This window comes from Lactuca saligna, chromosome 3, assembly GCF_052625555.1.
Source record: "Lactuca saligna cultivar CGN05327 chromosome 3, ASM5262555v1, whole genome shotgun sequence".
NCBI classification, from domain to species: Eukaryota; Viridiplantae; Streptophyta; class Magnoliopsida; order Asterales; family Asteraceae; genus Lactuca; species Lactuca saligna.
The window spans coordinates 179,130,893-179,202,981 of record NC_136419.1 but is presented as its reverse complement, the minus strand read 5'-3'; the positions used below and the strand labels follow the sequence as shown (position 1 = coordinate 179,202,981).

The window sequence follows — 72,089 nt, the reverse complement described above, 5'->3', positions numbered from 1 at the left end:
AGCGAATCATCATCATCTCCTTCATTTTCAGTTGCATTCTCCATCGCTCCCTCATTGTAATCACTCTCAACATGCATAGATCACAAGTTATGCTCTCCAGCCACTATAACAACAGGTGTAACTACATCATCTTCGTGATCTGATATAAGAATAACATCTTCTTCGGAAATGACATCGTCTTCAGAAGTTACGCGATCGAAAGAAACATGAGACTCAGATGCCTTGCCTGAATCGGAAAACATGCCAAACTTCACTAAGGGGTTACTTTCCTTGAAAAGTAATTTTTCCCTTTCGGTTTTGCTTGATTATTCCTACAATGTGTGGCCCAAGAGACTTCATGTCTAGAGTTTCTCCATCCTTGACCATCGCAGGAAATTGCTCATTGATGAACACTTGAATGAACCTGGGATACATCAAAAATGTGTCTCTTGTCTTCTCTTTGATGTTCACCACAAACTCGTCCAGAATGAACTTTGAAATTTTGAAGTGAAATCCTACAACAAGAGCGGTGATAGCTCATGTGTTTCATAATGAAATCTCATATGCACCAGTTCGTCTTCCTGATATGCAGCTCACAAAGATGTGAGCTAAGAACCTCCAGTAAGGTGGTAGCAGCTTCTTCATTGTTGGAGGAAATTTGATTTCATAGCCCATCTTGTTGAGAAGTTCCTGAACTTGATCGATTTCAATCTCAGTAGCGATGGTAGATTGATCATCGATTTGCAGAACGTCCCTGATGAATTGATATGTTATGATTATTTTGTAACCCTTTACAGTAGCTTCAACATATACAAATCCATCTTCTCCTTTCTTTACATCAGCTGACTTCCAGAATTCTTTGATTATTCCTTGATAAATTGTTGGATACACTATAAGAGTAGTGGTCAGGCAACTTTCCCTTAATCTATGAATCATTTATTTGAACTCTCTATGAGCAACAGGAGGATCAGCCAAAAGAATTGCCAAGTTGTGACTGTCAGCGAATTTGAGTTCTACCATTTCAACCTGCACAAACCAAGCCAAGTAAGAAAATAATTTATTTAAACATTTAAAATTGATGTTTTACTCTTGAAATAGTCTAATTTGGCTCTTAAATGAAATAAATGAAGAAAAGTCAAATTTTGTTGACCAAAATCGAGTTTACGGTCAAAGGGAGTTCACGGCCGTAAACTCATGGCCGTAAATGGAGTTCACGACCGTAAACTCCTGGCCATAAACGGCTGGCCGTAATATCCGTAATGGTTTTTCTTCGATTAACCCTTCTATACAGGTCGATTCAAAGCGCAAATAGCCTATTGATGATCGAAAATAGTATACCTTCAGTTTCAAACAATCAATTTCATGAAAAATCACGATTTTTTTTAGAGAGAGAGAGAGAGAGAGAGAGAGAGAGAGAGAGAGAGAGTAATGATGTTTATGGCCGAGAAGAGAGAAAAAAAAAAGGAAGAAGGGAGTTTACAGCCGAAAACAAACCTTATATACTCGCTCCAAAAGCTATGGGCTTCAATCCACAATGTATAAAAATAAAGCTCAATACCCAAAAAATTTAAAAATAAAACATTTTGAGGATTAAAATTTAAAATAAAATAAAATAAAACAAATTTTAAAAATCAAACTAAAATATCATTATTATTATTATATTTTTTAACTAAATTTTAATATTTGAAAATTGAAAAATAATAAAATAAAAAAATAAAAATAAAAATAAAAACTAAAAATAAAATTGAAATTGAAATGAATTGGCATCAATTTCACCTTAACTAACGCAAGAAATATTTTTATGATATTGGGATCAAAGTTGTTAGACAGCCTTAATCCACTTATCGATACTTTTACCTTTATGTCTAAGTCTGATCGATCGCCGGTATTGTGGTCCACTTAAACACGAAAGATTATGACAAATTTAGAACATACTATAAGTGACAAGACATCAGATTCTATGAACTTAGATAATATTCCTAAAAGACCATTCAGCTAACGACGACCAAGGATATTGTTGTCCACCTAAATTGAGCAACAAGATCTACAGACAACCTATAGATGTTCAATATTAGTTGAACTAGAACATGTTTCCCGCTTCCTGATATACCCCAATTATCATGAACTTCCAAAGTACTCCTTACTTTAGGTGAGAAGACAATTATTAGGAGTGAAGATAGATTTAGAATGCATATGTTGTACACCCAGGTCAGATTTCTTCCAATCACGCAGAGGGTGAAACATATGACTGACTCGAGTTTTATAGGGATTGATAAGAAGAATGATGCATACGATGTGTATCAGGTCGGATTGTTAATCACGCAAAGGAGACAAGATATGGCTAACAGATAGGAAGAATTGCATAGATAGAAGATGTAGAGAGACAGAGTTGCATATGTTGCAGTCCAGGTTGGATCTTTTGATCACACAGAGGAGGCAACATATGACTGATAGTAAGAAAGAAAGCAAATAACTTTCTACAGACCTAATTTATCATAATTTCCTTGTCGCCCTATCAATATCAGAATTAAGAACAAAATCCGTACATCAAGGAAAAGTTAAACCATAGTTCTAGATATAGTTTCTTTTAATGTGACCGGTAGATTCTCATGTATATCTTCCTGCTCAACCTACCAAAGCATCGTATTGTCAGACTAAATGGAATTATCTAGGTCAAGATTTGTCAGGTCTTCTAGATTCCTTAAGTTCATCTGATCCTAGTCAAGTCCATTTTAAAAACTTTCGTGCCAACCAGCACATCGAACACAGAGCTTAGACAATTCAAATTTTGTAGCTTACACAGATTCAGATTTCCTCTTATCACATGATTATATCACTTCCCAACCCATCACCTACAAAAAAAAAAAAACAATCAGCAACATTTTTCTGATTTTCTAATGTTTTTGGATTTTGAATTTTTGAATTTTTGTTTGGTTTTTGTTAATTTCTCCCCCTAAATTTGTGCATGGGTGAGATAAATTAAAATGCGCAAATTTAAAATAACATAAAGCAAAAATTAGTCCTCAAAACGTATCATTTTCAAAAAGTTCACAAGCATATCGAATCGAGCTTTGTTAAATGGCTTTGTGAACAGATCCGCCACATTATTAGCAGTGGGAACCTATTCCAGGAGAATGAGCGAATGCTCATAACAATCTTTGATGAAATGACTTTTGATATCAATGTGCTTGGTTTTCGAATGTTGGACAGGATTTTTAGCAATCTGAATTGCAGCCTCATTATCACAAATAATAGGGATTTCTAGATAGTTCAAACCATAATCCAATAGTTGATGTTGGATTCAAATAACTTGAGAACAACAAGCAGAGGCAGCAACATATTCCACTTCTGCTTTTGAGGTTGAGACGATGTGTTGTTTCTTATGCTGCCACGACACCAGACGATCACCGAGAAATTTACATCCTCCCAAAGTTGATTTCTTGTCAAGCTCGCAGCCTCCATAATTACTGTCAGCAAAAGCATATAAATCAAATTCATAATTTTTTGGATACCAAAGACCCAGTTTTGGATTGCCTTTGAGATACCAAAAGATTCTTTTGATAGCAATAAGATGTGAAAGTTTAGGATTGGCCTGATATCGAGTGCATTGACAAACTACAAACATGATGTGATGTCTGGTCTGCTTGCAGTTAGATACATCAGCGATCCGATCATCGATCTGTAGTCGGTGTGATCTACGGATTCACCATCAATATCCGAATTCAGCAGGGGTCTTTAGGCCATCGGTGTCAGTGCAGGTTTAGCGTCTCGAAACCCGAACTTCTCCAGCATATACTCCACATACTTGGCTTGATGAAGAAAGATTTCGGTTGACTTCTGTTGGACCTGAAGCCCCAAAAACATGGTCATTTCACCCAACGAACTCATCTCAAACGTCTTTTTCATCACGCCTTCGAACTCTTTGCATAGTTACGGACTTGTAGACCCGAAGATAATGCCGTCAACATAGATATGAACTAGAATCTGATCATTACCCACATGCTTGATGAACAAGGTTTGATCGATAGTTCCATGAGAATATCCATGCTCGAGCAAGTGCTTTGTGACAGTTGCATACCACGCTCGAGGAGCTTGATGTAACCCATACAATGCCTTGTCCAACTTGTAGACATGATTGGGAAACTTTGAGTTAATAAACCCAGGGGGTTGATCAACGTAGATTTCTTCCTTCACCTTGCCATACAAGAAGTCTGTCTTGACATCCATCTGGTAAACCGTGAAGTTCATATAGGAAGCGTATGCAAGAAAGATACAGATAGCCTCCAAGCGAGCCACTAGAGCATAAATCTCAGTGTAGTCAAGACCCTCGATATGTCTAAACCCACGAACCACTAATCTCGCCTTATTGCGCACTATGACTCCAGAATCATCCTGCTTATTATGATATACCCAGCGTGTGTCAAGAGACTTTTCCCCCTTAGGCAGTTCAACCAACATCCAAACCCTGAGCTTTTCAAATTGATTTAACTCGTCGTGCATAGCATCTACCCAGCTGGGCTCATTCAAATCCATTTCAACTTTTCTTTGGCTCTATTTGAGATATGAAGCAAAAGTAGATACATGTATTTACATCTCCACTCTGACTCCGCGTTCTGACTACATTGCCCAACTGGCCAATGACATTTTTGATCGGATGATCGTGTTGAATACGGGAAGGTGTCTCCTGGATGATACCATTCATTGAAACGGGAAGATTGTGAATGTTGATAACTCCATCATTTGTTGATGATCCACTTCAGACAAACTTATCTCATTAGAAGGATTTTCCACAAACTCATTAGCAATTTCCTAAGGAAAGAGAAGTTCCATAAAAGTTTGAGTAACAACGGAAGCATCTCTGGACATAAATTCTCTTTCAATAGGAGTAAGAGGTGTGTGATTAGCATCTGGAGCATTTTTTTGAGTTGGAGATTTTGGACAAGTAATTGGAACATGTGACTCCACCGTAGGAATCGAAGAGGACACCGTCGGTGGTCTGTAAACAACTTCTTCATCTTCATCTTCTAGTCTTTGAGCCAGAAGAAGAACCAGATAAACTGTCTGAGCACACATTGAATGATTTGAACTAAGATGTGTAATCAAACAGGCAATCAGGACCCACTCTAGCATCAGTTTCATTCTCCTCTAACCAGCATACGTCGAAGGATTCTATGACTTGCTTTCTTCTATTGTTGTAGACCTTGTACGCAGTGCGAGCAGCATACCCCACAAAATAGCAGTCATCAGCTTTGGCATTGAACTTCGGGTTGGACTCCAAGTGAAGAAGGGTGCAAGGGCAGCCAAATACGCGGAAGTGACTGACCGATGGCTTGTGACCATATAGAATTTCATACGGAGTCTTCATCTGGGCTTTGTTGATCAAAACATGATTCTGAACATAACAAGCAGTGTTGATCGCCTCAACCCAAAAGAAAACAGGTAGTTTGAAGTCACAAAGCATCGTTCTCAGAGCGTCTTGTAGTGTTCGATTTCTCCACCATCAACATCATTTTGTTGAGGTGTTCGAATGGAACTATATTGATGCATAATTCCCTTTTCTACGCAAAAGTGATCAAGAACTGCATTCTTGAATTCCGTTCCATTATCAGTATGAAGCGCCTTCACCCGGTGATTTGTTTGGTTCTCAATCATCATAATGAACTTCTTAATCAGATTAGGTACCCCAGCTTTGTTAGATAAGAAGAATACCCATGTGAAACGTGAGAAGTCATTGATCACAACTAGACAGTATGAATTTTTGTTGATGCTTAGGACATTGACCGGGCCAAATAAATCCATGTGCAATAATTGGAGCACCTGGCTGATTGAATTGACCTGTTTTGGCAGGTGAGGTTTTTTGTGATGCTTTCCCTGGGCACATGACACACACTTTTCAAATGTTATGAAGTCTCTGACAGGGTGGCCACGCACCATTTCATTTTTAGCAACACGATTCAGATTCTTAGCGTTCGCATGACCGAGTTGTCGGTGCCACATCATAGCATTTTGTGCTGAGACTTTTGAAAAGAGGCAGGTGGCTTGTTCAGGAATGTTTCTATTCATGTCAATGATATATGCATTTCCATCCCGCTTTGATTTAACAAGAATCCACTCATCCGGGATGACAATTCCTGGCTTCAGAATTAGACATTCCTTATCAGCAAAGTGAGTTGAATAACCCTTGTCACAAATCTGAGACACACTCAACAGGCTATGCTTTAACTCGAGAGCATAATTGATGTTCTCGAAACTCAACACTCCATTTGACATAGTTCCTTTTTGAGTTATTTTTCTGCCTTCTCCGCCCGCAAAGGAAACGAATCCCCCATTAAAAGTTTGAATGTCGTTCAACTGGGAGATGTCTCTTGGCATATACCGGGAACAGGTAATGTCGACAGACCAAGGTCTGGCGACATTCCTCCACAACTGTTCCTGCAAAATGAGCGGGATCATTTAGATTTGGGGACCCAGGTCATTACTTTCTTGGGTGGACCCTTTACAATCACAGATTTATCTTTTAAACTTTTTTATTTTGAATCATCATTTAAACACTTTCAGAGGATGATGATGACTGGTTGGAAGTATATTTGGGCACCCACTGGGATTTAGGTTTTTTCAAAATCACGGGTGATTTTGAAACATTTTTCTTTTCTTTTTGCCTTGAGAATTTTGATTTTTGACCGGAATTGGATGAAGATCCAGATTTGCTCTTTGACGAAACTAATCTCGGGTTAGCCTTGTTCGATTTTGGCAAATTATTCGTGACTTTATTATTGATAACCTGTTTGTTGTTTGAAAAACTGCCCTTTTCTTGTTATTATTAGCCTTCCAACCATCATCTCGAGGGCGAGATCTTTAGGACTTTCTAGTTAAAGACCTTCCTCTCGACTCGTTCTCCCATCTTGATGACAAGAAATGCACAAATGCCTTATTAGGAAAATTCTTAGCGATGTGACCGGCAATACCACAATTGAAACAAATCTGCTTATTGTTATTGGAACTGGTACTGCCTTTCTTAGATTTATTTTCTTTAATGACACCGTTACTTTTCCCACAAGAACATGTACAAGAATCAGATTATGTGATAGGTGAGGGTGAACCAGGTTGTGTGATTGGTGAAATGGATGTGCTTGAAACCAGAATATCAGTAGTGTCAAACAAATCATCAAATATGTCGAAAAAGTTTGAGTTATCATTTTGTGATGCAGAAACATCACAAGATACATCATTTATTTGAACATCAGATCCAAAAGTATTATCATTTGAAATAGAAACAGCAGATTCATAAACACTTTTATTTTTCGAAACACATCCTTCAACTTCTTGCTTTGATTGACTTAAAGCTTGATCTGTATGGGAAGTAGAAACATTAGTATTTTCAACATTAATACTACCTCCCGACACAAATCCATATTTAAGAAATGGCTCTCTATCCATCTCTTCTTCAATCAATGGTTTAGACTGATAATTATGATTATAAGGAGGAGGCACTCTATCATATCCTAAACCCTTTTGTTGGTTATCTTTAAATTGCAAATTATGTTCTATCATGGACGCAACTACTTCGCTTGACACATCAAATTTTCTAAAATTAAAATCTGCTTTTTCAAATTTGTTTTTCAATGTGTCAAGCTCAGCAGTTAACTCAGCAAGTTGTTTAGTCACATATCTATAATTTTCACATTTATTGCTATAGTCTTCCTGAAGTTTCCTAAAGTCTTTTGATTTGGCTTCTAGTTGTGCTTTTAGAGGTTTCTGTCCTTTCCTAAGTTGATAAACTTCATATTTTAGGTCATCGTTTTCTCTACGTAACAATTCTATATGCTCAAGTAAATTTTTGACATTATTAATGCATGTTTGAGAACATGAAGACTGACTTACCTCTTTCTTCTCAGCTTCTGGAGTAGAAGCTACCACAAAGGAAACTGCAACCCCATCATCTCTTCTTCAGGATCAACTTCAGCTTTCTCTTCTGGAGCATCATCAATTTAAGCAAAGTGAGCATTCTCAGGTCCTGAAATATTCATTGCCTGAATCTGGTCCTCCCAGTCAAAGGACTGAGCAACCACTGCCAGATTAGCGGTCTCACTATTGATAGCAGCACTTCCACGACTATTCCCCACAGGAACCATTATCCTATCATTGCTTACTTTTCTGTCTGGCTTTGGACACTTACGAGCAAAATGAGTTGGCTTGTGACAGTTGTAGCAACACAACTTTCCCTTGTTAAACCCTACCTTATTGTCAGCATTCATCCCCCAATTGTTCTTTCCCGTCTTCTTTGCAAATTGCTTTGCCCTGAATACCATCGTTGCTATCTGCCAAGTAATATCCATTTCTTCCACATCTTCTAGATGAATTTGATCCAGATCAGCAAATAAGAGTTGAGGTGGAAGCTCTCCAGCTACAAAAGCATTATATCAATGTACAAGTCCAGTGGCAGGAGCTAAGTTTTCATCACTTTCATTGGGATTGGGAGCAGGGACCACAACTAGTGCTTTATGGGAGGAAACAATTTATGGAACAACAAAAGACTGACTTTGTGGGTGAGACATAGATAATGAAGCAACAAATGGTGCAGCTGATGGAGCAACAAAGGTTTGATTCTGAGGGTGTTGAATGGCAAAATCTTGACTTGGAGAGGAGGTAAAACATGAAAAGGCATTATTTGAAGAAATCCCAAGATTTGCAGTCGAGTAGGAATTCACATGATTGATCTCTCGTTTCTTATCATCAAGATCATAGGCTTTGATGATTGCCATAGTTTCAGCAAGATTGAGACAATTGAGATCTTTCGTCTTCTTGATGATAGCCACGTTCATATCCCATGCCTTCGGAAGTGAATTCATTAGTTTTTTTGTTTATCTCACACTTAGTCACATAAATCCCAGATGAGCTCATTTAAGTAGTAAGTGTGGTAAATTGTTGTAACTGAGCTTCTAGAGTTTCTCCAAGAACATAATTAAACATATTGAATTTCTTTCTTAACATGTCTTGGTGACTCTGTTTCGTGTCTTCATTACCATCATAGACCTCAATTAAAGCTTCACACAGTGCTTTGGAAGAATTGTATTCTCTGAAACCTTGATCAATATTGGGAGATAAATCCATAGTCAAAGTAGCTAGAGCCTTTTCATGTTCTTCAACCTTTTCAAAATCCTCATCAGTGTAATTAGCATACGCTTTGTCAATTATTTATCCATTCTCAAGAGTAGTAGTGATTCTGACTGGTCCTTTGAGAATGCTTCGCCAAACCTTAAAATCTTTCATCTTGACATATTTCTCGATCCGGTATTTCCATTCCAGGAACCCTTCTGCAGATAACAATCGTGGAATGCGAGTGGTTGTTCCCATGATTGAATCCAATTCATGATGAAGTGTTTGGCTTTGAGAGTCCATTTTTTTAATTGTTTTAATTTTATAATTGAAAATGACTTAAAAAAATAAACTGAAACACCAAAAAACTAGTTTACGGTCACAAGATTACGGCCGTAAACACTGTTTACAGTCTTGGAGTTTTCGGTCGGAGTTTACGGTTGAGATTCGGGAGTTTACGATGGGAGTTTACAGTTGAGTTTTTGGTTGAGGATTTTACGGTTATTAAAGATTGAGAGTTTACAGTTATCGAGATTGAGATTTTACGGTTATTGAAGATTTAGAGTTTACAATTATTGAATATTGAGAGTTTACGGCTGAAAACAGGAGTTTACGGTCGTGAATAGGAGTTTATGGCCGTGAAATCTTTACTGTAAATGCCCACATTTGTAGATTCAGCTCTTACTTCAGTTTGGCAGCTAATAGAAGGTAACAAGTTGTTACCTTGAGCATTCATTTGATAGATCCCTTCATCTTAAGCTTAAAGGCCTTTTCTACCACATTTATGGCTAGTGCTTGCATGGAGCACGAACTGAAGTTTGCATCTTCAGATCTGGACTCTCCAAGGTCCCTAATGCATTAAAGTCTTAAGCTTTTGAGGCTTGAAGCCCTCGTCCATTGCAAAACCCTTCCTTGTAGCTTAGTTTTGGCTTTTAGGAATTGTTTATACGTAAAGGTCGCAACTTTACGTGGAAAGCATGCTCTAGAGGATTGGATCTACCTTTGGGAGCGATGGTTGGATTAAGAAATCATTTAAATAAAGTTGTACCTTAGGGGACTCAACGATTTTTTCTTTGGACTCGGTGAGTCAGGTCGTGGTTCCCCAATATTCCTGTTTATGTGCAAGGTGGTTGAATCTAGAAGAGGACTCAGTCAGTTTGGGTTCATTGTGGACCTAAAGATCATCGTACTCGACGAGTTCAAGGAGGAACTCGACGAGTCCAAGGCAATATCCCTAATTTATGAAGGTGGACTCGGCGAATTCAAAGGAGAACTTGGCGAGTCTGGTGAAGAAGGGTCTCAACGTGTTAAAGGTGTACTCGACGAGTAAGATTGAAGTCCAGAAGTAATATGGGGAATGTAGGACTCGACGATTTGGTGGGTCAACTCAGCGAGTTAAAGTCAACACGGAGCCTTAATTTTGACTGTTGACTTTGACTGTTTACTTTGACTATGTTTGACCTGGTTTGACTTTTGAGGATATTGTGGTCTAAGTGTTATTTTGGGTATTGATAGTTCGTGGAGCCGAAGGAGCAGCAGTTCATGATTTGTCGGCAGGCAGTAAGAAGTTTTTTAGCCAATTTTTAGCAGTACAAGGTTAGTCTCCTCACTATGTGCATGGGTCTACGGCTACAATGTCAGCCCATTATGTTACATTTATGCATAGTAGGAAGACCCAGGGGTTAGCCCTAGGCACTTACTGTTATATGATCCTAGTTTTGACCTGATGTCGGGCGAGGCACGAGAAATGTTAGAATGGTAGAGGTCTTTGTGATTCTTGTATGTGTAGGTATGATAGGTTCCAGACCGGGGGTCCGTGTAACGCCTGCAGACTCAGGCTAGTCAATTTAGAGACAATGAGCATCAAAAATGAATTTTTATGGAAGATTGTTTAGAATGAATAATCTTAACCAAGTCATAGTATATGTCACAAGGGTTCCGTACATATAAAGAACGCTGAAATCTGAGTTATAACGAAGAAGTTATGACACGTAAAAAGTTTTATGACTAAACCGGCACGACAACGCGTAACGTAAAAAGTAAATTTTTCAAAAACTACTTTTTAGCCTTAGAAATATAAACAAAAACCATCGTATACGTTAAACCAAGAGCGTGCATAAAAATAACGCCAAAATCTGACTTCGTATGAGGAAGTTATGACTTTTCTAAGATTTTACATAGCAGTGCACAGCCCAGAATTCGAATTTTAGATAATGCGGTTTTTGGCCAATGCGAATTAAATGAGAATTGAAGATCTCATTAATAGGGACTCAATGATAAAATGACAGACGAAAACGGATTTCGTATGTAGAAGTTATGAATTTTACACAGCCATTTAACAGTATAATCTTCTCATACTGTTAAATTTAATATCGGTCAAGAATTAGCCAATTGAGACAGTAGGAAAGTTGTAGATCTTGTCTTTACCTACGAGTGGATATAAAGAAAGTCAAAAACGTAGTTCGTATGCAAAAGTTATGAAATTTTAAAGATTGGTTGTTTTACCTGCGTCTGGCACCACATGTCAGCACCAGACGAAGCCTTGGAGCCTACGCAAGTCACAACATGAATTGAAGTGTAAGGTCCCAAAAATACGGTCCAAAATTTTCATTTTTAAATCACTAATCAATCCATAATTATAAAATCAATCATCCATAAACATTAGTCACTATATCAAATCAGAGTATCATTTCTAAAACACTTGTTCATTTTATCAGAGTAAACATCCCAGGCTAAAATTCCTTTGGAGTGTGTGCCATGCAATCACCCCGAGCTCTTCCTTACTCTACTAGAAGTACCTGAACCCAAAATTGAAAATCGTAAGCATGAAGCTTAGTGAGTTCCCCAACCTACCACATACAATAAACGCATAACCATGAACACATAACCACATACTGGGCCCCTGCCCCGCATCAGGCCCTGCCCAGCATGAGGCCCCCACCTGGCATCGAGCCCTGTTCGGTACATAGATCTGTCTCTCTTATGCCCCTTCTGTCTCCAAGCCTCGCCTGCAATACACATACGTACAATCAAATAGCATACTAGTACATAAATAAACACTCTCTAATTGTACCCTGATCTAAGGCCTCGCCTAACTAGGGCCCTGCCCCTGGTCTACTACTGAAGTAGTGGAACCCTGTCCATACTCCTGCTAGTTGTATGATACGGGCCCCCAGCCACACTCACTCCATTCCTATATCGGGCTTCGCCCCTACTCTGCTAATATTGAGATATGGAACCCCATCCATACTCGGCTAGTGATGAGATATGGGACCTCGCCACACTCACCTCCCTACCAGGCACATACAAGTATCATAGCGACAACAAGTATAATCTAACATAAAACATAAGAATCTTCCTCGGGATTGCTCCGACATCGGACTCTTGGTCCGGAAACATACTATCATCTAACATACTTCGGGATTACCCCAACATCGAACCCCCGGTCCTGAACCTATTAGACCTACTTACGCAAGAATCACAAAGACCTCTAGCATTCTAACCTTCCTCGGACCTCGCCTGACATTAGGTCATAACCCATAATATATAATGATAAGTGCCTAGGGCTAACCCTAGGGTCTTCCTACTATACATAAACATAAACATAATGGGCCGGCATTATGGCCATAGACCCATGCACACAGTGAGGAGACTCACCTTGCACTGCTAAAACTCTGCTGATAATCCACGGACGACTAACTGACAATCCCCCGAACTACTGCTTCTTCGGATCCCCAAGCTATCAATAACAAGATGACACTTAGACCATAACACCCTCAAAAGTCAAACCAGTTGAAACTTGGCCAAAGCCAAAGTCAACAGTCAATGGTCAAAGTCAACACTCTAAGTTGACTCAACTCGCCGAGTCAAAGTCAACGGTCAATACGCACCTGACACATCAGGGGATGCATGCGCCTCCTCTGAAACTAAATCATACGCCTTGCTCCTTGCTGCAAGCGCCTCTTCCCGACCCTGACGGCCGTCGGTGATCCTCAAAGTCGCAAGGGTAGGTGTCATCACCTGTCCTGCTGGAAGCAAACTCGGACATTGGCCTTCTTGTGGCCCCTCTGACTGCAGTGGAAACATATCAGGTCTAATCCTTGGGTGGTGGTAGCAGTACAATCCCTGCTAAAATGGCCAGTCCGGCCGCACTTGAAGTAGCCAGAATCACCACCACTGCCGCTCCAACACGCACCCTCGTGCATCCTGCCACACCTGCCACATCGACTGCGGCCCTGATAGTCTCCCGATCTCGAATCTAACCCCTTGGGCCTCTTGCCCGAATCTGTGGCTACCTGAATCTCATCCGACTTCATCTTCCTCTCTAACTCCAAATCAATCTCTCTCTCCATGGCCTGAGCTATCATATCCTCCAGCGTATTGCATCTGGACCTGCTCACAAACTGCTTGATGTTACCCCTCAGCATCTCGTGATATTGGGCCTTCTTCATCTCCTCGTCCGCCACATACTGTGGAACAAGAAGGGCGCTCTCCCTAAACTTGGCAGTGATCTCCGCCACTGTCTCGGTCGTCTGTCACAAATCTTGAAACTCGGCCCTGAACCTGGTCGAGAAGTCACTCCATGTTCGCATCCAACGCGACATGATCCTCAATAGCATGATATCTCTCCTCCCACCAATCACGCATTTTTTCCTTCAAAAGACAGGAGGCAATTCGAACCTTGTCCCCCTCGGGACACCTACTAAAATGAAAAGCATTGGCGACATCAGCCAACCATATGCTGCTAGCAATGGGGTCTCTAGCCCCATGGTAGTCTGGAGCTCCGCAAGCTCTATACTCACGAAATGTCAATGTACGGGCTCCCATCATGGCCATCATCTCAGCGTAGAAGGCTCCCAGCCTCTCGTCCAATATCTCCAGTATGCCCTCCTTGACCATGCCAAAGATCACAGGAGTCTGGTCTAGAATACTGTGCGTAATCTCGACTGATACAAACTCCCTCGTCCGCTCCTCGAACTGGTCAGTCCATGAACCCGAGCTTGATGCCTCTCTGGCACCTGATCCATCTATTGGTGTCTCATGCAACGTCACCATGCTGAAAACATATCATAACAACAATCAAAATACACATCACTGCTGAGGGGTCACAGACGCACAAATTTCCTGGTTTTATCTCGGCCCCTCTTGAATCAAGTACTGATCCTCTACTTTCAGTAGTACGCGCCCATACTACCTTTCACATCTATCCATACTTTCCTCAAGAGTTTCCTCGACTCCACCAAGTCCATTTCACACTAAACCCATCCTAGGATTACCCTAGGGAAACCTCAGACCCAAACCAGTCCTCAGCTGATGAAGGTTTCCTTGTAATGCCAATTAACCATCACCTGAATATCATCACATGTAATGAGGCTCGGATAATCCTTCGAGTAAGGACTCATCCCCACAATGATTAGGACTCAAATAAGAGTTGCGCAATAGGGTCAAATCCAATACTCTAAGATTATCCAACCCTGATCACATGTAACTTAACGTATTCACCTAATATTTAACTCCCATCACTCGGAATCCTACAAAGCACAAAGCAAGAAGCATTCAAACAAAAGGAAAATCTAACCATAACATAATCAAGCAATAATATTCACATATCAAGAATTTGTACTATCATGCGATCTAAGCTCATATAATCAGGCATAACCTAATCATGCTACTCTACCACTGTCTAACCAATACTAGCATGCATCTCAATATGCATATATAACAGGCATATAAGGCATCCTTCCTAGATCCTTAGCCCTAAACTAGAATGCTGATCATATAATCATATCAAAATAACTTGAATGAGTAATTTGGGATAACTTACTTGAGCTCGACTGATTGCATGCACCACACCCTTTTCTCTTTTTCAAAATTCTTTTTGCTTTTCTTTCTCTAAAACTCTTTTCTTTTATCAAAATTCTTTTATAAATATGGTTTTTCTTTTGAAGAATTCCATACCAATTCCTTAGTTTGAGTCTAGACATACCCGAAAGTGTGCTTGAATCCCTCAAACCAAGGCTCTGATACCAACTTGTAATGTCCAAAAAATATGGTCCAAAAATTTCATTTTTAAATCATTAATCAAGTCATAATTATAAAATCAATCATCCATAAACATTAGTCATTATATCAAATCAGAGTATCATTTCTAAAACACTTGTTCATTTTATTAGAGTAAACATCCCAGTCTCAAACTCCTTTGGTGTGTGTGCCATGCGATCACCCCGTGCTCTTCCCTTCGCTACAAGAAGTACCTGAACCCAAAACTAAAAACCGTCAGCACTAAGCTTAGTGAGTTCCCCAACCTACCACATACCATAAACGCATAACCATGAACACATAACCACGTATTGGGCCCCCGCCCACTGAATTGGGCTATGCCCAGCATCAGGCCCCCGCCTGGCATTAGGTCCTACCTGGCATCGAGCCCCACTCGGTATACAGATCTGTGTCTATTAGGCCCCGACTGTCTCCGGGTGAAGTGGTGTTGATTATGATGGCATGTGCGAAATTAGAAAGATCTAGTGAAACATCATGTAAAATCAAGAACACAAGGAGTAAATAAATCTTTGTGAGCTCATATTAGATCTAGAAAGAATATACCATGTGGGTTTGTACAAATTTTCTCTTTCTAGTCTAACAGTCCAAATGGTTCCTTACATACAATGAGTGTCACTCACTTCCTTATAAAGGAAAAGCAACTCATTACACACACAAGTGGGTAAAGCCTCATCCAAGCGTGACTTTTCACCCTAACATTCTCCCCCTCAAAGTTAGGATTGGATGCCCGGTTTCAATATCAAACGAGCTAGCACGATCAAGACTAAACTCCACCTTGAATTATCACCGGTCTTCAAGATCCGCAAAGAATATCCGAGAAACCCGCTTCGAATACCCATCACCCTCCCCCTTTTTATAATCAAAAAATTAATTATAAAACCCATTAAGAGTGAGAAGCGCCTGATGAATAATCTTCACAATAGTCCCCCTTGATGTGTACCAAAAATGAATCACCAAAAATCTTTCACAGAAAAACAATCAAGAAAAATCCTCAAAAAAATTTCAGTTTATGAAATTTTTTGACTTTTCAGGTGAAAGTTGCAAGATTTTTCAAAAACCAGGTAAAAACTGTCATTTTATTAAATTTTTTGACTTTACAGGTGAATGATGGTTGAGTATTCGAAGGTTTACGAACATTGTTAAGTTTTCGATCATTCATACCTTTTTGTGAAGTCTTATACTTTCGAATGTTTTCAGATTTTCTAACATATTCAACCTTTTTATTAATTGGAATATTCTCTTTTAGATTCATTGGTTGATGAAAAGATGTGTCTCGTGGTTTTTCTATGAACAATGACTTTTGAAAATTCATTGATTTTTCCAATATATTTTGAATTAGATTTCGAAACACTGTTTTTCTTATTTAAAAATTTGGATTTGATTAAAGAAAATTCTTTCTTAGTCACAACTTGCCAAAAAATCACCTTTCGTGCTTTTCTCTTTGAAACTTTATGATTTTTCGAAAACTTATCAACAAGCTCTTTGAATTCATTTGAGTTAAGTTTCACAATCGGAGTTGAATTAACAACTTCATTTTCCTTTTCTGATTAAACAACCCGTTTTTGTTTTGGTTTCTGTTGTTGGAAAACATACAAATTGGAAAACATACAAATTTTTAGTGAGGCTGTTTTCAACAGTATTCTGATTTGCATAGAATCATTCGTTTGTGGAAAGTTTGTTGTCCTCTTCGACCATCGGTTGAATTCTGGATTTATATTCTCTGAATTTCCAGTGGTAACAAAGACTTGGTTTGGGAACACAACATTATCCGTGCATGTAAAATTTGGATATACAACTGTGTTAGTTTCCAGAAAATGTGCTCCTTTGTCTCTCATCACTTTGTCAAACTTTTCCGTATCTCCATACAAACCGAGCAGCAACGAATGATCAAGAATATTCCAAACTCCAAATAATCACCCAAAAGTTGCGCATAAAAACATACCCCAAAAATCTTTAATAAAACCAAACCCATTTCGAATACATCACTTCCGAACTTCCAATTGCATCATCTCATAAGCTTCAAAACTTCAAGATCACTTCGGTCATCAAATCCGCGTAATATGAAAAATTCAAGTTCGAATTTCCATATAAAACTTCTCCCCCTTTTTATAATCGAAATTTGATTATAAAACTCCAAAGGAAAAAGAATGTGCTCTATTCGGAATTTTTCATGTCAAAACTCCCCCGTAACATGTGGCATAAACTTTGTGCTTCAATCCGGAAAACCCAAAAAGTAATCAATTTTTAACTTCGTTCACGGATCGCATTTAACAAAATTTCTCAAAAATGGGTAGAAATTGTCAATTTCAAAATTCTGCAGTGATCCGGTGCGCCAAAAACAGCCAAATATGCGAAATTTTCCCCTATTTGCGAAATTAGGTAGAAAATGTAAATTCGCACAAACTACAGGGACCAGAAATGCACAATCTTCAATTTCCAGCAAAAAACAGTCCTTTTCGAATTTGGGTATGAATCGCCAAACATTCGAAGCCTCAGGGACTATTTTTGAAAATTCTGCCCTTTGTGCACAAATCATACAAGAACCGCCAAAATATACAAAGCTCCAAAAAAAATTCGAATTTGGGTGAAAAGTGTCAAACATTCGAAACTTGTGTTAATTTTCGAAGTGACAAAAATTCGAAGGTTCGGGGGCCGTTTTCGAAAATTTCCCATTTCTTCAAATCATACGAAGGTTGAACATTCGAAGCGTACGAAGCTTTTCTTATGAACAGTAAAAACTTCGTATGAATTTTCAATACACCCCCTTCGAATCTAAAACACCCTTCGACTTAAACATATGCACAAAAAAAACTTCGTTTCTTGTTCAAGAACCCAAAATCACTCTTCGTATCTCTATCATCATCATACCCTTCGATCATTCACAAACACAGAGACCATTCGTATGAAATCACATTCGTATAATCCCCAACACCCTTTGATCAATAACAAAACCAGCTAACTAACGAAATTACTCTTCCAAGCTTTCGTTAATACAACCCTTCTTCCCATAATTCCATTTTCATAAGAATCTCATTCCAGTGTTGACACAAATTCTTCGTTCTTAACTCAAATTTTGATGGAATCGTCCATTCATCACACAACTTCAATGAAGATTCAAAAATCCAATCATTGAGCCTTCATACATAACATCAAAAACATAACTTTGATTTATCAAGTGCAAATCGTTCAGATAACGAAACCCTTTTCCATAGCAGTCAAATTGATTTATTTATATGCTTATCTTCTTCCTCCTTCGAAATCGACTTTCAATCCCGACAATTAAAAGAGTCTCGACCACAATACATTCAAATAAACTATCAATTTCAAATCATACGAAATCAAAATAGTTTCTGATTTTGACTTCTAGCTTTGACTATTTGTTCTTTATCATTTATCGACAATCCACAAAAACTTAAAGATTTCTAGAGAGATAAAGTGATTTTTAATGGGTTTTCTAGAGAGAGAAAGTAAAAATCACTTGAACTCTAGTGAAGAAAATCAAACTTTGGATAAAATTAAAGATAAATTCTATTTCTAGAATCCAAAAGCTCTTTAAAACAGGAAGATTCAAGATCATAAAATGAATCACCAAATCAAGAGAGCCATTAAGGATCAATTCTTCATCCAATCAAGAACACCCACTCTGATACCAATTGAAGTGGTGTTGATTATGATGGCATGTGCGCAATTAGAAAGATCTAGTGAAACATCATGTAAAATCAAGAACACAAGGAGTAATAAATCTTTGTAAGCTCATATTAGATCTAGACATGTCACACCCCCAAACCAGAACGGCGGAATTGTTCGAGAGCGGATGACTTCATGTAGTATCACAACAGTTGAATACATAGTAAAGAAAGTAAAACAACCATCATATATATATATATATATATATATATATATATATATATATATATATATATATAATTTAAAAGTTACATTGTTAAATAGTACTTGTTTCAAAACAAATTACAATATGATGACAAAAATGAGTTTTAAACTTAACGCCTTAGCGCACTTCTCCAAAAGCTGATGTTTACCTGTATTAATGAATTCGTAAGAAATACAAGTAGTTTTGAAAGAGTGTCAACAATTAAGTTGGTGAATTCATAAGCATTTATGTATAAAATTTGTAAGTTTATTATAAAATCACTGAGTTTGTTTCTGAAAAATCCAATATTTTACATGAGTGTGTGGTAGTTTAAAAGTTCCCAAACTGAAATGCATTAGTGTCTTTCATGCCTATGGTAGTAGATTTAAGTATGTATAAAATCAATGAGGCACTTGATAACCCCGTAAATCAATGTGTTTTTAATACTCCATGTGAGTTTTATAACCCTGCTAACGACCCAGACTGCCTGTAACAACGCTCTTCGTGCGTTGGATTGTTATGACGTTTGTCACCCCAGACCTGTCGGTCTAATTGTAGCTAACAGTTTAGGTGTGGTATTTTCAATCCCATATAGATCTATACACAAGTATCACGCTCTCCCTACAAGAGATTACGGTATATAATACAGGACTTTAACTGCATACTTGAAAGTACGTGAAGTTGAATGTCTCACAAAAACTTAGTATCAAATAGATTTACACATGAAAAGTCCATTTGTTCTTGTATATGAAAGTATATCCTTGTTATATTAACCGTAGTTTGTAAAAGGTCATGATTATGTCGTAAACTATACCTATTATAGTTATTCAAAAGTATATTTCGTATGAATGATAAAAAACCCCCAGTGTAATATCAACTTGTATGTAAAGTATAACCTTTGTAATAACAGTATTGAAGTGTTATATCTAAATTATAAATAAAGGGTTTGATATTTATATAACCACATGCATGAATCCAAAAGGACAAAATGTTATCGTGATATGTTAAATGAGGACATTTTCGTATGTTAGTTATAAATCACATGTGATTGATTATATAACAAAAGTATAACCAGAGATTGATGTTTTTCACATGAGTATAACCGTGTGTTTACTTGTATTCCCCCCCCCCCCCCCCTTAAAATTGTACAAAAAGCATTTATAAATCATTTGAAAGTGTAGTATATAGGGGTATGAACTCACTTGATTGGTCGAGGAAAGTGAGATGAAAATCGAGCAGAACTTCGACTTGGAAAACTTGATTTTCTCAGGATTCTAGGGAATCTCGAGAATCTTGGGAACACAAAACCTTCCTTCGGGACTTGAATGTGAAGATCGGGGCTTCGAGAGGGCTTCGGGAGCTTAACCGCAGAGTTTCGGCATGAGAGAGAGAAGAATAAGGCACCTAAACCCAGCACCCCATGAGTTCTATTTATAGTCTTATATTTTAGGTGCCACGTCGTGGCAAAAGGGATGGCCACGTCGTGGGGATTGGCCCTATCCTCTTCCATTTGACAAGACGCCCTCAGTCATTTTGCCACGTTGCGGCTAACCTGACAGCCTCAGATTTCGGGTCTCGAACTTGTAAAATCCGCAACTTTCATGTACGAGCTCCATTTTCGACGTTCTTTATATGCACGCGTAGGTGAAAATATGCTCTACAACTCTCGTTTAGACTTCATCGGCTAATTTTGATGTTATTTTTAATTAATTATTTTTAACAGGCCGGGACTGGAAAAGTTCGTTAAAAATCCATAACTTCTTCATCTGATGTCCGTTTTCGACAGAGTTTGTACCGTTGCTCTACTATTGTTGAGATATTTAATTTTTATTTAGATTGTTTTGGCCAAAAATCTCTCGATCTCTATATCGAGTTTTTAGTTGTCTACTGTTATCCTGAAACTTAGAAAAATCATAACTTCCTTATACGAAGTCAGATTTGGGCGTTCTTTTTATATATGATCATGGTTTGGGATTATCTATGACTTTCGTTTAGATACTTAAGGCTAAAAAGTGTTTTATTGAAATTTTACTTTTTACATTTATCGGTGTTTTACCGGTTTTGACACGAATCTTCAATTGGCCATAACTTCTTTATTATAACTTGGATTTTAGTGTTCTTTATATTTCTGAAACCCTTGACACAATATTTGTTACTTCATGCAACCCAATAGAGACTTTTATAACATTTTATTTAATGCTAATTTCATTACATCAAGATAGATTATAATTCTTGACTTTATAGGTCATTACATTGATTTAAGAATATCGGTTTGTCACAAGAAAGAATATACAAAATGGGTTTGTACAAAGTTTCTCTCTCTATTTTAACACTCCAAATGGTTCCTTACATAAAATGAGTGCCACTCACTTCCTTATAAAGGAAAACCAACTCATTACACACACAAGTGGGTAAAGCCTCATCCAAGCATGACTTTTCACTCTAACACCGGGCCTCACCCGGAATACACATGCGTACAATCAAATACCATACTAGTACATAAAAAAACACTCAATAATTGTACCCTGATCTAAGGCCTCGCCTAACTACGGCCCCGCCCCTGGTCTGCTACCGAAGTTGTGGAACCTCGTCCATACTCCTACTAGTTGTGCGATACAGGCCCCCGCCCACACTCACTCCCTTCCTGTCTCGGGCCTCGCCCCTACTCTGCTAATATTAAGATATGGAACCCCATCCATACTCAACTTGTGATGAGATACGAGACCTCGCCCACACACACCTCCCTATCATGCACATACAAGTATCGCAGAGACAACAAGTATAATCTAACATATAACATAAGAATCTTCCTCAGGATTTCCCTAGCATCGGACTCTTGGTCCAGAAACAGACTATCATCTATCATACTTCGGGCTTACCCCGACATCGGACCCCCAGTCCTAAACCTATCATACCTACTTATGCAAGAATCACAAAGACCTCTAGCATTCTAACCTTCCTCGGGCCTTGCCCAGCATCAGGTCATAACCTGGAATATATAACGATAAGTGCCTAGGGCTAACCCCTGGGTCTTCCTACTATACATAAACAAAAACATAATGTACTGGCATTGTGGCCGTAGACCCATGCACATAGAGAGGAGACTCGCCTTGCATCACTGAAACTCTGCTGATAATCCACTGACGGCTAACTGAAAATCCCCCGGATTGCTGCTTCTTTGGCTCCCCAAGCTATCAATAACAAGATGACACTTAGACCACAACACCCTCAAAAGTCAAACCAAGTCAAAGTCAACGGTCAATGGTTAAAGTCAACACTCCAAGTTGACTCAACTCGCCAAGTAAAAGTCAATGGTCATTGGTCAAAGTGAACTCACTCGCGGTTCATCAAATCAGCTCGTCGAGTCAACTCTATAACATCCCGAAATAACAAGAGTTGAGTGCAAGGGCTAAAAGTGTAATTTGGGAAAGAGTGACTCGGCGAGTCCATGGATGGACTCGGCGAGTAGATTCACGACTTGGTCGCATGTTAAATAGCCGACTCGGCGAGTCAATGAGACGGACTTGGCGAGTAGGCGCTGAGTGGAGAAAACCCTAATTCTTGGGGTTAAGCCCTATAAAAAGAGCATTATGTTTCCTCCCCAGCCTCTTTATCACCCCTTTGAGTCCTTGAAACCCTAAAATCGTGGAGAAGCACCATTGTTGAGTGGATTGGAGCTTGGAGAAGTAATTGTTGAAGAAAGTTTGGAAGTTTGAAGGTGTGGAGCAAGGGGCTTTGCTTGGATTCGAGTTTCCTTGCAGATTAGGGCATTCTTTGAAGGTAAAATCTCGTTCTTGAGCTGCTATTGTCTAGATTCTTCACTTTTGGGGATGTTGAGATCACATCAATTGGTGTTTTGGAGTCTAGAGGTTAGATCTGAGGTTGCTACCTCAAATCTGGAATGGAGAAGGGTTGGAATGCCTAAAAGTCCCTGTGATTGAGTACGTAGTGAAGCTATCTTGTCCCAAACCTTAGCCCTAATGGGTATAATGCCTAGATCTTCATGGATTCACGTAAAGTTTGCCACTTTACGTGATGGACGGGTTGTAGGAGGCTAGATCTATGTTTTGGACCAATTACGTGGCCTGGGATGCTTCTGTATGGATTCAGACCGGTGGTACTCGGCGAGTCACATGGGTGCACTCGACGAGTTGCTTGAAGACGAGCTGAGACTCGACGAGTTGGAAGAACAACTCGGCGAGTTGGATGAAGATGGTCTGGAACTCGACGAGTTGGATGAACTACTCGGCGGGTAGGTTGAAGATAGCCTTAGACTCGGCGAGTCTGTTCTTGGACTCGGCGAGTCTTGTCGAAGAGTCCCAATATTTCCTGGTTGAGTCGAAGAATCGGTGAGCCAAGGGAGGACTCGGTGAGTTGTATGCGAGTGGAATCAGAATTGTTGGACTCGGCGATTCTCGGGGTGACTCGGCGAGTTAGGTCGCGGATTGAGTGAAGTTTTGACGTGGGAACTCGGCGAGTCATAGGGTTGACTTGGCGAGTAGGGTCAGTCAGGGGTTGACTTTGACCTAGTCTTTGACCAGTGGTTTCTAAGGGTATTTTGGTAATTGTTGATTATGGTTTTGAGTTCAGTGCATTGGTGGCTGTCCAGTGGTGGAGATCGTATCAGGGATCGGAGTAGCTTGGGTTATCTATTCAGTCGGCAGTTTCAAGGTGAGTTATCCTCACTATATCTATAGAGTTTAAGGCACCAAGGCCGACCCTTTTATCGGATGGAAATCCGGTAATTGTCTGTGGTATGATATTGCGGTTATGGGCCGGAAGGCGTTAAGTTATGGGCCGGAAGGCATTACATGTTGCGGGCCGAAAGGCAATGCGATGTGGACCGGAAGGTCATGGCCTCGAAAGGCGTATGTGCATAATTATTATGTTGGCTGAGTCGTAGGGTGATGTGATACTAGTGATCGGCTAGGCTGGTATCTTGGTTAGGGTAATGATATGTTATGTGATCTGTTGATCGATTTGCTAACTGTGAACTGTTATATGATTACATGTTATGTGCATGGTTTTCTGGTCTGGAGTGTAACCCGGTATGCATGGTTGTTCTACGTTCTGTCATGATATGTATGCTTTCTATGTTGCGGGCCGGAAGGCGATATGTTATGGGCCGGAAGGCAATACGCTATGGGCCGGAAGGCGATATGTTTTGGACCGGAAGGTTGTGGCCTGGAAGGGCGTATATGTGGTTGGTATTTTGGGGGTATCTCACTATGCTTTCAGGCTTACAGTTGTGGTTTTTATGTTTTCAGGTTCTCAGGAGTCTGTGGCAAGGCAAAGGCGTGATCGTACCGTTCCTCGCGTTGGTGTTTTATGAAATGGACCTGGGAAAAATACTCTGTTAAATAATGTATTGAAAACCTTTTTGTAACAACGTTATTAAAATGGATTGTTTTGAAAAGTTTTAATTGTTTCGATATTTTGGTCGTTACAAGTTGGTATCAGAGCCTTGGTTTGATCGAATTGGAGGAACACTCGTGTGACTCCAGTCTCAAATCGAGGAGGGTTTTAAAAAGAGGAAATAAAATGGTTTTCTTTTTAAATTTAAGTAAAAGAGGATGCGGAGGTACGATCAGCCGGAGCCAGTAAGTAACCCCAAATTACCATTCATGACATTTGTTTTATTGAGCTTTGATAGAACAACATGCTAGAGTTAGGCTAGGGATCTTCAGGAATTCATGTTAATGTTGCCTGATTGTGATGCCTGTAGCCTAGGGTTCCTTATGGGAGATTCTCAGTGTTCCCCTAGTGGTGAGGGTTGAGCGTTGTTATGCATGTTTCTCTAGGGTGTTGTGGTAGTACTTCATACAAATATGGGTAGGTGTGGAAGGTAGTATGGGCCCGTACTACTGAAAGCACAGGACCCATACGCGTATCAGGGAAACCATGACCTCTAGGGTTGGGTTGAGAGTTGGTTCCCGGGATAGTGGGAAGAGTCTGAGGTTTTCTAGTATATTTTCAGTATAGAGATTTCGAGGCATGCTAGAAGCGGACCCGGGTCAGGATCGGGTGCAGGAGGAGGAGTTACGGACGGGTCAGTACCGCCCGAGATTATTGGTCAGATGAGCTCGTGCGAGTTGGATGCGAGGATCCGCGAGATCCTGCATGATGAGGTTGCTGCATTGTTCCGGGTTGAGTTGCCGGAGTTGTTTGGGTCGATCAAGACCGCCATGGTTGAGTATTTTGATGAGTGCTATGCGGCTCTCGTGGAGACGGCTGCCGCGGCGGCTACAGTGGCTGTAGCAGCAGTAGGGGGAGGAGCTGATAGGGATTTTTAGTATCGGGACTTCGATAATACGGAGCCTCCCACCTTCGATGGAGTTCAGAACCCGATTGTTGCTATGAGATGGTTATCGGATGTGGAGGGGTGTTTCTTCATGTGTTCATGCCCTGCTGATCAGAGGGTGAGGTGTGCTCTGAACCTGTTGAGGCTTGGGGCAAAGGATTGGTGGAGGTTGACCACGGGGTCATATTCGGATGCCCAGAGGGCTGCGATTTCATGGGATCAGTTCAGAGAGATGTTCAGTACTCGTTATGTTCCGCAGGTAGAGAGGGAGAGGTTGGCTCGGGAGTTCCTCGAGCTGAAGCAGGATTCGGAGTCGGTGACGGAAATCACCAGGATGTTCACTGAGAGGGCGATGTTTTGCCCTGAGTTCGCTTCGGAGCAGGCACAGATGTCCTGATATCTGAGTATGATAAAGAGAGACATCAAACAGTTTGTGTCCGCACAGAGGTGCGGGATATTGTTGGAGTTGCAGGAGGCCAACAGGCGACGTGAGTTAGAGATTGAGTTGCAGTTGCGTGAGCTGAGGCAAGCTCCGGTTCAGTCGGAGCCGGCAACGAAACGGTCTAAGACCGTTGATTCCAGGATGGGGGGTCGGAGCAGCCACACTTGTGGGAAGTGTGGGAGGAGTCACACCGGAGTTTGCAGGTCCGGTGGTGCATGCCGCAAGTGCGGAAAGGAGGGGCACTATGCGAGGGATTGTCGGCGGTCAGCGCCGGGTCGAGATTTGAGGATTTGCTATCATTGTCGTCAGGTTGGACATATGAGGGTCAACTGTCCACAGTTTTCCGCGGGACCGGTGCAGGTTCCAGCACCGGCCACTTTGAGGATTTCAGGAGAAGGTCAGGGTGGAACGGAGCCCCCAAGGGCTCAGGGTCGTGCTTATTAGCTTGCGGCAGAGGAGGTCAGAGCAATGCCGGATGCAGCTGCGGGTATGTTTCTTTCTGGATGTCATGTTATCTTGCGATTATTATGGTGTATTGTTTATGTTGGTATCTTTGTGTGGTTTTGATGCGGTATTCGTCGTTTTGCGGGTTGAGGTTATGGTTATGGATTTGTGATTTGAGTTTTCGTCTTGGTATCCGTTGTTCCTTGAGGGTTTGGCATGGTTATGGATTTGTGATTCGGGTTTTCGTCTTGGTATCCGTTGTTCCTTGAGGGTTTGGCATGGTTATGGATTTGTGATTCAGGTTTTCGTCTTGGTATCCGTTGTTCCTTGAGGGTTTGGCATGGTTATGGATTTGTGTTTCGGGTTTTCATCTTGGTATCCATTGTTTCCTGAGGGTTTGGTATGGTTATAGTTTGGTGTTTTGTGCTTTCGTTGGTTATCATTCGTGAGGGTTATTAGTGGAGATGCAACATTGGGTTGAAGGTCGGGTAGCATCGGCTTTCCGAGGAGTGGTTAGATACAGTTTGAGTTTCTTTCGAGCGGGTTAATCAATGTTGATGTGAGATCTCGTTAAGGTTGTTTATGCTTGTGGGAAGCAGTCCGCGTGTAAGTGTTTCTTTGTACAGGGTTGTTCTGGAAGGTTGGTGATGGCGACCGGTGGTTGTTAATCAGTGCTATAAGTGGGGGAGAATTAGAGAACTGTCTGGGTGATTGAGGAGTATTTTAGAGTGCTTAGCTGTTGGGATTCAGCAGTGTTCTGTCAACCCAGAGTATAGGCTGATAGGAGCGAGTGTCGGGCATGCGGGGTGGGATACAGACCTAGGGCATTTGATTATGGAGGCCTGGGAGCAGGCCGGGATCGAGTATGTATGATGGAACTAGAGTTCGGAACCCCCTAGAGGGCTAGAACGGTATGCATGGGAGGATTTCCAGGGGCGATAGCTCGGAATGATGAATGCTAGCTGAGCGGTCTAGAATGGGCTGAAGGCCTGGTAAGACGGTCCAGTCATGCTGAAGACCCTGCAGGCATTATTGAATCAGTTTGAGGATATGGGTTGTGTAGGTTGCAGTGTGAGTACATTGGGAGGTCTGGCCCCAGGTAGTGATCTTGTTTAGTTGAGATAGTGCATGGGCTTGAGAGTCCCTGCGATGAGAGTCAAAATATGTGTGTTGGATGGATAGCGGATACGCTATGAAAGGGTGGTGTAGCGTTGGGCGAGCACCGTGGCACTTGTCGGAGTGACATTGTGGTCGAGTGGATTCCTTGGTAAAGGAGGAGAGAGTGAGGTGTAACTCCAAGAGGGAGTGCAAGTTCACGGAAGTAAAAATGGTAGAGCAGAGTTATGAATCGAGTACTTCGAGTATGGTTTGAGCAGCATGTTTACGGCAGTGGAATAGGAGCTTATCCGGTTTGGATGCCTGTTGAGGTTGCGAAGGGAATTCCGCAGGTGTAGGGCCAAGAGGCTCGGAAAGGATGCAGGGAGAAAGTCTTGAACTCTCAGTGTGATTTTGATCAGGGTATGGGGTATGTATTAGTGGCTTATCCTGGGGAATGTTTGAGGATATTATCAGTATATCAGGTTTTCCCAACCTGAGGGTGTTAGGACTAGTTCAGCATGTGTATGCGGTTGCAAGGGGAGAACTCGTGAGAGTTGCTCTGAGATTGAGAATGGGTCTCTCAGTCGTCCCAGAATGGATAAAGTGGGATTCGGATCGGGGATCCGACGGTTCATGGTTTTCTAACCCTTATGGGTCGAGTGGTTATTGAAATTTGGGGCAGTAATTCATCTTGGGTAATTCTCGGTTATTGAGTGTGATTATCAGAGGGTACAGTCGGTGCCCAGTTCGAGACGGTGGTCAGGACACCGTAAAGGAAGGGAAAGTGTGTTCGAGTTTCGACGGGTATGCCTTGTGGGACCTGGTCCGGTTAAAGCCAGGTGGCGAGTTGTGGGAATATCTTTGGAGTTGTATTGCTGTAGGCTTCGAGGACGAAGCCTAATTTAAGTGGGGCAGAATTGTAACATCCTGAAATAGCAAGAGTTGAGTGGAAGGGCTAAAAGTGTAATTTAGGAAAGAGTGACTCGGCGAGTCCATGGATGTACTCGGCGAGTAGAGTCGCGACTTGGTCGCGTGTTAAATAGCCGACTCGGCGAGTCAATGAGACGGACTCGGCGAGTAGGCGCTGAGTGGAGAAAACCCTAATTCTTGGGGTTAAGCCCTATATAAAGAGCATTATGTTTCCTCCACAGCCTCTTTATCACCCCTTTGAGTCCTTGAAACCCTAAAATCGTGGAGAAGCACCATTGTTGAGTGGATTGGAGCTTGGAGAAGTAATTGTTGAAGAAAGTTTGGAAGTTTGAAGGTGTGGAGCAAGGGGCTTTGCTTGGATTCGAGTTTCCTTGCAGATTAGGGCATTCTTTGAAGGTAAAATCTCGTTCTTGAGCTGCTATTGTCTAGATTCTTCACTTTTGGGGATGTTGAGATCACATCAATTGGTGTTTTGGAGTCTAGAGGTTAGATCTGAGGTTGCTACCTCAAATCTGGAATGGAGAAGGGTTGGAATGCCTGAAAGTCCCTGTGATTGAGTACGTAGTGAAGCTATCTTGTCCCAAACCTTAGCCCTAATGGGTATAATGCCTAGATCTTCATGGATTCACGTAAAGTTTGCCACTTTACGTGATGGACGGGTTGTAGGAGGCTAGATCTATGTTTTGGATCAATTGCATGGCCTAGGATGCTTTTGTATGGATTCAGACCGGTGGTACTCGGCGTGTCACATGGGTGGACTCGACGAGTTGCTTGAAGACGAGCTGAGACTCGACGAGTTGGAAGAACAACTCGGCGAGTAGGTTAAAGATAGCCTTAGACTCGGCGAGTCTGTTCTTGGACTCGACGAGTCTTGTCGAAGAGTCCCAATATTTCCTGGTTGAGTCGAAGAATCGGTGAGCCAAGGGAGGACTTGGTGAGTTGTATGCGAGTGGAATCAGAATTGTTGGACTCGGCGAGTCTCGGGGTGACTCAGCGAGTTAGGTCGCAGATTGAGTGAAGTTTTGACGTGGGAACTCGGCGAGTCATAGGGTTGACTTGGCGAGTAGGGTCAGTCAGGGGTTGACTTTGACCCAGTCTTTGACCAGTGGTTTCCAGGGGTATTTTGGTAATTGTTGATTATGGTTTTGAGTTCAGTGCATTGGTGGCTGTCTAGTGGTGGAGATCGTATCAGGGATCAGAGCAGCTTGGGTTATCTATTCAGTCGACAGTTTCAAGGTGAGTTATCCTCACTATATCTATAGGGTTTAAGGCACCAAGGCCGACCCTTTTATCAGATGGAAATCCGGATAATTGTCTGTTGTATGATATTGCGGTTATGGGCCGGAAGGCGTTACGTTATGTGTCGGAAGGCATTACATGTTGCGGGCCAGAAGGCAATGCGATGTGGACCGGAAGGTCATGGCCTGGAAAGGTGTATGTGCATAATTATTATGTTGGCTGAGTCGTAGGGTGATGTTATGCTAGTGATCGGCTAGGCTGGTATCTTGGTTAGGGTAATGATATGTTATGTGATCTGTTGATCGATTTGCTAAATGTGAACTGTTATATGATTACATGTTATGTGCGTGGTTGTCTGGTCTGGAGTGTAACCCGATATGCATGGTTGTTCTACGTTCTGTCATGATATGTATGCTTTCTATATTGCGGGCCGGAAGGCGATATGTTATGGGCCGGAAGGCAATGTGTTATGGCCGGAAGGCAATATGTTTTGGACCGGAAGGTTGTGGCCTGGAAGGGCGTATATGTGGTTGGTATTTTGGGGGTATCTCACTAAGCTTTCGGGCTTACAGTTGTGGTTTTTATGTTTTCAGGTTCTCAGGAGTCTGTGTCAAGGCAAAGGCGTGATCGTACCGTTCCTCGCGTTGGTGTTTTATGAAATGGACCTGGGAAAAATACTCTGTTAAATAATATATTGAAAACCTTTTGTAACAACGTTATTAAAATGGATTGTTTTGAAAAGTTTTAATTGTTTCGAAATTTTGGTCGTTACAAACTCGCAGACTCACCGAGTTCTAGCTTGAACAGAAATGGGACAATACATTTTGACTCGTCGAGTCCCTTCTTGGACTCGTCGAGTCCCTCAGTCTGATTGGGCCATCTTAACAGATTAAGCCCCTACACTTCAGATCCAAACCCCAAACTTTGTCTACATGCTGGAAATGATCTCATGAGGGTAAAGTTTCCAACTTTAGCCACTCCTAATCCTTCTTAATGGGTTTAGAGAAAACCCTAGCTCATAAGACATAGCTTTATGGTCCAAAAATTCTTATTACTCCCATCCAAAGAAGGAGGACTGAGATCAAGGTCTTAAATACCAAATGAATACGTAAAGTCTCAGACTTTTCTTCCTAGCATGGCTTTTAAGGCTCCAAAAGACCATAATAAACACTTTAAGCTTTCATGGAGATTTCTAAGGGCATAAAGCTTGCACCTTTATGCCTTAACCACTCTTAGGGACTCTAGATCTAAAAGGATCTATGCTTGGGATGTCCATGTCACATAGATCAAGCTCCATGGTCCAAAACTCTCATAAAATTGACATAATTAGATCTAAGAAACTAAAGGCCAAGATGAAGACTTGATCTTATGGATCTACTTCTTCCTTCTTGAACCTCTAACCTCCTTCTTGCTCTTCCAAGATTCAAGAGTACTCATGATCTCACAAAATGGTTTACAAACTCATGGGAGGCACTAGTGTTTCGAAGTGTATGATCTGGATAGTGGAGGCTAATAATGAGGCTGATGGAGTAAGAATGAGAAACTTAATTAGGGCACCAAGTCCGAATTTAGGGTTTTCCCAAACCCAGACCAACTCGCCGAGTCAGTCCTCTGACTCGTCGAGTAGGTCACTTAACCCGCGACCCATTTCACGCCTCTACTCGTCAAGTCTTCCCACCTACTCGACGAGTCATCTTCTGATTTTGAGGTCTTTCCTTTCCTTTCTAGTTTTTCAGAATTCGGGGTGTTACATGAAGTTCACGACGCGAACTCGCCCCAAACAGCCTATAAATAGAGGGTCGAGGGAAGCTCATTCCTTAAACCTTTCACCACCTCTTTCTCTCTCTAAACTCTCTCTCTCTCTCTCTCTCTCGCTCTAACCCCCTAAAGCCTAGGAAAGCCCCCTAGCATGAGTCGGAAGCCCCAGAGCGCCCGACGTTTCCGAGAGAAAGAGCCTTTCGGCTCAGAAGCTCTGCTCCAGTAGAGCGCAGTTTTTAGCAAAACTCGTTGTAAGTGAGATACACTTACTGTACTTTAAATATAGCTTATATTTAAATATAATAACATTATTATGAACCTATAAATAAGATTTTTCAGTGATTCAAAAGTCGTTATACTGATTGTTCTACTTACGGGAATGATGTCTTGGCTGTGATTTAGTGAGGTGTTTAAAGTGAGATTTCCAAACAATATACTTCGTATACCAAATGGACCCTACCTCCAATATGATCCTACCTGGTTGTTCCTTAATTGATAGATCATGAATTATCCTCTGAGTTAATGACAAATCTAGACTAATAATTAGTCACAATAAATATTTGACTAAAATTTAGCGATAATAATGCTTGGTTTCGTTGAAGGAAACTAGAATCGTTAGAAGCGAATTGCTGCCCGAGTTTGGAATCATCACTATGACAAGTGAATGTATAGTTACTTTAATCTTACACATAGATATGAAGTATTTAATATAAATTACGTGCTATGTGTACATATTATCTGTGTTCTTGATATTTATGATGGATGAACGATTTATACATGTTTTAAATGATTTAAATTGTATATATGTATTTTATATATACAAAAGTGTTGGGTAAAACATGGGTAGATGAAATTGTTGATGTGTGATAAAATGATGAGAGACCTCAACGTTTAAGATGATCTAGGCATCTAGCGGAGTATAGATGACGACCACAGACTATTCTAGACAGTCTAGTGGAACGTAGTAGGCTTGTAACTTGTAGGTGTTTTTAAACTACGTATTCACTAGGTACTTGTAACACCGTAAATTTTCAAACAAAATTTTTCATTTTTAAATCACATAATTCTCATAACACATTTTATAAAAATCTCATTTATTTAATTTACAAACGTAACTCCCTGTTTGTTTGATTAATAATCTAGGATCCTCGAAACATAACTCTTTCTCTGGTGTGTACAATCAAGTCGATGCCTTCTCGTGATCCTGAGAAAAACCTGAAACACATAACACATAACACGGTAACCACGAAGCTTAGTGAGTTCCCCAAAATACCACACACATATAATTAGCCACTCGAGGCTATAACTCTAAGAGACCTTCCAATCAATGTGTCTCGGTGGGACCTTCCGGTCCCACAACTCTCGTAGACCTTTCGATCCTACCCATGATGACCTTTCGGTCCTAACTCTATAGACCTTCTGGTCATACTCTGTTGACCTTCCGGTCCAAACTCTGTTGACCTTCTAGTCCAAACCCTGTTGACCTTCCGGTCCAAACCAAGCAAACTCAGGATATAGCCTATACATATCACATAAAAACATATATCACATAATCCTTATAAGCATATAAGACCTTCTGGTCACACATACCACTCAAGGTAAAGTATAGTGAGAAGACTCACCTTGGATGATGAACAGTCCCTATAAACGTTGCTGCAACACATCGGCCTTTAACTCTGTGCCAAACCCATAATTATCCCAATTAGGAACTAAGTCCCAACTATCACTCATTAGGTCTAAAGGTAGTCTGCCAACCAGCCCATCAATGACCTAAAACCCATTGGGCCCACCAAGGCCCAATAATAAATGGGCTCTCCTAAGGCCCAACTCCCTCACATCTAATGGGAAGCCCAACCCAAGGGACCAAAGCACATATATATATATATATATATATATATATATATATATATATATATATATATATACATACATATATATATATAATCCTTTGATCCAAGACTCTATTGCAACAAGTCCAAACTCCGGGCCCAACACTCAAGGCCCAAAATGAGACTTAGCCTAAAAGTCCACAGTGAGGTTACGCAGGGCTTACCTCTCTTGGTACGCTCAACGTACTCACGAATCCATATTGGCCATCAGGGACACGGGGGCAGTACGCGGGGCGTACCAGAATTAGGCTCAATGTCCTCCCCAGATTAACTCTTTCTACTCATTTGGTCTTAAAAACTTAAGACATTACCCCAAACCCTAGATCTGGACTCCCTAATGGCACTTACTCCATAAAGTCAGTGACTTTAAGCCTTTGCATGGATGGGAAGGTCACAAACACCCAAAACACTCAGTTCCTTATCTCAAAAACCTCCTATCTCATGCATGGCTTGACAACGACAAAGATTGGATTTTTATGACATAACACCACTAAATATACTCAAAGGGACATATATTAGGCTCCTAAGTTCAATCAACTCATAAAGCTTCAAGCTTTGGGACCAAAAACCCTAAAATGGACCCAAAACAAAAACTAGCACAACAAAAAGCAAGTTCAAAACTTGATACCTCTGGAAGATGCACCAACAAGAGAAGAATATAGATCCAAAAGCTACGTGCTCAAGCTATTCTCTTTCAAAGCTCCTTCTTCTTCAAAGGCCAAACATAACAAGTGATCAGTCCACTAGATCCACATGAGAAAGCCACCAAGATTCAAACTTTATGATTTCTGGAGCTAGATCAACATGATTAGGGCTTGGATCCACAAGCTCCAAGCCAAGCAATGCTTCCTCAAGGAACTCCTTCTTCCATAATATGCACCAAAAACTCACCAAATCACCAAAATGCTCAAGAATCACTCAAATGAAGGCTTAGGATCGATTTCTAGGGTTTAGAGGGATGGAGGCTGAAGATATTAGGGTTAGGTTATGAGATAAGGAACTTAAATAGGGTCCAAAATAGGGTTCAGGTCTAATCAGCGTACACCCATCGTACTCAAAAGAACATTCGTGACAATCGTTGGTCAGTACGCCCGACCTACGCTTTGTGTACGCCCAGCGTACTCGGCTAAGCCTACAACCACAAAACTTCTGAAGGCCATAACTTCTTCATTATAAATCCGTTTCTGACGATCCTTATATCCACAAAAAGGTAACGAGAAACCCTACACTTTTATCAACTTTATTCCTCCTGAAGCCCACTCGAACTCAAATCCAAAATTCATGAAAAGACCGCACCAACGCCTTTAACAATACATTTGGGCTCTAAAGCACAAACTGAACTCTTTTATCACACAAGCTACCTTACCCATATCCCAAAAAGTCCTAAGCCTTTATCCTTCAGAGCCTTAAAGCCTTCTCATACTCGGATTAAGGCCCACGGGCCTTAAATCACAAAACAATCTGGAACAGAATGTTACAGTATTTTAGAACTAGGTGTTCACCAAATGTTTTTAACTGCATGTTCACCAGATGTACCCTGAAAGACCCTGGTGACTATGCAGACTTAGTGCCTGTTATATAAACCTTGGCGACTATGCAGACTTACTGCCTAAACCCTGGTGACTATGGACTTAGTGCGTGTTGTAGAAACCCTGGTGGCTATGCGGACATAGTGCCTAAACCCTAGAGACGATGGAATTCGTGCCTATTCCTTAGGATAAGCCCTAGGAATGAATTAATGAGGAATAGCTGATTCTTATGGTAAATCCTTAAGAGTAAAGATGATAATGGGGATTGGTAATTGGGTTAACTGTTTGATGATTAAACATAATAATTATATTATTGTGGGTTGAAAACCCTATGTACTCACCAGGTTTTCCAACCTGACCCACTCAGTTCATTTGTATCACAGGTGTCGATATGAAGTTACATTATACTGAGAGATTAAGGAGATATAAATCACTAGTGATAATGAATGTAAGTTTTGTTTATGCTTATGTTTTTGTATTGACAATGACATCCCAATGTTTTTAAATGAATAAAATACATTTCTTCGGAAATGCTTTGATAACGTATTTATCATGTTTTTCTGGGAACAAATTCCGCAACATTTTTCTTTAAAAGGTTACTCTGATTTTCAAAATAAAGCATAAACAAATCGGTCTTTTCTGACCGTGAAAATGGGGATGTCATAGTTGGTATCAGAGCATTAGTTTGAGCGAACTAGGAATAAGGATTTATTTCTAGACTTAAACTTAGAATGCTAAACGATGATCGTGAGGAGTGTGTCTAATATATTTTAGGAGGTACACCTTAATGGACACGAGCACTAGCTCATTTAGGGAAGATGCCTAAATTGATTTTATGTGATAAATGATTTACGATGCTTTATGGTGCTATCTCTTGATCGGATCTATGGTTTGTTGCCGACCGGATCTGGAAACTTTATGTGTTCAAATTTCTAAACGTTTAATTACGATATTAGAACTATCATGTAATTTTTCAAAGTAATAAGGAGGAATACGCGTTAAAACCTTCCTCTATCTATATTCTCGTCTCGATACACCAAATGACTACTTTGGTGTGCAGAACATCATGGTGAAGACTCGTAGTGAATTGAGTAAATTGAGGAAATGAGAAGGCTTACGATAGTGAATGATGCCTATCAGAAGATATGGTAAGAGTGATATATTGCCTTTAGAATATGTCTAAATAGGTAAATACGTTTGGTACGGGAGAAGTACACTTTCGATTTTTGGAGAGAAAGAATTTTTGGTATAATCCATGAAGTTATCCCATCGTCTGACGTTTCCACCACCAACCGAGTTGAAACAGATTTGATGATCGAAGATACGCATGGAAGAAGTCCAAGTAGATTCTAGAGAAAATTATATGATTGTTTGAACACATTTGTATGTATTAAAATTGTTTTTGTGATAATAACTTGGAGAACTACAAAACAATACTTGGGACGAGTATGAGTAGGTGTGAATGGTAGTAGAGGCCTATACTACCGGAAGCACAAGACTCGCACTTGGATCAGGGAAAGTCAAAAGGTTACCAAGAAGCTAGTAATTAATTCTGTTTTATTCATGTATGTCATTACCATCATTTCGGTAATGACTAAAAAGATGATTAATGTGCCGACCCAAGTGGTCATACCAAATCGAGTCCGACTAAGATGATTATGTTAAATGGTTCAGAGAGACCAAGTTCGATGTCGCGTTTGAATTAAGACAAAAGATTGAAATAAAGAATAAACAAAGCGATTAGTAGAAGTACCACGATTTTTGTTAAAGTAAGAAGATTTTAGCTAGAAGTGTTATATGCTAGAATATGATTATCTCACATTAGAACATGAAGGAATGTATATTCCTTTCTGGAATTTGACTATAAAAGACCTGAGTCTAAGTGTCGCATCATACGATGAAAGGTCATTAGAACATGACCCATTGGCCCATGGTGGTAATCAAAGAACTTATCTTAAGTTTGTTAAGAAGAAGGAGTATCCAATAAGGAATCAAGATTGTGATTCAAAGGTCACGATTGGAACACTAACGTGAGATAGACAGTGGGTGCACGATCGAGTACCGCTCGCAGTCAATAACTCTAAGAGATAAATACTAATTCGAAGGAGTATAGAAGTTATGATTATTACTTAGGATGAAGAGATAATGTATGGAGTCATTATACAAGCCCTGCTTTGTTGATGATTCCAGGATGTAATCATCCTAAGGGGGAGATAATTGTAACGTCTGCAGATTCCGGCAAGCCAATTTAGAGACAATGAGTGTCAAAAATGATTTTTTATGGAAGACTATTTAGAAAAAATTATCTTAACCAAGTCATAGTATATGTCACAAGGGTTCCGTACATATAAAGAACGCTGAAATCCGAGTAATAACGAAGAAGTTATGACCCGTCAAAGTTTTACGACTAAACCGGCACGACTTCGCGTAACGTAAAAAGTAAAATTTTGACAAACTACTTTTTAGCCTTATCAATCTAAACAAAATTCGTAGTATACGTTAAACTGAGAGCCTGCATAAAAAGAACGCCTAAATCTGACTGCGTATGAGGAAGTTATGATTTTTCTAAGATTTGACATAGCATTGCACAACCCGGAATTCAAATTTTAGATCGAGCAGTTTTTGGACAATGCGAATTAAATGAGAATTGAAGACCTCATTAATAGGGACTCAACGATAAAAAGACGGACGAAAACGGAGTCCGTATGTAGAAGTTATGAATTTTACGCAACCATTTAACAGTAAAATCTTCTCATACTGTTAAATTTAAAATAGATAGAGAATTAGCCAACGGAGACAAAAGGAAAGTTGTAGATCTTGTCTTTACCTACGCTTGGATATAAAGAACGTCAAAAACGGAGTTCGTATGCAAAAATTATGAATTTTTAAAGATTAATTGTTTTACCTACGTCCGACACCACGTGTTAGCACCAGGCGAAGCCTTAGAGCCTACGCAAGTCACGACGTGAATTGAAGTTTCACGACACGAATTCGACCCATACAACCTATAAATAGAGTGTCGGGGGAAGCTCATTCCTCATACCTTTCACCACCTCTTTCTTTCTCTAAACTCTCTCTCTCTCTCTCTCTCTACCCCCCCCCCCCCAAACCCCCCTAAAGCCTAGGAAAACCCCCTAGCACGAGGCAAAAGCCTCGAAGCACCTGACGTTTCCGAGAGAAAGAGCCTTTCGGATCAGAAGCTCTACTCCAACAGTGCCCGGGTTTTAACAAAACTCGCTGTAAGTGAGATACGCCTACCGTACTTCAAATATAGCTTATATTTAAATATAATATCGTTATTATGAACCTAAAAATAAGATTTATCAGTGATTCAAAGTCTTTATACTGACTAATCTAATTACGAGAATGATGTCTAGGCTGTGATTTAGTGAGGTGAGTGAGATTTCCAAACAGTATACTTCGTATACCAAACGGACCTTACCTCCGATGTGATCCTACCTGGTTGTTCCTTACTTGATAGATCATGAAGTAGACTCTGAGTTAATGACGAATGTAGACTAATAATTAGTCGCAATAAATATTAGACTAAAATTTAGCGATAATAATGCTAGGTTTCGTCGAAGGAAAATAGAATCGTTAGAAGCGAAGCACTGCCAGAGTTTGGAATCATCACTGTAACAAGTGAGTGCATAGTTACTTTCATCTTACACATAGATATGAAATATTTAATATAAATTATGTGCTATGTGTGCATATTATCTGTGTTTTTGATATCTATGATGGATGAGCGATTTATACATATTTTAAATGATTTAAACTGTATATATGTATTTTATATCTACAAAAATGTTGGGTAAAACATGAGTAGATGAAATAGTTGATGTGTGATAAAATGATGACATACCTCAATGTTTAAGATGATCTAGCCATCTAGCGGAGTATAGATGACAACCACTGACTATTTTAGATAGTCCAGTGGAACGTACCAGGCTCGTAACTTGTAGGTGTTTTTGAACTACGTATTCACTAGGTATTTTTAAACTAAGTGTTCACCATATGTTTTGAACTATGTGTTCACCAAATGCTTTTAACTGTGTGTTCACCAGATGTACCCTAAAAGACTCTGGCGACTATGTAGACTTAGTGCATGTTGTATAAACTCTTGCATCTATGCAGACATAGTGCCTAAACCCTGGCGACTATGAACTTAGTGCCTATTGTAGAAACCCTGACGACTATGCGTACTTAGTGCCTAAACCCTGAAGACGATGGACTTCGTGCCTATTCCTTAGGATAAGCCTTAGGAATGAATTAACGAGGAATAGCTGATTCTTAGTGTAGATCCTTAAGAGTAAATATGATAATGGGGATTGGTAATCGGGTTAACTGTTTGATGATTAAACATAATAATTATATTATTGTGGGTTGAAAACCCTATGTACTCACCAGGTTTTCCAACTTGACCCACTCAGTTCATTTGTATCACAAGTGTCGATATGAAGTTACATTACACTGAAAGATTAAGGAGATATAAATCACTAGTGATAATGAATGTAAGTTTTGTTTATGCTTATGTTTATGTATTGACGATGACATCCAAATGTTTTAAATGAATAAAATACATTTCTTCGGAAATGCTTTGATAAGGTATTTATCATGTTTTTCTGGGAACAAATTCCGCTACATTTTTCTTTAAAAGGTTACTCTGATTTTCAAAATAAAGCATAAGCAAATCGGTCTTTTTTGGCCATGAAAATGGGGATGTCATAGTCCGATGTCGGGGTAAGCCCGAAGTGTGTTACAGGATGGTATGTTTCCAGATTGGGAGTCCGATACCAGGGCAATCCCGAGGAAGGTTCTTATGTTGTATGTTAGAATATACATGGTGTCTCTGTGATACTTGTATGTGCCTAGTAGGGATGTGAGTGTGAGTGAGGACCCGTATCTCATCACCAGTTGAGTATGGATGGGGTTCCATATCTCGATATTAGCATAGTAGTGGTGAGGCCCGTGATAGGGAGGATGTGAGTGTGGGCGGGGGCCCGTATCTCACTACTAGCAGGAGTCTGGATGGGGTTCCATAACTTCCATAGCAGACCAGGGGCGGGGACCAAGTTAGGTGAGGCCTTAGATCAGGGTACAGTTAGAGTGCGTTTATTTATATACGAGTATGTTATTGATTGTATGTATGTGTATAGCGGGCGAGGCCCGAAGACAGGCGGGGCCTAAGAGATACAGATATATATACCGAGCGGGGTTTGATGCTAGGTGGGGCCTGATGCCGGTCGGGGCCCGATGCAGCGGGCGAGGGCCTAGTAGTTCATGATTATGTGTACATGGTTATACGTATGTGGAATGTGGTAGGTTGGAGAACTCACTAAGCTTCATGCTTACTGTTTTCAGTTTTGGTTTCAGGTACTTCCGGTAGCGGATGGACGAGCTCGGAATGATCGCATAACACACACCAAGAAGTTTTAGCCTAAGATGTTTCACTCTGATAAAAAGAACATGTTTTGAGATGATATTCTAATTTGATATGTGAACCTTTGTTTATAGATGAAATGATTGGATACTTATGGTTTTTATTAATGCTTTAAAAAGAAATTTTTGGTCAAGATTTTTGGGTCTTTTCAAGTCTGATTTTGATTAGTTTATTCATCAATTGGGTAAGTATTAAAAATTCATTCCATGTGCAAAAGTATAGACGTATGTCACACTTGGGTTTCTATAATCAGAGTATATAATAAGATTGCTATATATTTTTTTTCTATGATGCCTTTAACTTTTCAATTTCCGCTTTTTGTGTGTCCACGACATAATTCACTAACATCTGTAAGGCTAATAACAAGTGTAGAACCTTTAGGCAAAACCACTTTAGATGTTAACTGAACAGAAGTTGTTGTTGATGAATTGATGTTGTTTGCATCGGTCATAGTTGCTTTTGGATTAAGTTCCTCATACTATAAAAAGAATATGATAAATATAACTAAAGTGCATGGTTATGTGTTTAGAATTCAGAGCATGAAACAACATATATATATATATATATATATATATATATATATATATATATATATATATATATATATATATAGACATGGTCACTTACATTGTTACTTCAACTAATGGAAGCTCTGTAATGGACTCTGCAGAATCAAGTTCCTTTTCAACAAGTTCTCTCATTGTAGTTTAAAGGGATTACCCTGGCAGCCTGACTAATATTCAAAAAGAGAAATTAAAATTATCTTCTAATTACTAATTTGTTTTTGCTAAAATGTCCATGTAGTGAAGCGATACCTGATCTCACTGAAATCGAAACGCATGTGAAGAAATTGGTCGAACACTTGAGCAGCGCTGACACCGATTGAACCTCTGAATCAGGGGGTCTGGAGCAATCGGACCTCTGGTTGATTTATTAGGGCACGAAACTCCGAGAGGGAAGAAGGACGCAACCATCATGTAGTTCAATCTATCAATCATTTGGGATCTTCATTGGAGATCGGTTTATGATATAATGGATCGACGAAATGGATTTTGTTTCCAGATCTACGGTAGCAACGTTAGGCGGTGGAAATCATGGAGTAAATTGGTGATTGAGAGATAAAGAGATAGCGAATATATTAGGTCGCCGTAGTTGTGGTCGATGAAAGAAACAACTGTAAGCCGTTGAAGGTGGTGGTTGTTGATAGAGGTAGGGTGGTTGTTGGAGGACAGGAGGCGTTCGACGGAGAGACGAGGATGTTGGTGAAGAACACGATACATTGAGAGAGAGAGAGAGAGAGAGAGAGAGAGAAAAAAAAAAGCTAATGAATATTTCAATTAATAGCTAATTTGATTTTTTTATTTTTTTATATACCAGATTTACCCTTGTGATATATTGCTAAAAACCTAATATACCATTAAATTTGATCATATTTACAAACTATGCCACTAATCATCTAAACCGTCCAAAAAATTGATCGAACTGTCCACTTTTAGTTATCGGGTTCTCGGGAAACTTTATGTTTTCAAATGATCATCCATCTCTCTCTCTCTCTCTATATATATATATATATATATATATATATATATATATAATGGCGAACATAGACATTTTTAATAGCAGTGGCACAAAAAAATTCGTCCAAATATAATAACATAATTATTTTTAAAGTAATAGTGCATTAAACCAATGATTACATCTTAATATTTAAATTTGATATTTGCGAGTACACATTTTTTCGAATTTTTTTTTCTCTTCTTATTGATATTTCCGTCACAGCTTCACATAGATCACATAGAGGTAGAGATGAACTTTCTTATTTTTTCCTGCTTTATACGATTGTGCTTAGACCACTCCCATTGGTGACCATTTTAATGGTTGGTCACCAAAAATGGATTAAAAGAAAACGAAAATTAAAGAAAAATGGCCAACTAAAAACACAAATGGTGGGTGCACCAAACTTAGTCTTGAACATTTGTTCTAAAATTTCAATTGCTTTTTTTTTTTTTTTTTTTTTTAAATAAATCTTATAAATATTAAATTAGGTTTTATCTTTTTAAAAATAAAAAATACAAAATAGACATATTTATAATTTTTTTTCTCTACAAATAAAGACCAATATTTATATGTTTTTGTATAGTTTTAATTATTTTATAATATTAAAATGTTGGGTTGGATGAGTTGTTAATAGAGTTGATAAAAATTGTTTTAATTGGTTGGGTACATAGATGAAAATATATTTTAATAAATTGTTGGGTTAGGTTTTAGTTTTGAATGGCCGCTTGCAATAACTGTTGTCTCTTTTTCATTTCATCGAACAGTTTGACATCAAGCTTAGTAATCATTTCAAACATAGAAGCAGTTTTTCTACCATTGGAAGAAATTCTGAATGAAACGGAGCTATGATCGTTTTGGGGAGACAGATTCGGGTATGACTACCCTAAAGCTATTGATTCTCTTGCGAATGATTTGTGATCTTTTTCTAAATTTTGTATGCAATACCCAAAACTGTGTATTCTAAATCCGCATATAGCTTCCGATTAGAACGACAAAAGAAGAAGGTGTCTGATGCGAGAAGAAGGTTTACCTGAAATCGAGGCGTGAGAAACAGCAGGGCAACTGTAGCAAGAACCAAAAAAAACGGACGAACCGATGAAATTGAAGCGGTAGAAAATAGATTTACACCTCCGTCAAAACTACCCTTTCCTATCTCAAATGAGAGTTCTCAAATGGAGGCATTTTCGGATATAATAATGAAATTTGATACAACTACAATGCATGATTGATTCTAATTGTGTAGGGATATTTATAGTGAATACACCATCCAACCATGAATTGCATGAGATAACAGTTTCTTCCTCGTTTTCCTCCACCTTTCTCCCAATTGCTGTTTCCGTCTTCGTAACAAAGAAACCGATCAAGATCCGGTAGCCTGATTGATCGATCAATGAAGAGACCCACTCAAATTTCGTCATTAAAGCCTTCGACCACAGTCCTCCCACACCCAACTCCAAGACTGAGAGACCATTTCGCCATGGGGAAGAAATTAGGGCAAGGTCAATTTGGTACTACCTACCTGTGTAGAGAGAAATCAACAGGTATCGATTACTCCTGCAAATCCATACCCAAAAGGAAGATGTTATGCAAGGATGATTATGATGATGTATGGAGAGAGATTCAAATATTGCATCACTTATCGGAGCATCCATGTGTCGTGAGGATCAAAGGCGCTTATGAGGACAACGTGTTTGTTCATCTGGTTATGGAACTTTGTGCAGGTGGCGAACTCTTTGATAGGATTGTACAGAAGGGGCATTACAGCGAGAGAGAAGCAGCTAAATTGATGAAGACGATTGTTGGTGTTGTTGAAGCTTGTCATTCTCTTGGAGTTATGCATAGAGATCTCAAACCTGAGAACTTCTTGTTTCATAGTTGTGATAAGGATGCACAGCTTAAGGCTATAGATTTTGGATTGTCAATCTTCTACAAACCAGGTTCTTCTTCCATGATTTAGTTTCTTACATGACACAAATGGGTACATGAAATTTTGTCATTTTGTGTGTCAAATGTAATTTGGTTATGGTTTTTGAAAATTTGTTTTGTTTTGTAGTTGAAGTAATTTAGATTTTACCATGGATTGATGGAAATGTTTTCACATATGTTTTCTTTTTTCTCATGTAGATTAAAAGAAAATATGGCCCTACAAGTTGTTTTCTGTCAAGCAAAAATATGAAACTTGTACTCCAAGGCAATATGAAACTTGTGGTCCAAGGCATTGTATTTGTGGATTAGAGAAGAATTTTAAACAATTTCTAACTTATGAAAAACACATACTACCAAGTCACAATTTCTTCACTTGTCTTACATAATAGTAATCCGAGAGTTGAAAATTGATATTATAAGAGTGGAAACATTATGGTAGTGGAAGAGTTTAATGCATGAAATAGCAATGTATTTTCTTTAATTTATATGTTATCCGGTTTTTCTTTCATTAATTCATATTACAACATTGTAGATGGAAAAATCTAGTCAATTATAGAAAAATCATCCAAATGGGGTAATTTTTCAAACCCTTACAGAAAAAATAAAATCGGAAGTAGAATGTTGTAAGAGATAGAAATGAATGAACGAAAGTGTTAAATAAAATAGAAAAGAAGTGTGGATACATAATGTTATTAGATTTGTTTTCCAGGGCAGTATCTATCAGATGTGGTTGGAAGCCCGTATTATGTTGCACCTGAAGTTCTTCATAAACATTATGGACCTGAAATTGACGTGTGGAGTGCTGGAGTTATTCTCTACATCTTGCTATCTGGAGTTCCTCCATTTTGGGCAGGTATCTCTTCTCTCTCTCTCTCTCTCTCTCTCTCTCTCTCTCTCTCTCTCTCTCTCTCTCTCTCTCTCTCGTTGGATTAATCGGTTCGGTAGTCACGGGTTCACATGATCTTATGCATGGCTGGAACTTTGAGTATTTATGGTTTTATATTTTATGTTTTAGTTAATAGTTTATTATGTAGAAATGGTATTCTAGTTTGACTGAATTCTATGGAGTTGTACGTTGAGAAAGTATATTTGAGAAGAGTGGGTCATTAGCTTGTACCAGTTCTTTAGGTGGAGTAAATGAGTAGCATTTTATGGCTACTTTTATGCTTCACGTGGCTCTCTAGAGCGCTATATATAGCTTTTATCTGATGTGAATAAAGAATAGATTTTAGTCCTTACTTCTCTATATATTGCATATTTAGTTCATTAGATTAGAAAAGTTTTCTTCTATATCGAATTTTTGGTTTGGAAGGGTTTGATAGGATGAAGATTACTTACATGGGAGGAAAGTGGGTATGGCTAGAATTCCAAAACACCGAGTTTGTGTAGCTTTAAGCAAAATGAAAGAGTAAAGTCAAGTTTCAAAGAGATAAGACCTGTGTCGAAGTCTTTTGTGATAAAGGAGATGATGGTATGGTTAGAGGTACAAGGATTACCGCTATGCACATGGACATCAGTTGCTTTTAAAAAAGTTGCAGCCTCGTATGGTGATGTTATGTTTATGGATAGTGACTTGGAAGAACAAAAGAGTTTCTGGTTGTGTGTGTGTGTGTAAATTCTACAAATGCATCTTTAATTAATGATAATCCAATGATAACAATCGAAGGGAAAAACTATGTCATGACTGTGAGAGAGATTGCTTCTTGGTGTCCTACCATATAGAAACCAGAAGAAAGGTCAATGGAATATGATAGAGAGAGTGAACAAGAAGGTGATGGTGAGGAACAAAATAACAATAGCGATGATGAATATGACGAAGAGGTAGAGGTGGAGGAGATCATACCGGATACTTTTCAAAAAATGAGACAGGAAGATCAAGTTAATAACAATCAATTCAACGAATGTGTTGTGGAAGAGGTAGGCCTCACAATGGAGCCGGTTTCGAGCTGATCGGCCTTGATCCAAACCCACTAAGCAATTTTCAAATGTTTTCCAAACCCGACCCATAACCCGCAGGGTTCTGAATAATTAAACCCATACCCTTATCCACCGAATCAACGGACTTTCAACCCTTTTACCGGATCCATTTACAATATTAAGATTAGGTTATAATTATGCATTACAACACATATAAGTATATAACATGAAGCACAAAAAAGTAGAGCGATACAACATTCATTCCAAAATAAACTTCAATTATAACTTAATAACATTTCCAAAACAAAACAAATGTCTACTATTACAAACTTGTATGATTTCACTCAGTTATTTGTATCGGAAGTTGATCAGAAATCGGCCACTAGGAACCCGGAAGTGGAAGTGGAACGATCGAACTCCTCGAGTCATCTACTAAAGATTATATCGGTAATTGATAAATGTATAACTTATAAATACTAAATTTAAATTTTAAAACTTTAGATGGGACGGGTCATAAATGGATCGAATCGATAGTGATCCAAACCCGACCCTTTTAATAAAAGGTTTAATGGGTACGGGTCATTAACGTTTAAATGAATTATAAAATATGATTCAAACCCATTAACTTTGCACGGGTTTGGAGCGGATCAGGGTCAAAACCCGCTTGATTGTCGGGTCTAGCCACAGAAACATGGCATATGAGATGGGGCGAAAGGAAGGGTGGTTTCCAAATGGAAAGGAAAGAGGTAACTAGTAAAGAAAATGGAAAAGTTCACCGGACAAAACAAGATGTTGCAAAAAAAATCAATTTTGTTGGAGAGAAATTAGGCTTGCTGAGAATAACAACTAGACCACAGGGCCGAGATAGAGGCTGATTTTCACGAACATGAGGAAAGAGATAAGAGGCGAACCAGCTAGCTGATGGGGATGCAATGGAAAGTTCAAAGTTGGATTCTAAGCCACTAGGGTTCAATGGTGCAAAGTTTCACTCACCAATGGTCTCAAATTCGACAACTAATAGAAAACAAATGGAGACATCAATAGTTTCCTCTTTTTCTTCGAAAGTATGTAAGACTAATGGTAAATTAAGAAAGAAAAAAGTAACAATTGGGTCTTTGATTGAAATGTTAGATAAGTACATTGAGGTGGGAAACGCATTTGGGTATGAAATAAATGGGTGTAAAGAGGATATTTAAGTGATGATTGAAAGAATTGGTGAGAATGAAAAGTTTAGATTAATAGTATGTCCTTAAATCTTTGTGGGGTAAAAAGTGACTCTAAAAGGAAATGTGTGAGAAATTTATGTGTTGAGCATGGAATTACAGTTTTTGGAATTCAAGAAACAAAAATGATACGGGTAGATCTCTTTTGTGTTAAAGCTATGTGGGGTAAGTGGGTAACTATTAATTTGATATTGTTGATACTAACGCACAAGGGGTACCACAAGGGAGATCAGGAGGCATCCTGACTATATGGGATCCGACGTTATTTCTTAAATTGAAACTTTGGTCTAATGAAAACGTTCTTATTGTTGGATGGGAATAGGTTAAGGTTATGAATAAAGTGTTTCCTTGTCAATGTCTATGCACCACAAGATAAACATAAAAAAAAGCATGAGATTTTATCATCTCTTTTATGAATAATCATAATGGTGAATTCATCATTTTTAGCTATTAGATCACATGAAGAAAGATATGGTACGGAATATTGTAAACGAACAACATATGACTTTAATAATTTTATTATAGACGCAGACCTCTTTGATGTTCCCATGGGTGGTTGATAGTTCACTCGCATGAATAGAAAAGGTACAAAAATGACCAAACTTGATCATTTTTAGTCTCAAATGGTATTGTTGAGAAATCTGAATATTATGACTATTTAAAGTTCCGAAGACTTTTTGTCGATTACTTGAATCAATGAGATCTCGTTTTTTAGGGAGGGGAAGAGGAAGGACGAAATATAAGCTGGATTAAATGGGATACAACGTTAAATTCTAAAGAAAATGGTGGCCTTGGAATTGGTAGCATATATGCTTTTAATATTGCATTATTTTATAAATGGAAATGGTGGTTTCTAGTTCATCGAAATGCTTTGTGGGTTAAGTTGATAAAAGAAATTCATGTTGATCATGGGGGGTTGACTTGGTTTTCTGAAAAATAAAGAGGTGGTTGTGTTTGGGCAAATTTGGTCAAATGTATTGATGACCTTAATACAAAACATATTGTTCCTGATTATTTGTCACGGAGAAAAGTAGGAAATGGTACTTCGACTAGATTTTGGGAAGCGATATGGGTTGGGGATACTAGACTAATTGATAAGCTACCTAGGATGTATGCTTTAGAGATGGAAAAAGAGTGTTATGTGGGTGATCGCTACATTCATGACAGGTGGAGGTGGAATTGGAGAAGACAGCCGAGAAATGGTCAATAGGAAGAACAATTTGACACCTTGAACATTGTGATCAATTCGGTTATCATGGATGTGGGATTTAGATCCTAATGGTACGAAGTGGAACAAACATGTCCCCTAAAAATTAATATATTTATATGGCATTTGTTGTTGAATACAATTCCAACTAGGGTAAATTTAGCTAATAAAGGAATGGATATCCCATGTACGTTATGTCATGCTTGCAATGTGCAATGAGAGGATGTGAAGCATTTGTTTATGTCTTGTGAAATGGTGAATCTATTATGGAACATAATTGCTAAGTGGTTGGATATTAACTTACCTACCCTGGTGAATATTGTTGAATTGTTGTCATGGGTGGACACGGTGAACAACACTAAGATGAAGAAAGATGTTATTGAGGTGATTGTTTTGGCCATGTTGTGGATCATTTGGAGGTATAGAAATGATATGGTGTTTTGGGTGTCTAAGTTGAAATGAAGAGAATTGTTTGATAAAATTGTTCTTACTTCATTTGATTGGTTCACTAGTAGGTGTAAAAATGCTAGTGTTTATTGGTCCAAGTGGTTATTAAACCCATTGTTAGATAACTCGTTGTAATTTTGGCCCTAACTTCTTGTTGTGGGTTGTCTTTTTTTTTTTTTTTTTATTGAAATATTCAGTTGTTAAAAAAAAACACCGATCCAAAACAATTGTAGGATGAAGACATGGTATTTAGGTGTGGGTTGGGTGACAGTGACTCGACAAGCAACATTGAAGAGGGAGCCTGAAAGTTTTCGCATGAAAGAGGGTGAAACGGTTGATGATTTATGACAAAATTATGTGGTTTAGCCCTCAAAAGCAAGGACTCTTGTATATGAGCTTGAAGAAGTGGACTTGGTGAAAAAGTTACTAGACTCGATGCCTAAGTCGTTTCTTCAAATCATGGCTTCAATAGAACAATGTTTTAAGTTGGATTCAATGTTATTCGATGAAACTGTTGGGAGATTGAAGGTGTAAGAGGAGCGTTTAAAAGGAACAGAGCAAACGGGGGACATTCAAGGTGGTTTATTGTTGGCTTGTGAAGAAAAATCACATGTTTCTAGGCATTGTGGCAATGGAGGTTCAAATCGGGATGGTTTTAGACGTGACCAAGGAAAAGGTTGTGGGTCTGGGATTTTTTTATTTATTTATTTATTTATTTTTTTGAATGAGGTGAGTCTTGGAAGAGTTGAGATGCTAATGAACGTGTCTTGTATAAAATCCACAATAAATGTTACAAGTATGGTGAATTTAGTCTCTACAATAATGAGTGTCCTAAGTGGGAGAAGCAAGAGGGAAATCTAATTGAAGAGGAGTCAGTGTTATTGTGAACAAGTGGTATGAGCAAACCGATTAAGAGGGTGATTGTTGGATGAATCGATTCGGTAATCACGGGTTCACGTGATCTTATACATGGCTAGAACTTTAAGTATTTATGGTTCTATATTTTATGTTTTAGTTAATAGTTTATTATTTAAAGTGAGTATTCTAGTTTGACCGAATTCAATTTAGTTACACGCTGAGAAAGTATACTTAAGAAGAGAAGAGCAGGTCATTAGCTTGTACCAGTTCTTTAGGTGGAGTAAATGAGTAGAATTTATGGCTACTTTCATTTCACATGGCTCTGTATAAGGCTACATATAGCCTTTATATGATATTAGTAAAGAACAGAGTTTTAGTCTTTACTTTTCCATATATTGCATATTTAATTCATTAGATTAGAAAAGTTTTTCTTCTTCGTGTCTTCATAGATGCATGCGTAACAAAAAAGGAACCCCTCTCTCTCTTTCTCTGGCTGATGCTTAATGTCTAGATGATTAGTAACATTGCATTATCTGATGATAAATGCAGAATCGGATTCAGGTATTTTTAGGCAGATTTTGAAGGGAAAACTTGATTTTGAAAGTGATCCATGGCCAGAAATTACAGAAAGTGCAAAAGATTTAATAAAAAGAATGCTTGATAGAAGACCACAACAAAGGATAACTGCCCATCAAGTCCTATGTGAGTTTTATCATTTGTTTGTTTTGGTTCATGGCTCATTTTTCAATCAAACTGTATCCTGAATTTCATTGGTTCTTATAAGAAACAGGTCATCCATGGATTGGGGATGACACAGTTGCTTCAGACAAGCCTCTTGACTCTGCAGTCATATCGCGCCTCAAGCACTTCTCAGCTATGAACAAACTTAAAAAGATGGCTTTGCGTGTAATACTAACTAATACCTTTTCATTTATCATATTATTAAATGTTTCTACATTTATAACCAAAAAAAAAGGCATTCATTACATAAAATCATCATCTTTATTTAAGTTCAAATTTGTTCCTAGGTAATTGCAGAAAGGCTTTCAGAAGAGGAGATTGGTGGGCTAAAGGAGTTATTCAAAATGCTTGACACAGACAACAATGGCACCATCACATTTGAAGAACTCAAACTAGGATTAAACAAAGTTGGCTCCAATCTAATGGAATCTGAGATCAAGGAACTCATGGATGCAGTAAGTTTTTTTTTTTTCTTTTTCTTATATGCATTTCACATTTCTCCAAAATTCCATGCTCTTTAGACTACATGTCATCGAGTCACCAATAAAACAAAAGTTGTACATTTTGAAAGGCCTTGTAATATTCTTATGATAGAATAATATTAAAAAAAAAAATGTTACGTAACATAACATAACATAGATAAAGCTTGACGGCAGGCTGATACAGACAGCAGTGGGACGATAGAGTATGGTGAATTTCTTGCTGCAACATTGCATTTGAATAAGATGGAGAGAGAGGAAAATTTGCTTACAGCCTTCTCTTATTTTGACAAAGATGGAAGTGGGTACATCACCATGGATGAACTTCAGCAAGCTTGCAAAGATCTTGGTCTAAGCGACACTACTCAGCTGGATGAAATGATCAAGGAAATCGATCAAGACAATGTTATTCCATCATCCATCTTCATCTTTATTATTATTATTATTTTGATTTACGTTTAAAGTTATACATATTCATTTCTTGATTTCATGACAGGATGGGCGCATAGATTATGCAGAATTTACCGCAATGATGAGGAAGTCGGATGATGGGATGAGAAGTAGCAGATCGATGAAGAAAGGGAGTTTGAACTTTGATTTGGCAGAAGCGCTTGGCATTGATAATAATACTAACCAATCAAAAGATTAACCATGCATACATACAATCGGTTTGCGCTGTTTTGTCTCTTCTTACACTTCACAACCTCATTGGTTGCAAAAATGACACTTTGCATCCTAGTATCATTGTCACCACAAAACCCCAACTCCTTGTAATTAGTGAATTTGATGGTTTGATTATGTTGGGAGTAATCTTTAAAAGTACTTGTAATTTAAATAAATAGATAATTAAGAAAATATTGTATAGTTTATTCGACCATGTTTATAGTATATGGCGTAAAGCAATCGACACAAAAAGGTAAAAACAGAGGTATATACATATCATAATTAGTGAATTTACAAAGACTCGTTTGACAGATGTTTAACTTTCAATACAATATAATAAAAAGGTGGCAAAATTGTAAACATGGTCATGTGGTATGTATTTTTTATGGGTTTTGGTCAAAACTCTAATTTTTTTGATATGTAGTTCTTTTGAGCTAGTTTCATCTATTCTAAACTTGAAATGATTATAATACCCTTAATGTATTTATTTTATATTTTTTAAAATCTAATACTTATTCATTGATTTCTAATAATTAAAAAATAAGACTCTCATTATTTGTCTTGTCAAAATTAAAACACATACATTTCACACAGTGGTCGTGTTCTTCAAAACACAACACACACATAAACTCGATGTTTTCTGAAACAAATATGGAGAAGGGAACTTGTTCTTAGTCTTGGATTTGAAACGAAAACCTACGCAAAAAATCATAATCCGAAGAACAACACTTGAAACAACGATGAACACTACTAAGAACGTTGACGAACTCCAGAGATGGATAAATCTTCGGTGGCCATATCTTACACACCGATACACTCAATATCACCATCTCTGAAGCTGAACCAAAAGATTTGTAGTGAGTCTCAATTTCAAGAGGGTTCTCCGAATCGCTGCCTTCCTCTAAATCCGAGTTTGTGCTTATTATTTGTAATCAATCGATGGAGGTTTTTATTAGATGGGTTCATCCAGATGAAGAAGATGGATCCAAGTTTTGAGTCATGGTTTTTAGCACCAGTTTCTCTTTTAAATGGGATTGAGTTTCAGTGCTTCAATCAGAGGTTGTGAAGGGATAATCTATGTTAGAGATCTTTTCTTCTTCTTAGATGAATCTAGAAGAAGTTCTTGAGGGTTGGATCCTAACATCCGTAGTTGTGGAGTTACTGTGGGAGTTGACTATTGGTGGTTGTCTTTGTTGACCTTCTTCCAAAACACCACCGGTCTTTCCGGAAGAGAAGCTACCTCCATCTCCTTGTATGTTTCACATTTGGAGATATAAACAAAGAAGGTTTGGAAACAAAAGATCAATGGTTAATGTATATAGAGGGGAAACTTTTGACAATAAATTTAACTATTTTGTGTTCTTGTTGATTGGTAGATGCTAGGCTAATGGGGTTTATTTATTTTTTATTTTTTTTGGTTTCATTAGTGGATCAGGTGATTCGATTGAGAATAGGTTTTGAATTTAGGGAAAAAACCTAGTAGGAGATGTCGATTTAGTATATGTTTGTTTTTCAATGGATTTGGATGAAAGATGCAAATGATATGGATGAATATTAAGATGATTTAATGTGAGTATGTGGGTGTTTGTTTTTAGTGGATTCGATAGAAGATGAAGATGCATATGTTTTTCAACCCAATAAATCTAGAAAACAATGGTATATATATATATATATATATATATATATATATATATATATATATATATATATATATATATATATATATATATATATATATATATATATATATATATATATATATATATATAGAGAGAGAGAGAGAGAGAGAGAGAGAGAGAGAGAGAGTACGGTCAAGTCTCATGATATGATGTGTCAAAGTATAATCACATGTTGTCCACCGGTGCCGGCAACAACATCATCACAAGACTTCAAGTATTAGCTCCATTGTGTAACGATTTGTACAATTGTATTTCTATTGTATGTTATTATAGTATTCTATTGTATTTCTGATTTGGTATCTTGGTGATAAGAATCTGTTTACATAATGGTGATATATATTTTTACCAGAACAATAACGATCGACCATTTGAGCATTAGTGATGAATCTTCAGCATTAGTCTCTAATAATTTTTTTGGAAACGACAAATAATTATATTAAATCAAAAAGAAACACCAACTCCTAACAAGCTGCTATGAGGGTGAGAGTATAGAGTAGGGGTTGAGTGAGAAATAGTTGCATAGAAATAAAAAGGTTCACACACCCATCTATCCATCTAATTTGGCGGTCTCTAATAATTAATGACGACATTTTAGAACTTTCGTGGCCACTTGCCATTAAAGATCAATATTCTTGTATTGAGAAATCAATAACCATGGTTTCCAAATTCAACTCACTTAAAAAAGAAAAATTGGGATCACCAGTAAAAGGTACGTATGTTCTTGTCACTCATAAATGAAAATTAAACATATTATTGCGAATCCATGAAAAAAGGCATATGATACGACAAGAAGGAACACTGACGATAGCCCCAACAAATCCACGACCAATCCAATTAAAGCCGAAGCTTATCTTACATTGCTAAGGACTTTGTGATCGGGACGATTTTCAAATGATGTTTGAGCGATGTAGAAATCCCTGTGATTTCTGTGATGTCAAGCTCATGCGATTTTAATCCATTTGGAAGCATCCAATCAAAATGATACAAAAAATTAGCAAGTGGGTATTCAACCATACTCAGCCCAAATGTAATTCCTGAGCAAATTCTCCGGCCAGCACCAAATGGAATGAACTCAAAATCTGCACCCATGTAATTGATCGGACAGTTCTCAAATCTCTCTGGAATGAAGCTTTCAGCATCTTCCCAACAGGACATCAAGTAGATCTTCCTGATGGTTATTGTTTCTTCCTCTAGCTCTATGTTCCTTTAACACATCTTCCAAGATGGCATCAAGCTTTTTATGCATCTTCAACCACTTGGCTTTCTTCCCCAAAATCACGTTAAGAAACTGTAGACGGGGATAATACGATGCTAGATTGAAAGCACTCAAAGTTTTCAACACGTCAAGCAATAGCTCGATCAATGTAGCCTGGTCTTTGTAAGAATATCCCAACGTAGCTTTGCATATCACATTATTCACCATCTCCACAGTCATTTCCGTGAAGTTGACGGGTGTTCCGGCTTTCGATTCAAAAACCCTGGTTATATTACTAACCTCCTCTTCTCGAATAGAGCTGAAAGATCGAATCTTTTTAGCACTTAGAAGCTCTAATCTGCATATCTTCTTCATCTGTCTCCAGTATTCTCCGCAAGGAGCCCACCCAATGTCTTGAGCGTTATAAAAGAATATTCGAGAGGCTGTGCTGGTGGGTCTGTCGTCAAAGCAGATATCGTTGATCTTCAAGATCTCTCGAGCTAATCGAGGTGTAGACACGACAACTGTAGAGACTTGGCCGAGCTGTAGGTAGATGATGGGGCCATATTTTTTGGCTAAGGTTCTAAGAACACGATGAGGGGTGGAGGTTTTGAGTTGGTGTATGTTTCCGATAATAGGTAGTTTTGGTGGCCCTGGTGGAAAGTTCTTCAAAGTCTTGGGTGATAGTGCCCAACAAGCAAAGAGAAAGAGTGAAGCCATAATTAGAGAGACGATGGTGAGAGGTTGCATGGTTGCATGCAGGCTGTGGTGTGATGGGGGTATGTATACGATGATATTTATAATAAATAAGTAGCAAAATTACCCTTTTCTTTTTTCTTCTCAACCGTCATAAAGAACGTCATCTTCAAGTCATATATATATATATATATATATATATATATATATATATATATATATATATATATATATATATATATATATATATATATATATATATATATATATATTACATTTTTTGCAAAAACAGGGAGTGTTTGAAAAATCTATGGTTGCTTGGGTGTTTTATAATTGAAGGACCTTATCATTTGTATTGTCCGAAATCCGAATACTAAAAGGGATAATGACTTGAAAGGGTAACGAACTTTCGACTTTTGTCACATTTAGTCACTAAACTTTTTTTCGTTATGTATTTGCCATTGAACTATTGAAAATGTTCACATTTTACCCTTATGACCGGCTGTTACCGGTCATAAGGGTAAAATGTGAACAATTTCAATAGTTTAGTGGCAAATAGATAACGAAAAAAAGTTTAGTGACTAAATGTGAACAAAATCGAAAGTTCGTTTCCCTCTAAAAAGTTCAAAGACTAAATGTGAACAAACTTCCTATTGTATTATGTTTTAGCAAAATTATTTATTTTTGTTTAATTGTAGCAACATTTGTTGATAAAAAAATCTATGAAATAAAAAAACAAAATGCAACATCCGGATTTCCAGGTATCATAATTTAAGTATTTTTCTTTTGAGTTAAGAAGGGAGACTCAACGAGTTGACGCCTCAACTCGTCGAGTAACGTCGTAACCGATGACTCAGATTAATGAATGGACTCGACAAGTCGGTGAGGCGACTCGACGAGTCTGCGCTGTTGGCAGAAACCCTAAATATTTGGGCCCGAGCCATATTTAAAGGCAATTATGGCCTTCAATTGCGACTACCTTTCCCATAAGTGAGAACCCTAGCGAGCTTGAGTGTGTAGAGTGAGAGGAAGAGTTATATTGAGCTTTTTGGTGTGATAGATCTGGACCCTTCTAGGTTCAGAGAGCCGAGAATATGAAGCTTTAGTAGAGTAAACCTTGGGGTTCGAAGTTAGGAAGCATTTATGGGATTTTTATGGTAGATATAGTTACTTTCATCTTACACATAGATATATATGAAGTATTTTATATAAATTACGTGCTATGTGTGCATATTATTTGAATACTTGTTGTCTATGCTGGATGAACGATTTTATACATGTTTTAAAAAAATTTAAACGGTATATTTATTTTATATCTACAAATATATTGCGGATGAAACATTGGTAGATGAAATAGTTGGTGTGTGATGAAATAAATTGATGAGAGATATGTGATGATAATTAGGTATATAGATGATGATGAATATGTGATGTAGGATTAAAGGAAATACCATAACCTTAACCAGCAATGTGGCGATGTAGTCATCTACCAGAGTATAGATGGCGACCACGGACTATTCTAGACAACCCAGTGGAAACACCAGCAGGCCCATAACCTGTAGGTGATGAATTACGAGTTCAGGCGACGTTGTAACTACGTATTCATGCGATGATACTCCAACCCCTTACTATAAATTACGAGTTCAGACGATGTTGTAACTACATATTTATAGGATGTCACAAAATTCGGATGTCAAACCAATGATCATAATTCACATCAGTGAGAATGGTTTATTTTTTTGTAAAACCAAAATCAGATTGGAAATTTTGATTTTTTATTTTGGAAAATGTCAAACCATTGGTTTTTTATTTCGGTTTTGGTTTTTTGTATTTTTTTAAATATATTTTCAGTTTTTTTTTTCATAGATTTCTTCATCAACAAATGTTGCTACAATTTAACAAAAATAAATAAAATGCTAAAACATAATACAAGAGGAAGTTTGTTCACATTTAGTCATTGAACTTTTTAGAGAGAAACGAACTTTCGATTTTGTTCATATTTAGTCAGTAAACTTTTTTTCATTATCTATTTGCCATTGAACTATTGAAACTGTTCACATTTTACCCTTATGACCGACTGTTGCCGGTCATAAGGGTAAAATGTGAACAGTTTCAATAGTTTAATGGCAAATGGATAACGAAAAAAAGTTTAGTGACTAAATGTGACAAAAGTCGAAAGTTCGTTACCCTTTCAAGTCATTATCCCATACTAAAATTATCACCGTTTACATCCTTTTATCTAGTAACTAGATTATAGTTACAATTATAGCTTTTATATACCATTGAAATTAAATTGCTTCTTATTTTATGTCTACAAATATTCCTACCCAATAAAATTATGATAAGTGTCATCATTCTATATTTTTTTAACTAACTCATTAAGGTTATATTAGGAATATATCAATTACAATTAAACTGAATGGTAATTTGTTATAATTTTAGTGGGTAGAAATAATTGTAGCCATAAAAGGTAATAAGCAATTTAATTTCTCTTACACATATAACCTTTTAACTTTCATCTATCCTTTTATTTAAATCTTTTAGTTTTGAAAATTTTACTTTTAACTCTTATTGTATATTAATGTATATTATGTGTAAATTAATTTACTAGAAATATATAATTAAATTTGAAGTGTTATTTTAAGCATATTATACCATTAACAAATACCTTCATTGGATATGCTATTTGGAGCATTTGGAAAACAAGATAATACATTTAACAACAATTGGCTATCCCCAACAAAATGTGCGGATATCATCAAATCCTTAACTTTTTTGTGGATCAAGAAGAAAAGGAAGAAATCCAGAATAGATTGGAGTAATGGTGTAATTGTCCTTTTCTTTGTTTCTAAACTGTAATCACTTTGTCATCTTTATTTGCCTTCCTCTACCTACTTGCTAGTGGTTGGCCTTTTATAAAATGTTTGCTGGTTCCAAAAAAAATACTTCACAAATACCTTTAAATTTATACAAATAATTAATAATGTATATTACAAATACATTTAAGTGTTGCAAAAAAAAAAAAAACCAATGAAATTTGTCACTATTTATTAACAGTTCAAAATATTGATTATTATCTACAAAAACAAAAGCAATTACAGTTCAAAATATTGATTGTTATCTACAAAAGCAAAAGCAATTATTATTGTTAAAAATATTGATTGTTATCCTCAAAAGCAAAAGCAATTGGAATTCAATTGTCACTACATGAAACACGTCACTATTTATAAACAATCCAAAATATTTCGTTACTTTTTGTGTTGGTAAATTTTGTTGATCGAACTAAGAGCATCCTTAACGTGGGTTTAATAATAGTTGAATAGGTGATGATTATAATTGAATAGAAGTTTAATGGAGTGTGAGTGATGATATGGATGAAAGTTAAATGGGAGAGTTGCATGAATATTAAGTGGTTCAATGGATTTAATTTTTTTTTTTTCAATTAAATTTCAAAGCAAATATAGAAATCCATTAAACATTGAAGGGTTTAATGGAGTATAGATGTTAAAGAGTATAGTTAAATAAAAAGTAAAATGTAGCAGCGATGCGGCAATTCATTAAACTCCTTAGAGTTCAATGGATTGTGGATGCCTTACGTTTAATTTATCATTTTTTGCAAGGAAAATAACTTGTTAGTGTAATTATCTTTATCGTTTTGTTCACATTTATGTAACTTCTTTATTTTTGTACATATTTAACCATTTAACTTGTTATATGTTTTCACATATTGTCATTGTCATCAGATATAGCAGGTGATAATGGTAATATGTGAACAAATTAAAAAGTTAAATGGTTAAATGTGTACGAAACAAAGAAAATTATCCAAAATATGAACAAAACGAAAAGTTAATTACATTAATAAGTTATTTTCCCCACTTTTAATAGCGATTTTATTTTTCATATTTGTTTGTATTATTTTAATTAAATTTTATTTTTAAAATATCCATAATTTTCTAAATGTTGATCAATTTTAAACTTTACTTTTTAATCAATAAATATGCATTTGTTTTGTGAGATATTTTATATAGCTTCGTATCAAATTTTTTCTTTTAATTTTAAGCATATACAATATTTTTAAAGTAATAGTATTTAACAATAAAATTTAATAAATTAAATATGAAACAATACGTACGGTGAGCCATTTAAAAAAATAAAAAGAAAATATTACTTAGCAAATAAAAAAAATCTATATAATGTAAATGTTTTAAAATTGTTCCAACCGTCTAATACTTTTTAATTAAAATTTTATAATCTTTTAATTTTTTTATTACAATGTTTTAAACTAGTATTTAACGAAAGTATTGTAAATTAACTTTATAAAAAATATTAAATTATCATAAAAAATCTCTGTAACATTTTAAAAATGTTGTAAATGAAAGTTTAGAAATAAATGTATGAAAGTTATAATATATATATATATATATATATATATATATATATATATATATATATATATATATATATATATATATATATATATATATATATATATATATATAAAGACAAGTTACATACTTGTAAAAAAAATTTAAAACATTTATAAAATATTTGGTTTAAAAGCATTTGTATTAAAATTATATGAAAGAATAAAAAATGTTAAAAGAAAATATAAACAAAGATTTAAAACATTATATTAGAAAAACATATAGGAAAAAAATATCATAAAAATGTTGTAAGAAATTATAAAAAAAAATTAATAAATTAATAAAAAAAAGTTGTTCATATCTAGGTAACTTAATTTTTTTTTTTTGTACATATTTAACCATTTAACTTGTTCAATGTTTTCATATATTATCATTGCCACTTGCTATAGCATGTGACAATGATAATATGTGAGCGCATTTAACAAGTTAAATGGTCAAATATGTACAAAAAAAATAAAGTTACCTAAACGTGAACAAGACGAAAAGATAATTACCCTCGCAAGTTATTTTCCCTTTTTTCAACTAGATACTTATATTATTTTATTTGAATTCCAAGTTCTCAAACTCTTCCTTCCTTCCTTCATATAAGGTATCCATCAATATCTAAAAATCTAGCATATATTAATATAAAACATCATATGTAGCACCATAATTTATGACTTTTTTCTAATACAGTTACATTTTGATATACTTATCTGTAAATCTAGATCGTCTGCCAACAAGCACTAGTGATGATACATTTGAGACATATAATGGTTCTAGATTTAATGACCCTAAATTATAATATAATGAAGATACTAATAGTGTGTCAATGTGTAATATTGAGGATGATTCCTAATGATGTGAGCCAAACTTCAATAATGAACTTTATGAATAATGATAGAGATGTAGTAGATAATGACATAGCTCATTTGGAAAACAACATTCATATAGATGTTTATAGATGTTTGGAGTGAATTAGAAAACAAAATAAGGTTAGGAATGCAATTTGAAAATAAGACACATGTAAATTGGCAATCTTCCAAAATAGAGAGTTTAAAGTGTACAAAAGTAAAGTAGTTCATGATTAGCAAGGTGTAAGACTATAGATAAAAGAGAAAGCTATAATATTATGCACTACACACTACATTGTGCATGATATGTTCATGCAATTAAGAAAAAATCATCACATGTGGACAATTACATGTTGGGTAGATGCACATAATTTGTTTACACTGTTTATTGGAAATCATAACATAAATTTAAATTTTGCAATGATTGCATCATATATCCTCCATTCAAATTCAAAAGGATTGAGTATCTGGTGACACAAACACAAGAAGATATTAAAAATAGCATAAATGTAGATGTCTCTTACCGGAAGGGATGGCATGGTAGGAGAAAAGCCATAAAAACTATTTATGGAACTTAGGAAAGTAACATTACTAAGTTGCCTAAGTACATTACAACTTTGCAGTCTTTAAATCCCAATACGATTGTGAATTGGTTTCATAATCTGATTGGATCATCATATGCGATGACATTTAAGTATGTTTTTTGGACTGTTGGACAGACTATTTGTAACACTAGAATTCATGTATTTTTCCTTTTAGTCCTTGGAATAATAATTTTATTTTGAATGAGGTCCCTTCGTATGCTGGACGTACGTCTATGTACGCTTAGTGTACATGGGCATGCAGAGTCATGAATATGAGCCACGTACACGGGGCGTATGTAGCCAAATACTAGAACCTTAATTTTAGGGCGTGAGCCTTATTTAAGCACACTTATGACCTTTGGACCCTCACTCTTATCAGCCTTCACTGCCTTTGAACGTCCCTAAAACCCTAGTTGCCATTGAGAGTGATATTTGAGCTTGAACGTGACTTTAGTGGCCTTTTTGGTGTGTTTGCAAAAAGAAGAAGTTGGTGAGCAAGCCTTGGATGTGGTTAAGCTTCAAGATCCTGAATCTACATCATCTTAGGAAGATTTTGAAGCGAAAAGCCCATACCTTGTTGATCCTTTTGATAGTTAGAGTTAGGGTTTGTTTATAAGCTTATTTCTGGTCCATGGATTCCATTTTGTGAGTTTAGGCAACTCTAGAACCTAGAAATGCTAGATCTTAGTTCTTTTGGCATGTTAAAAGCATAAAAATGTTATCTTGGTGGTTGATACAAATCCATGCATGAATCTAGGTCCTTTAAATGAGCTTTGATGAACAAAAATGGATGTTGGACTCCCATAAGACATGCTAAGGCATAAAATGTAACACCCCATTTATTAAATAAATAAATAAACAAATTAATGAATGAATGAATAAGTAGCACTAAAATCCGTAATAATTAGTAAGGTGTTGGTTTTGGGGAGCCAAATATTATAAGTTGGATATTCGGGGATTAAAAGTGTAAGTTCCGGGATTTATTTTGTGAAGATTGTTAGAAGACAGGGGGTGTTTGGTATCATTTGGATCTAATATGAAAGGACTTATGGACGCAATGGCTAAAGAGTAAGTTTTGGACCTGAGTTGAAAAGGTTTTGTTGAGGGAGGGGCTGCATCGTAATTATTAGGACTTAAGTTGAACGGTTTTTAGGTGGCTGGGGTTAAAAAGGTAAATTTCAGACTTAATTTGTAAGGGTTTTCTGAAGGAGGGGTTTAAAGGGTAAATTAATTTGTATGTTAGTATGTGGTACTTTGTGGTGAGTTTAGCAGTCGAGCATCTTGTTGCTTCCAACAGACTAAGGTGAGTTTTCTCACTGTATCAATGGGTCGAAGGCACCAAGGCCGACCCATTATTTGTTTTATAGGATATGAAGTACTTGTATGATATGTATATGAAAGACCAAGGTCTAGCCCTGTTGGGTTCAAATAGTTGTTGTGATGTGTCGAAGTCTAATGTAGCTTGATAGGATTAGAAGTATGTAATGTAGTGTTCGTTATATGTAATTCATAAGAACGCTTTTGTATGTCGAAGCGTATTAGATTTAGCCCTTATGTACTTTTTGCTTACTTTTGTCATTCCTATAAATAGGGATAGGTACTAGGGGTTGAGTAACTTTTGGGTACTTCGTGTTCTTGCTCTAAAAACTCTCTTGTATCTTTCATAAGTTTAATTGAGTCATCTAGATAATATTTACTCCTTGTGTTCTAGATTCAATTCAAACTTTGATTTCATTTCATTTAGTCGATCAATAAGCAGGCCCTTGGCACTTGTATGAAAGACCAGGATCTGGCCCCTGGCAGATGCATCAAAAGACCAGGATTTTGCCGCTGGCAACTGTATGGAAGACCGAGATTTGGCCCTCGGAAAGAATTATACGTAAGACTATGGTTTGGCCCATAACATTAATTTGTATGTTGGTATGTGGTACTTTCTGGAAAACTTACTAAGTGTTTGCTTACATATTGTGTTTATGGTTTCTAGTACTTCCGATACTAAGGGGAAGAGCCTGACATGATGGCACATCATTCTCTCTCGTTATTTCTGCATATAGATATTATACTCTGATGGTGTGATTTGTATACATTATGATGGTTTTGGAATAATTTTAATACTTGTGGTACTTGTTTTTAAAATGAAAAAATTTATTGTATTTAGGGGTTGTTACACTAATAATTCATTTCATCTACGTCGATATGTTATTTATGTCGATGGTTTTCATTTGAAGGGTTCATACATGGGATAAATGCATATTGGGGTCACAAAATAAGCTAACAATAATATACCACATGTTGCTTATGTCATTATTGATGAAGAGTTTGCACACATTGGTGTTGGTTATTTTGTTAGTTTATATATTTGTTGCTCAAGACAGATAATTATGTCTTATTTAAGAAGCATCAAGGAATAATTCATGCAATAAAAAATTTAGAGGAATGGAAAGAGCCATTCACATGTCATCATTTTGCCTTCAACATATTAGCAGTACTCTTATGAAAAGGTAAAATCACTTAAGCCTTAAAACATTTTTTGGGTTATTGGAAGCACCATAGAGAAAAAGAAGTTCATTACATATATGAGAGAAATAGAAAAAAAAAATCAATCCTGAAGCTTGGGAGTATTTAACCCAAATAACAAAATTTATTGATGTCTTTTATATAACAAAACAGTGGGGTATACTTCCAAATTAATCTACAATATGTCAGTAGTTTTCAATGCATACAGTAATAAAATATATCAAGGAACCGACCGGGTAGTTACACTTATTTTACAACAAAGGGAAAAACTGTACATACACTTATAAGTCTTCTATCACCCAATTGCAATCTTACCACTATCAATGTTAATCGGTATGAAAATCAATTCAATAAAAAAAAGTTAAGCATCACAAGCTTAATGAGTAATTATATCAACACAAAACAAGTAGTACATAATAAGAATAAACATAAGTAATAGACACCAAGCAATTATATTACATTTAACTTTGCAGTTTCAACATTAGATTTTTAGCTTTACCAATTATATTCAGTTATAATTATCCATTTATATATACACAGTCTTAACTTTAGCTTGTAGAATATGATAGTAATATTTAGTTACAACTATTTATGTACAATAATAACACTTATATAAGGATATAACTATTTACAAACTGCAACAATAGTTATATTCACCTATAACTATTGAATATTGGTTAATCACTACCTTGCTACTATAACTAGCTATACCTTTTATATTCAACTATAAATGTTAACCACATTCAATCACTACTTATCAATATCAACAACTCATGTACTATAATTATGTTAGATAACATGCTAGTATAACTTCTATCCCATATAAATAGATTATGCGACTGCTCACCTTGAAGTAGCTTGATCAGTTGAGGCTCTAAAACTTTTATTCTCCTCTTTGATCTTGATTCCAAATCTTATGTTAAGTATTAAGAGCCTGATTCTTGGTTCTCTTACATTAATCTTGATCAACCTTCAATATTTTAGAAAAAGTCTATAACCCCTCATCTCAAGTATGGTTTTTATACATTGCAAGTGTATCATTTAATATGAAAGGCCTAAGGTTTTGTGAGTGACCGCCACATGGTATAGGTGTGCATCGCGGTGCCGCCACCTCATTAAGTGGTGGTGAACTCATGTGTGTACCACGACATGGTGATGGTTGGACTCAAAACCGTAGGTATTGGGCCTTGGGCCTTATTTAAGGAGAGTGATGACTCAAGTTTCCTCAACCCTCAATTTTATTTCTTTCTGAGGTCCCTGGGAGTATTATATGTGTTAGATCGGTCTTTCCTCTCCATTTGGTGAAATGCATGGAGTTAGGACCAGATTTCACCATTTTTTAACAAGAATGGTGCAAGACTTGCATAATTTTGCATTTTCATAAAGTTTCTATTTTTATGAACTATAAAATGGTATTAAATCCTTTTGGAAAATATGTGGCTTGGACTTAACAAATTAAGAGCTTAATAAAAGTATTGTTCTGCCAGACGAACTACGACATAGTCAAGGGTTGACAACGATACGGTGGACAAGGGAGTCACACGACTGTTTAGTGGAACTAGAACACAATACATCCAAGGGATTTCCACGACACGATGCACTGTTGACCATTAACTGTTGGATTTTTGACCAATTTGACTTTTCGTCAATTGTTAGTAAAAGTATGCTTTAGATCATTGATTAAGGGGAAAATGGTCTTTTGACCTAAGATAAGGATTAGAACGAGAAAGGCTCGCTAGAAAGGAAAGTTAAGTATTATACCTTAATTATTAAATTAAGGTTAATTATTGTTTGGTGGTTCGAGCCAGTATCGGTACCGCTTAGCTTACAATATGGATTACTTTATCAGTCATTCAGGTGAGTTCTAATAAACTGACTTATTACATAAACTATGTGTTTTATGTATGTCAACTAGAGATAGACCTGTATGAGGGGGTCTAATTTAATCAGAAGGATGAAAGACCATGATAGACCTCTCGAAGGAAAGTGGTCAATTTTAGATCAACAAGAGATAGACCTCTCGGAGGGAATCTAGTGGATTGGGTTAGTTATGTGTTCAGGTATATGTAATTACTATATGATGTTAATTTGTATGATGAGAAATACACATGACTTGTATAATTGGTGGGTGTTATAATTACTCACTAAGATTAGGCTTACAATTGCTACTTTATGTTTTGGTTATATTTCCTTCAGGTTCGAATTGAAAGGAGATAGCTTGATTGGGATATATGGACATTTATCAGAAGGGGGTGACATCTATTTATGTTATCTTTTGTGTCTGCATTTTCAAAACAAGATTTAGATTCTGCATTTTCATGACGGTTTGATGATGAAACTATGTTGTTATTTTATAGATGAAACCCTTTTAGTAATTCCACATTTTGATTTCTAAGAAAATTTTTGATTGTATTTGGTACGTTAAACGTCCCTCAAAAATCGACCTAGGGGCCTCCTAAATGGTGTGTAGATGAGTTATGAAGCAAATAACCCACACTATCATCTTTTATACTCTATTTTGTGACTTCGACCTCATTACAAGATCGTGTTTTATGTTATAAGATCATGTAGCCTGAAAATTTCTCCATATAGAAATATACTTCATTTATTTCACTATTTAAAGCTTCGCACTTGTTACGCGATCATGTATATCATTACATGATTGTGTAATCTTCCAAGAAAAACTAGTTTTAGCAATGCACTTGGTATTTACTCATTTGGACACTTCTTCACAATCATGTAATTCTCCTTAATACACATTTAGGCTACGTAATTTACAAAATGTACTTTATGACATGTAACTTCTTCATATGTACTCGGATTTTGGTGAAATTTACATCCACAAAATCATCTCGAAGTTGACTACAACTTTACTATAGAAAACGTCGACCAAAAGTTATACATTTTTACTTACGACATGATAAATACAAGAATATATGATACTTTTAACATAATACTCAACAAGTGCATATTTTTCTATTAACATTCTCAATAGTTTAACATAATGCTTGTTATAACTACTAAATCTTGATATAGAGTATTATAATAGGGTTCCTTAAAAATGAATATTTTATAGAGTATAAACAATACACTACAAGGAACAAGACAGCTATCTATTAGAAGGTGTATTGACCTTTTATTCAATAGAACTGTGCAACTTTTTAAAAAGCATAGTTATATTGCAATGAACTACAATACACATATACCATCATGCTTATGGTCATCTCTTTGTGAAAATAGAAATCCATGCATGAATCCATAATTTAACTAAGTTGAACTATAATAAATGTGTCTACATAGTTGTCACAAAGCGATAGATAAATGGAACCGAAGGAAATACACACACTTTCCATTATTTTCAACATGTGTACACATATGATAAGTGGAAAGTGGAAGGATTTCCATGTCCGTATGTTGTTGTAGCTTATTGGTTCGAGACGGACTTGACAACTGAAATAGATTAATTAAGGGAAACATTATGTGCATCAAGGCCGAAGTTTTTAAAATTGATTTCGTAATGTGATGGTGTGACATCCCTATTTTTCACGACCAGAAAAGACCGATTTTGTTTATGCTTTGTAAGAATCAGAGTACTTCTTTTCATAAAATGTTGCGGAATTTGTTCCCAGAAAAACACGATAAATACATTATCAAAACATTTTCGAAGAAACATATTTTATTCATTTTAAAACGTTTGGGATGTCATCGTCAGTACAGAAACATAAGAATAAATGGAACTTACATTTATTTACACTAGTGATCTACATCTCTTTAATCTCTCAGTGTAATGTGACTTCATATCAACACCTGTGATATAAATAAACTGAGTGCGTCAGGTTGGGAAACCTGGTGAGTACATAGGGTTTTCAACCCACAATAATATAATTATTATGTTTAAACAATCAAATAATCAACCCAATTACCCATCCCCATTATCTTCTTTACTCTTAAGGATCTATCCTAAGATTCATCTATCCTGCATTCGTTTATTTCAAAGTCCCTTACTTCCAGGGTTATAGGACTGACACTAAATCCATAGCTTCCAATGCTTGTTCGTAAAGCACTAATTCCATAGCTACTATAGTTTATTCATCGGGTACTAAATCCATAGCTACCAGTGTTTATCTAATAGGTACTAAGTCCATAGCTACCAATTCCTAACAGGTACTAAGTCCATAGCTACCAGTGTTTATCTAGTAGGTACTAAGTTCATAGCTACCAATTTATAATAGGTACTAAGTCCATAGCTACCAGTGCTTGTCCAATAGGCACTAAGTCCATAGTTGTCGATGTTATTTATTAGGCACTAAGTCTATAGCTGCCAATGTTTACTCACATCATCTTTTATCTCTCATCGTTCATCTACCCATGGCATACCCAACATATCGTATATATAAAATATGTATACAGTTTAAATCATTTAAAACATTTATAAAACGTTCATCCAGCATAGACAACAAGTATTTAGATAATATGCACACATAGCATGTAGTTTATATAAAATACTTCATATCTATTTGTAAGATGAAAGTAACTATGCACTCACATGAAAGGTGGTGACTCAGCACTCGGACAACGCTTCGATATTTTCAAAACAATTTTCCTTCGATAAAACCTAGTATCAATACCATTAGGGTTTAGTCTAACGATAACCGCGACAAATTAATAGTCTGACTATTATTTCTATTATATAAGCGTTAAACGATACTGTAACACCCGGATTCCCAGGTATGATGTTTTGTTCTTTTATTTTTGGGTGTTGAGGGGAGACTCGGCGAGTTGGCTTCTAGACTCGCCAAGTATGGTCGCGGATTTGTATGCGAGTTCACAGCTGGACTCGGCGATTTCATGAGTAAACTCGGCGAGTCCACGTTGTTTAATGAAACCCTAATTTCCAGGGTTTGAGACCTATTTAAAAGGTCTTATGGCTGTCATTTGCGGCCACCAACCCCCAGAGAGAAACCCTAAAGAGATCTACAACGTTTGTGAGGAAGGAAAGGCCAATCTTGAGCTTTTGTGGGTGTTTTTGCAAGAAGGAGGTGTTCAAGGCAAGATGAGGCTGAAGGAGGTGCGATTTTGGTGGTCTTTAAGCTCATAGAGACTGTATTGAGGTATTATTCTCGGACCTTCTTCAGTTTTTGGTGTTGATTCTTAGTGTTAGGGTTTTCTAACCCTTTTAGAGATTGATTAAGTGGAGTCCCTTCTCGAGTTTGTGTTATGGATCTGGACCCAAAGAGGTCCAGAGACCTTAACCCTTGGAGATTTATGAGTCATTTTAGGAGTCTTGAGCTTGGAATGTCATTTTGGGGGCTAAATTACCATTTTGGACCATTTAGATGTTATATGTGTGTCAAGGTCCGAACTTTACATGATTATCATGCTTAGGGAGGCCAGATCTATGATTGTATGGAACAGATCTAACCTCAGAAGTTTTTTTGAGTTTGTGCATGGCATGAACTCGCCGAGTCCGAAGAACAGACTCGGTGAGTAGTATGAAGGTTGCCCGTTAATCACTCAGTGAGTGGACTTGTCGAGTTGGGGGAAATGACTCGGTGAGTCAGGGAGAGTCAGGGGTCTGAGTTCAAGATGGAACTCGCCGAGTTGTTCTTGAGACTCTACGAGTTGAGTCGGGGTGGCCCCGTGATTTATGTCAGGTGGAACTCGTCGAGTCAAAGGGAGTACTCAACGTGCCAATAGAGGATCTAAGAGAGTCAGTGGACACGTATAGACTCGCCGAGTCGCCTTAGTGCACTCGACGAGTCGGGTCAAAGTTTGACCATTTACCTTGTTGACTTTTAGGGTTGAGTACAGTTGTATTTATGAGAGTATTACTTTATGTGATTAGGCGGAGGCTAGATCACACTTCTTCCGAGTCATATATTTACCGAGACATCGAGGTGAGTCTTCTCACTATACGTTACCTAGAGTGGTATTATGCGATGACCAAAGGGTTTTATGTGTTAGGTATGAGATTATGTGCTATGTGATATTTGTATGTTGTATGATGATATAGACCAGACCGGAGGGTCCAACGAGCTATGACCGGACCAAAGGGTTGAACGAGCTACGGGACTGGAGGGTCCCTCTGAGACACATCAACCGATGGGTCGTATTATAGCTTCGAGTGGTGTATGTGCTGTATGTGGTATTTTGGGGAACTCACTAAGCATTTATGCTTACAGATGTTGTGTTATGTGTTTTAGGTACTAGTGATGAGCGCGGGAAGGCATCGACATGATTCGTACACACACGTATTGGAGTTTTTGTAGAGATTCTGGGGAGATGTTTTGTGATAATAACATTTGATACAATGTGTTTGACATTATTTTATGAATGAATGAATGCTTTAAAAATGAAAAAATTATTTTGAAAATTTACGTCGTTACAAGTTGGTATCAGAGCCTTGGTTTGAGGGATTCAGATGCATCTTCGGGCGTATCTGGACTCAAACTGAGGATTTTAAGAAAATTTTGATAATGAAGTAAAACTTTTGAAAAGAGTAAAAAGAGTTTTGAGACAAACAGAGCAGAGCCGTGTGTACGATCGGCCAGCACCCGAACGGTGAATCCCCAAAAGTACACTTACATTATGTGTTATGAGATATGTTATGCATGCGAGAGTAGGCTAGGTATACATATTAGGACTAGAGTGGCCTAATTTGTGATGCCTTAGCCAAGGAGATTTCTGCTGCTAAGATGCTTCGAGAGCGAGTAGATAGCAGTTAGGAGCTCGTGAAGATAGAGTACTTGTAATCCAAGATCCAAGGAGGAGGACTTGGAGTGAATGCTGATGGGGTGTGCTCGGTAGTATTGGGCCCGTACTACTGAAGACACCGGATCAGTGGGTATTCCAAGTAAGAATCTTTTGGACAACGGAGGAAAAGTAGGGTTGTGTCATCGAGTATGTGTATGCTCGATTGAGTCTATGATAATTTTTTTGTTGTATTTCACAGGCATCATGGTTGGGACTTGACACACACCTGAGAGCAGTGGTGTCAGCGACGAGGAGATCCGTCGATTGATTCCTGAGGAGGTGGTTGCTGCCATCCGGACTGAGATTCCCGAGATGTTCGGGGACATGAAGACCATGTTGATTGAGACTTTTGATGAGCGGTACACGTTGGGTTTTGAGCATTCTAACACTCCTAAGTGTACATGCAACCCTAAATACCTTGGATCTATGTTTTCTCTATTATACATACAAATATGAACATCCAAGGTATTATCCTAATCTAGCATACAAAACAATGAATATAACAAGATAGAATACATGCCTCTTTGATGTACAATGTCTTCATGAAGCTTGAGTGCCTAGTGCCTCAAGTGTGACACCTCAAATGGTTCACACAACACCAAATACACTTGGAATAACTTGAGAGAAATTCACAACTCATGAAATCGGCTAGCCCTTCTTTTACACACACTAGTGGCTGATTTTGGTGAATAATATGATTCTTATATAGTGTGTTACAATTAGGGTTACACCATGTAAGCCCTAATTGTCATGACCTTTCATTTCCATGACCCATGGGTTATGTAACCTCCATGGAGCATCCATGGAGTATCCTATGGGTTTAACCCAACTTGATTATCCATGGAGCTTTGGCACACTATATAAGTTATGGATGATTTGCACAATCAACCCATATATTTAATTAGTCTTCTTTTGATCACATAATTAATTCTTGATCAATACTAATTAAATATTATTATTCTTATTATTAATATACTAGAACTTATAATATACTAATAACCATAAGTGTCTTATTTCTCTCATTTAGTATATCCAAGTGCATGATGCCATGCAACCCAAATGGACCATGTCGGGTCGGGTCAAGTCTTACCAATTATAGTTATGGACTTAGACATTAATCCAACAGTCTCCCACTTGGATAAGTCTAAAACTATTATTGTGTATGACTTCAAGAACCGACTGGCAATCGTAGCTCTCAAAAGCTTCTGTCGAACTCTGACCTTGTAGATGAACTCTGACCTTTGTCAATGACTTGTCCATTAGATAAGTGATCATACATTCCTCCATTCTAGATATCATATGGACTGAGACATGGATTATAATCATTCTCTCTGTCCATTTGTTGTTTCTCGATTTCCGATTTGTGACGACTGACTAATTGAACAAATCAAATCAGTCCTGGCCCGGTCGAGCACTTCCATTTGTCATCATCAAATCATCGAGGGGCCCACAAATATCGCTTTTATCCCGAAGGTACAATGAATGGATAAACTTCGACTCATATGGCTTGTTCTACTACTTGTTGAATCATACACAAAGGCACATTTTATAACACCGAGTTACCGAATACGTTTTCGTGCAATCAATGTACAACCAACTCATAGTAACAACTCATATCTCTAGGTTTGAAGAATATAAGATATTATCGTCTCATGATCACTCGTGATAAAATCCATGAAGTGATTCCAATGAGTGCGGGTTGAATCCAATACTCAAAACTTATGAGCACCCATGAGTGTTGTAGCCCTTTGTCCAACATCTTAGACCTCTACAAGCCAACCCATGACAGTCTTAATTCATATCTACTTCCAACATATGATCGAATGTGGATGGTTTGAATAACTTAGTCATCCAGAAAAATGACCTAGTTATTCTGGAAGTTAAAACATGCACAAATGAAACACGATAATAATTGAATCCAATATGGTATCAAAACCTATGAACATAAATAAAACACCTTTTATTTATCACCATATGATTACACATTATTCATTGTATACTGTTTTAACTATCAACTTTATTCTTGAATTAAAACACTAGTTGTCTCATGCTCCGAGCATGTACACTATGTTTTCTAAACACTAGTCATGCCACACACCAAGTATGCATACTATGTTTGTCTATGATCTTTACTTTTTGAATTAGATCAATTGAACATAACTCCAATTATCCTCTTTTCATAGTCCCAAATCCTTACTGCAAATGCAAGAATTCCAAATTCATGCCATTTACTGAAATTTGTTAGATTATAAACTTATATGCATAGATCCTCTTGTAATGATTATGCATAAAGTTGCAAAGACTTGACAAT

The 72,089-nt window shown here is 37.4% G+C and overlaps 1 protein-coding gene and 1 pseudogene across 1 annotated transcript; one reads left to right on the top strand and one right to left on the bottom strand.

The window, feature by feature from the left end:
* Positions 1–42,344: 42,344 nt before the first annotated feature.
* Positions 42,345–51,232, top strand: LOC145037540 (calcium-dependent protein kinase 11-like). Its single transcript, XM_078986227.1, has 7 exons — positions 42,345–43,573; positions 44,272–44,415; positions 49,764–49,916; positions 50,005–50,120; positions 50,243–50,410; positions 50,612–50,839; positions 50,931–51,232. The coding sequence occupies exons 1-7, from the start codon at positions 43,027–43,029 to the stop codon at positions 51,081–51,083; spliced, it is 1,509 nt and encodes a 502-aa protein (XP_078842353.1). The 5' UTR covers positions 42,345–43,026; the 3' UTR covers positions 51,084–51,232.
* A 2,247-nt stretch (positions 51,233–53,479) lies between these two features.
* Positions 53,480–54,736, bottom strand: LOC145037539 (costunolide synthase pseudogene; annotated as a pseudogene).
* Positions 54,737–72,089: the final 17,353 nt, after the last annotated feature.

Bases quoted from the DNA above. Each gene is read 5' to 3' on its own strand.
- LOC145037540 (XM_078986227.1), top strand. From the start codon at position 43,027: ATGAAGAGACCCACTCAAATTTCGTCATTAAAGCCTTCGACCACAGTC. The intron at 50,121-50,242 runs GTAATACTAACT...ATTTGTTCCTAG, and splicing joins TTAAAAAGATGGCTTTGCGT to GTAATTGCAGAAAGGCTTTC. The intron at 50,411-50,611 runs GTAAGTTTTTTT...GCTTGACGGCAG, and splicing joins TCAAGGAACTCATGGATGCA to GCTGATACAGACAGCAGTGG.